Genomic DNA, 72,089 nt, shown 5'->3' with positions numbered 1-72,089 from the left:
AAGCTATTGGGGCCCGCGGCGCTCCGCACTTGCCCGTTGGCTTTGCCTCGAAGCCAAGTCCGAGCGTGCCTTGGGCCCCGGGGCTACTGTCGGCGTTCTGGGAACGGGGGTCCCCAGACTTGCCTGCCTGCGGCCCACGGTGTGGCTCTACGAGCGGGCCCGTACGGCCCGTCTTCACCAATAAGCTTTCAAGACCCTCGCGAGGCAGACGACACAAGACCTCCTCGGGAGCGGCCTCACCAGGTTGGCTCGCGAGCGGCGGAGAGATCAAGGCAAGGCAAACCTCGTGAGGTTCTCGTGACGTGAGCCATGATGATCGAGACCAGGCGGGCGCCAGGCGGGCGGAAGCACGCGCAGTGTCCTTGTTTCCTCTTTGGTGCTAAGGGGGCAAGCACAGGCGAGGAGTACCAAGGCGTCAAGCAAAGGTTTCCCTATCGATGCAACGAGACAAAGACCGGCAGGATGGCAGGACGGAGGTCACCGTGGGGCCCAAGGCGGTGTCACCACCAGAGCCTTTGGCAGGCGAAGACTACTTTTGTCAGGATAAGCTGTACTGGCTGTCCCCTTTCAAATTGTCCGTTGTGGGATCCCTTCCCGCTCAATATTTGGGAAGAGGACCGGGGCCTCTATAAATAGGACTAGCTACCACAGTAGGAGGGGGAGGAAGAGAGCAATCCCCACACACCCTCAAGTTTACCAAGCACAAGGACACCTCTCCTCAGGAGGCTGTTCTTGAAGGAAATATGCCCTAGAGGCAATAATAAAGATATTATTTATTTCCTTATTTCATGATAAATGTTTATTATTCATGCTAGAATTGTATTAACCGGAAACATAATACTTGTGTGAATACATAGACAAACAGAGTGTCACTAGTATGCCTCTACTTGACTAGCTCGTTGATCAAAGATGGTTATGTTTCCTAGCCATAGACATGAGTTTTCATTTGATTAACGGGATCACATCATTAGGAGAATGATGTGATTGACTTGACCCATTCCGTTAGCATAGCACTTGATCGTTTAGTATTCTGCTATTGCTTTCTTCATGACTTATACATGTTCCTATGACTATGAGATTATGCAACTCCCGTTTATCGGAGGAACACTTTGTGTGCTACCAAACGTCACGACGTAACTCGGTGATTATAAAGGTGCTCTATAGGTGTCTCCGAAGGTACTTGTTGGGTTGGCGTATTTCGAGATTAGGATTTGTCACTCCGATTGTCCGAGAGGTATCTCTGGGCCCACTCAGTAATGCACATCACTATAAGCCTTGCAAGCATTGTAACTAATGAGTTTGTTGCGGGATGATGTATTACGGAACGAGTAAAGAGACTTGCCGGTAACGAGATTGAACTAGGTATTGAGATACCGACGATCGAATCTCGGGCAAGTAACATACCGATGACAAAGGGAACAACGTATGTTGTTATGCGGTTTGACCGATAAAGATCTTCGTAGAATATGTGGGAGCCAATATGAGCATCCAGGTTCCGCTATTGGTTATTGACCGGAGACGTGTCTCGGTCATGTCTACATTGTTCTCGGACCCGTAGGGTCCGCACGCTTAAAGTTCGATGACGGTTATATTATGAGTTTATGTGTTTTGATGTACCGAAGGTAGTTCGGAGTCCCGGATGAGATCGGGGACATGATGAGGAGTCTCGAAATGGTCGAGGCGTAAAGATCGATATATTGTACGACTATATTCGGACATCGGAAAGGTTCCGAGTGATTCAGGTATTTTTCGGAGTACCGGAGAGTTACGGGAATTCGCCGGGGAGTATATGGGCCTTATTGGGCTTTAGGGGAAGAGAGAGGAGAGGCTGGGCGCCCCCCCCCCCCCCAAGGCCTAGTCCGAATTGGACTAGGGGGAGGGGCTGTGCCCCCTCCTTCCTTCTCTTCTCTCTCCCCTTTCCTTGACTCCTACTCCTACTACTTGGAAGGGGGGTAATCCTACTCCCGGTGGGAGTAGGACTCCTCCTAGGGCGCGCCATAGAGAGGGCCGGCCCTCCTCCTCCTCCACTCCTTTATATACGGGGAGGGGGGCACCCCTTAGAGACACAACAATTGATCATTGATCTTTTAGCCGTGTGCGGTGCCCCCCTCCACCATAGTCCACCTCGATAATACCGTAGCGGTGCTAAAGTGAAGCCCTGCGTCGGTAGAACATCATCATCGTCACCACGCCGGCGTGCTGACGAAACTCTCCCTCAACACTCGGCTGGATCGGAGTTCGAGGGACGTCATCGAGCTGAACGTGTGCTGAACTCGGAGGTGCCGTGTGTTCGGTACTTGATCAGTCGGATCGTGAAGACGTACGACTACATCAACCGCGTTGTGCTAACGCTTCAGCTTTCTGTCTACGAGGGTACGTGGACATACTCTCCCCTCTCGTTGCTATGCATCACCATGATCTTGCATGTGCGTAGGAATTTTTTTGAAATTACTACGTTCCCCAACAGTGGCATCAGAGCCTGGTTTTATGCGTAGATGTTATATGCATGAGTAGAACACAAGTGAGTTGTGGGCGATATAAGTCATACTGCTTACCAGCATGTCATACTTTGGTTCGGCGGTATTGTTGGATGAAGCGGCCTGGACCGACATTACGTGTACGCTTACGCGAGACTGGTTTTACCGCCGTGCTATGCACACAGGTGGCTCGCGGGTGTCAGTTTCTCCAACTTTAGTTGAACTGAGTGTGGCTACGCCCGGTCCTTGCGAAGGTTAAAACAGCACTAACTTGACGAACTATCGTTGTGGTTTTGATGCGTAGGTAAGAACGGTTCTTGCTCAGCCCATAGCAGCCACGTAAAACTTGCAACAACAAAGTAGAGGACGTCTAACTTGTTTTTGCAGGGCATGTTGTGATGTGATATGGTCAAGACGTGATGAGATATAAGTTGTTGTATGAGATGATCATGTTTGTTGAAGTTATCGGCAACTGGCAAAAGCTTTATGGTTGTCTCTTTATTGCATAAGATGCAAGCGCCAAATAATTGCTTTACTTTATCGCTATGCGATAGCAATAGTTGGCGAGATGACCATGTGACGACACATTGATATAGATCAACATGATGGAGATCATGGTGTCATGCCGGTGACGATGGAGATCGTGACCATGCTTTGGATATGGAGATCAAAGGCACAAGATGATGATGGCCATATCATGTCACATATTATGATTGCATGTGATGTTTATCTTTTATACATCTTATTTTGCTTAGTTCGGCGGTAGCTTTATAAGATGATCTCTCACTAAATTTCAAGGTATAAGTGTTCTCCCTGAGTATGCATCGTTGCGAAAGTTCTTCGTGCTCAGACACCACGTGATGATCGGGTGTGATAGGCTCTACGTTCAAATACAACGGGTGCAAAACAGTTGCACACGCGGAATACTCAGGTTAAACTTGACGAGCCTAGCATATAACAGATATGGCCTCAGAACACTAAGACCGAAAGGTCGAGCGTGAATCATATAGTAGATATGATCAACATAGTGATGTTCACCATTGAAACTACTCCATCTCATGTGATGATCGGACATGGTTTAGTTGATTTGGATCACGTGATCACTTAGAGGATTAGAGGGATGTCTATTTAAGTGGGAGTTCTTAAGTAATATGATTAATTGAACTTAAATTTATCATGAACTTAGTCCTGGTAGTATTATCATATCTATGTTGTAGATCAATAGCTCGCGTTTTGCTCCCCTGTTTTATTTGATATGTTCCTAGAGAAAACTAAGTTGAAAGATGTTAGTAGCAATGATGCGGACTTGGTCCGTCATCTGAGGATTAACCTCATTGCTGCACAGAAGTATTATGTCCTTGATGCACCGCTAGGTGACAGACCTATTGCAGGAGCAGATGCAGACGTTATGAACGTTTGACAAAAGCTCGGTATGATGACTACTTGATAGTTTAGTGCACCATGCTTTACGGCTTAGAACCGGGACTTCAAAAATGTTTAGAACGCCACAGAGCATATAAGATGTTCTAAGAGTTGAAATTGGTATTTCATACTCATGCCCGTGTCGAGAGGTATGAGACCTCTGACAGTACTTTGCCTACAAGATGGAGGAGAATTGCTCAGCTAGTGAGCATGTGCTCAGATTGTCTGAGTACTACAATTGCTTGAATCAAGTGGGAGTTAATATTCCAGATAAAATAGTGATTGACAGAGTTCTCTTGTCACTATCACCAAGTTACTAGAACTTCGTGATGAACTATAATATGCAAGGGATAACGGAAACGATTCCCGAGCTCTTCGCGATGCTGAAATCGACGAAGGTAGAAATCAAGAAAGAGCATCAAGTGTTGATGGTTAACAAGACCACTAGTTTCAAGTAAAGGGACAAAGGGAAGAAAAGGGAACTTCAAGAAGAACGGCAAGCAAAGTTGTTGCTCAAGTGAAAAAGCCCAAGTCTGGACCTAAGCCTGAAACTGAGTGCTTCTACTGCAAAGGGACTGGTCACTGTAAGCGGAACTGCCCCAACTATTTGGTGGATAAGAAGGATGGCAAAGTGAACAAAGCTATATTTGATATACATGTTATTGATGTGTACTTTACTAGTGTTTATAGCAACCCCTCGGTATTTGATACTGGTTCAGTTGCTAAGAGTAGTAACTCGAAACAGGAGTTGCAGAATGAACAGAAATTAGTTAAGGGCGAGGTGACAATGTGTGTTGGAAGTAGTTCCAAGATTGATATGATCATCATCGCACACTCCCTATACTTTCAGGATTAGTGTTGAACCTAAATAAGTGTTATTTGGTGTTTGCGTTGAGCATGAATATGATTTGATCATGTTTATTGCAATACGGTTATTCATTTAAGTTAGAGAATAATTGTTGTTCTGTTTACATGAATAAAACCTTATATGGTCATACACCCAACGAAAATGGTTTGTTGGATCTCGATCGTAGTGATACACATATTCATAATATTGAAGCCAAAAGATGCAAAGTTAATAATGATAGTGCAACTTATTTGTGGCACTGCCGTTTAGGTCATATTGGTGTAAAGCGCATGAAGAAACTCCATGCTGATGGAATTTTGGAATCACTTGATTATGAATCACTTGATGCTTGCGAACCATGCCTTATGGGCAAGATGACTAAGACTCCGTTCTCCGGAACAATGGAGCGAGCAACTGACTTATTGGAAATAATACATACTGATGTATGCGATCCGATGAGTGTTGAGGCTCGCGGTGGGTATCGTTATTTCCTGACCTTCACAGATGATTTGAGCAAGATATGGGTATATCTACTTAATGAAATTGAAACAGTTGAAAAGTTCAAAGAATTTCAGAGTGAAGTGGAGAATCATTGTAACAAGAAAATAAAAGTTTTTCTGCGATTTGATCGCGGAGACGAATATTTGAGTTACAAGTTTGGCCTTCAATTAAAACAATGTGAAATAGTTTCACAAACTCATGCCACCTGGAACACCACAGCATAATGGTGTGTCCGAACGTCATAACCGTACTTTATTGGATATAGTGCAAACTATGATGTCTCTTACCGATTTACCACTATCGTTCTGGGGTTATGCATTAGAGACAGCTGCATTCACATTAAATAGGGCACCGTCTAATCCGTTGAGACGACACCGTATGAGCTATGGTTTAGCAAGAAACCAAAGTTGTCATTTCTTAAAGTTTGGGGTTGCGATGCTTATGTGAAAAAGTTTCAACATGATAAGCTTGAACCCAAATCGGAGAAATGCGTCTTCATAGGATACCCAAAGGAAACTGTTGGGTACACCTTCTATCACAGATCTGAAGGCAAGACTTTTGTTGCTAAATTTGGATCCTTTCTAGAGAAGGAGTTTCTCTCGAAAGAAGTGAGTGGGAGGAAAGTAGAAACTTGATGAGGTAACTATACCTGCTCCCTTATTGGAAAGTAATTCATCACAGAAACCGGTTCCTGTGACACCTACACCAATTAGTGAGGAAGTTAATGATGATGATCATGAAACTTCAGATCAAGTTGTTACTGAACCTCGTAGGTCAACCAGAGTAAGATCCGCACCAGAGTGGTATGGTAATCCTGTTCTGGAGGTTATGTTACCAGACCATGACGAACCTACAAACTATGAAGAAGCGATGGTGAGCCCAGATTCCGTAAAATGGCTTGAGGCCATGAAATCTGAGATGGGATCCATGTATGAGAACAAAGTATGGACTTTGATTAACTTGCCCAATGATCGGCGAGCCATTGAGATTAAATGGATCTTCAAGAGGAAGACAGACGCTGATAGTAGTGTTACTATCTACAAAACTAGAATTGTCGCAAATGGTTTTCGACAAGTTCAAGGTGTTGACTACGATGAGAGTTTCTCACTCGTATCTATGCTTAAGTCTGTCCGAATCATGTTAGAAATTGCCGCATTTTACGAAATCTGGCAAATGGATAAGCAAAACTGCATTCCTTAATGGATTTATTAAAGAAGAGTTGTATATGATGCAACCAGAAGGTTTTGTCAATCCTAAAGGTGCTAACAAAATATGCAAGCTCCAACGATTCATCTATGGACTGGTGCAAGCATCTCGGAGTTGGAATGTACGCTTTCATAGTGTGATCAAAGCATATAGTTTTATACAGACTTGCGGTGAAGCCTGTATTTACAAGAAAGTGAGTGGGAGCACTACAGCATTTCTGATAAGTATATGTGAATGACATATTGTTGATCGGAAATAATGTAGAATTATTCTGCAAAGCATAAAGGAGTGTTTGAAAGGAGTTTTTCAAAGAAAGACCTCGGTGAAGCTGCTTACATATTGAGCATCAAGATCTATAGAGATAGATCTAGACGCTTGATAAGTTTTTTCAATGAGTACATACCTTGACAAGATTTTGAAGTAGTTCAAAATGGAACAGTCAAAGAAAGAATTATTTCCTGTGTTACAAGGTGTGAAATTCAGTAAGACTCAAAGCCCGACCACGGCAGAAGATAGAAAGAGAATGAAAGTCATTCCCTATGCCTCAGCCATAGGTTCTATAAAGTATGCCATGCTGTGTACCAGATCTATTGTATACCCTACACTGAGTTTTGCAAGGGAGTACAATAGTGATCTAGGAGTAGATAATTGGACAGCGGTCAAAATTATCTTTAGTGGAATAAGGATATGTTTCTCGATTATGGAGGTGACAAAAGGTTCATCGTAAAGGGTTACGTCGATGCAAGTTTTGACACTAATCCAGATGACTCTAAGTCTCAATCTGGATACATATTGAAAGTGGGAGCAATTAGCTAAAGTAGCTCCGTGCAGAGCATTGTAGACATAGAAATTTGCAAAATACATACGGATCTGAATATGGCAGACCCATTGACTAAACTTCTCTCACAAGCAAAACATGATCACACCTTAGTACTCTTTGGGTGTTAATCACATAGCGATGTGAACTAGATTATTGACTCTGGTAAACCCTTTGGGTGTTGGTCACATGACGATGTAAACTATGGGTGTTAATCACATGGTGATGTGAACTATTGATGTTAAATCACATGGCGATGTGATCTAGATTATTGACTCTAGTGCAAGTGGGAGACTGAAGGAAATATGCCCTAGAGGCTATAATAAAGATATTATTTATTTCCTTATTTCATGATAAATGTTTATTATTCATGCTAGAATTGTATTAACCGGAAACATAATACTTGTGTGAATACATAGACAAACAGAGTGTCACTAGTATGCCTCTACTTGACTAGCTCGTTGATCAAAGATGGTTATGTTTCCTAGCCATAGACATGAGTTGTCATTTGATTAACGGGATCACATCATTAGGAGAATGATGTGATTGACTTGACCCATTCCGTTAGCATAGCACTTGATCGTTTAGTATTCTGCTATTGCTTTCTTCATGACTTATACATGTTCCTATGACTATGAGATTATGCAACTCCCGTTTATCGGAGGAACACTTTGTGTGCTACCAAACGTCACAACGTAACTCGGTGATTATAAAGGTGCTCTACAGGTGTCTCCGAAGGTACTTGTTGGGTTGGCGTATTTCGAGATTAGGATTTGTCACTCCGATTGTCCGAGAGGTATCTCTGGGCCCACTCAGTAATGCACATCACTATAAGCCTTGCAAGCATTGTAACTAATGAGTTTGTTGCGGGATGATGTATTACGGAACGAGTAAAGAGACTTGCCGGTAACGAGATTGAACTAGGTATTGAGATACCGACGATCGAATCTCGGGCAAGTAACATACCGATGACAAAGGGAACAACGTATGTTGTTATGCGGTTTGACCGATAAAGATCTTCGTAGAATATGTGGGAGCCAATATGAGCATCCAGGTTCCGCTATTGGTTATTGACCGGAGACGTGTCTCGGTCATGTCTACATTGTTCTCGAACCCGTGGGGTCCGCACGCTTAAAGTTCGATGACGGTTATATTATGAGTTTATGTGTTTTGATGTACCGAAGGTAGTTCGGAGTCCCGGATGAGATCGGGGACATGACGAGGAGTCTTGAAATGGTCGAGACGTAAAGATCGATATATTGGACGACTATATTCGGTCATCGGAAAGGTTCCGAGTGATTCAGGTATTTTTCGGAGTACCGGAGAGTTACGGGAATTCGCCGGGGAGTATATGGGCCTTATTGGGCTTTAGGGGAAGAGAGAGGAGAGGCTGGGCGCCCCCCCCTCCCCAAGGCCTAGTCTGAATTGGACTAGGGGGAGGGGCTGCGCCCCCTCCTTCCTTCTCTTCTCTCTCCCCTTTCCTTGACTCCTACTCCTACTACTTGGAAGGGGGGAATCCTACTCCCGGTGGGAGTAGGACTCCTCCTAGGGCGCGCCATAGAGAGGGCCGGCCCTCCCCCTCCTCCGCTCCTTTATATACGGGGAGGGGGCACCCCTTGGAGACACAACAATTGATCATTGATCTTTTAGCCGTGTGCGGTGCCCCCCTCCACCATAGTCCACCTCGATAATATCGTAGCGGTGCTTAGGCGAAGCCCTGCGTCGGTAGAACATCATCATCGTCACCACGCCGTCGTGCTGACGAAACTCTCCCTCAACACTCGGCTGGATCGGAGTTCGAGGGACGTCATCGAGCTGAACGTGTGTTGAACTCGAAGGTGCCGTGCGTTCGGTACTTGATCGGTCGGATCGTGAAGACGTACGACTACATCAACCGCGTTGTGCTAACGCTTCCGCTTTCGGTCTACGAGGGTACGTGGACATAATCTTCTCTCTCGTTGCTATGCATCACCATGATGTTGCGTGTGCGTAGGATATTTTTTGAAATAACGACGTTCCCCAACAGTTCTTCCCATTGTACTGTTCATCCTTAGCCCAAGAGGCAATCCACCACCACCACACTAGAGTAGGTTATTACACCACAACGGTGGCCCAAACCAGTATAAATCTTGTGTCCCTTGTGTTGCAAGTTCGTCGAGCTAGCCTAGAGATCGTGAAGCGTGTAAGGGCGTAACTTGTGAGGGAGAGATCTTCGCGCGCACCCCAGAGTTCGAACCTTAAGGGTTTTGCCGGAACCCGAGATCCGATAGTATCATATTTCTTCTTGACAGTAGGAAGAGGAAATTCAAAACCTCCAATAATAATCGTTGAAGTTTTTCCAATAGAATTGATACTGTGGACTTGAGGTTGTTTCCTCGAAAAGTGTACCGTGTGCTCATTACCATTAACATGAAAAGTGACACTGCCTTTGTTGCAATCGATAACCGCCCCTGCAGTATTCAAAAAGGGTCTACCAAGGATAATCGACATACTATCATCCTCGGGAATATCAAGAATAACAAAGTCCATTAAAATAGTAACGTTTGCAACCACAACAGGCACATCCTCACAAATACCGACAGGTATAGCAGTTGATTTATCGGCCATTTGCAAAGATATTTCAGTAGGTGTCGACTTATTCAAATCAAGTCTACGATATAAAGACAGAGGCATAACACTAACACCGGCTCCAAGATCACATAAAGCAATTTTAACATAGTTTCTTTTAATGGAGCATGGTATAGTTGGTACTCCTGGATCTCCTAGTTTCTTAGGTATTCCACCTTTAAAAGTATACTTGGCAAGCATGGTGGAAATTTTAGCTTCCGGTATCTTTCTTTTATTTGTAACAATATCTTTCATGTAATTAGCATAAGGATTCATTTTAAGCATATCAGTCAAACGCATACGCAAAAAGATAGGTCTAATCATTTCAGCAAAGCACTCAAAATCCTCATCGTCCTTTTTCTTGGATGGTTTAGGAGGAAAAGGCATGGGTTTCTGAACCCATGGTTCTCTTTCTTTACCGTGCTTCCTAGCAACGAAGTCTCTCTTATCATAACGTTGATTCTTTGATTGTGGGTTATCAAGATCAACAGTAGGTTCAATCTCTACATCGTTGTTATTGCTAGGTTGAGCATCAACATGAACATCATCATTAACATTATCACTAGCTTCATGTTCATCACCAGATTCTGTTTCAGCATCAGAAATAGAAATATCATTGGGGTTCTCAGGTGTGTCAAGAACAGGTTCACTAGAAGCATGTAAAGTCCTATCATTTTTCTTTTTCTTCCTCTTAGAAGGACTAGGTGTATCAACATTAGTTCTCTAAGAATCTTGCTCAACTCTCTTAGGGTGGCCCTCAGGATACAAAGGTTCCTGAGTCATTTTATCCCGTCTAGTCATAACTCTAACAGCATTATCATTTTTCTTATTATTTAATTCATTGAGAAAATCATTTTGTGTTTTAAGCACTTGTTCTACTTGAGTGGTAACCATAGAAGCATGTTTACTAATAAGTTTAAGTTCACTTTTAACTCTAGACATATAATCACTCAAGTGTTCAATCATATAAGCATTACGTTTCAGTTGTCTACCAACATAAGCATTGAAGTTTTCTTGTTTAACAATAAAATTGTCAAACTCATCTAAGCATTGGCTAGCAGACTTATTACGAGGAATATCACCTTCATAAAATCTATAGAGAGAATTTACCTTTACTACTTGTGTCGGGTTATTAAGACCATGTATTTCTTTAATAGGTGGTAAATTCTTAACATCTTCAGCTTTAATACCCTTTTCTTTCATAGATTTCTTTGACTCTTGCATATTTTCAGGACTGAGAAATAGAATACCCTTTTCTTCGGACTTGGCTTAGGAGTTGGTTCAGGAAGTGTCCAATCATTATCATTACTCAATATATTATTCAATAGCAATTCAGCTTGCTCAACAGTTCTTTCCCTGAAAACACAACCAGCACAACTATCCAGGTGGTCTCTCGAATCATCGGTTAGTCCATTCTAAAAGATATCAAGTATTTCATTTTTCTTCAGAGGATGATCAGGCAAAGCATTAAGTAATCGAAGAAGCCTCCCCCAAGCTTGTGGGAGACTCTCTTCTTCAATTTGCACAAAATTATATATTTCCCTTAAAGCAGCTTGTTTCTTATGAGCGGGGAAATATTTAGCAGAGAAGTAATAAATCATATCCTGGGGACTACGCACACAACCAGGAGTAAGAGTATTAAACCATGTTTTAGCATCACCCTTTAATGAGAACGGAAATAACTTAAGGATATAGTAGTAACTAATTTTTTCCTCATGAGTGAATAGGGTGGCTATACCATTCAATTTAGTAAGATGTGCCACAACAGTTTCAGATTCATAGCCATAAAAAGGATCAGATTCAACCAAAGTAATTAACTCAGGATCGACAGAGCAATCATAATCCTTATCAGAAATACAGATAGGTGAAGTAGCAAAAGCAGGGTCATATTTCATTCTAGCATTCAAAGATTTTTTTCTTTCAGCTTAGCTAATAGTTTCTTAAGATCATATCTATCTTTGCAAGCAAAAAGATCTCTAGCAGTTTCTTCATCCATAACATAACCCTCAGGCACATCAGGCAATTCATATCTAGGGGGAGAATCTTCATCATCACTTTCATCAATATTATCAGTTTCAATAATTTCATTCTCTCTAACCCTAGCAAGTTGTTCATCAAGAAATTCACCTAATGGCACGGTATTATCAAGCATAGAAGTAGTTTCATCATAAGTATCATGCAAAGCAGAAGTGGCATCATCAATAACATGCGACATATCAGAATCAATAGCAGGAGTAGGTGTCGCAAGTTTACTCATAACAGAAGGTGAATCAAGTGCAGAGCTAGATGGCAGATTTTTACCTCCCCTCGTAGTTGAGGGATAAATCTTGGTTTTTTCGTCTTTCAAGTTCCTCATAGTGATCAACAAATATAAATCCCAAGTGACTCAAAGAATAGAGCTATGCTCCCCGGCAACGGCGCTAGAAAATAGTCTTGGTAACCCACAAGTATAGGGGATCGCAACAGTTTTCGAGGGTAGAGTATTCAACCCAAATTTATTGATTCGACACAAGGGGAGCCAAAGAATATTCTCAAGTATTAGCAGCTGAGTTGTCAATTCAACCACACCTGAAAGACTTAATATCTGCAGCAAAGTATTTAGTAGCAAAGTAGTATGGAAGTAAAGGTAACGGTGGCAAAAGTAACCGTAGCAGTTTTTGTAGTAATTGTAACAATGGCAACGGAAAAGTAACTAAGCAAAGATCAATATGTGAAAAGCTCGTAGGCAATGGATCAGTGATGGATAATTATGTCGGATGCTATTCCTCATGCAACAGTTATAACATAGGGTGACACAGAACTAGCTCCAGTTCATCAATGTAATGTAGGCATGTATTCCGAATATAGTCATACGTGCTTATGGAAAAGAACTTGCATGACATCTTTTGTCCTACCCTCCCGTGGCAGCGAGGTCCTATTGGAAACTAAGGGATATTAAGGCCTCCTTTTAATAGAGTATCGGACCAAAGCATTAACACTTAGTGAATACATGAACTCCTCAAACTACGGTCATCACCGGGAGTGGTCCCGATTATTGTCACTTCGGGGTTGCCGGATCATAACACATAGTAGGTGACTATTGACTTGCAAGATAGGATCAAGAACTCACATATATTCATGAAAACATAATAGGTTCAGATCTGAATTCATGGCACTCGGGCCCCATTGACAAGCATTAAGCATAGCAAAGTCATAGCGACATCAATCTCAGAACATAATGAATACTAGGGATCAAACCCTAGCAAAACTAACTCGATTACATGATAAATCTCATCCAACCCATCACCGTCCAGCAAGCCTACGATGGAATTACTCACGCACGGTGGTGAGCATCATGAAATTGGTGATGGAGGAAGGTTGATGATGACAATGGCAACGGATTCCCCTCTCCGGAGCCTAGAACGGACTCCAGATCAGCCCTCCCGAGAGAGATTAGGGCTTGGCGGTGGCTCCGTATCGTAAAACGCGATGAATCCTTCTCTCTGATTTTTTTTCTCCCCGAACGTGAATATATGGAGTTGGAGTTGAGGTCGGTGGAGTCTCAGGGGGCCCACGAGGCAGGGGGCGCGCCCTGCACCCTCGTGGACAGGGTGTGGGCCCCCTGATGCTGATTCTTTCACCAGTATTTTTTATTATTTCTAAAACGTGTCTCCGTGGATTTTCAGGTCATTCTGAGAACTTTTATTTCTGCACAAAAATAACACCATGGCAATTCTGCTGAAAACAGCGTCAGTCCGGGTTAGTTCCATTCAAATCATGCAAGTTAGAGTCCAAAACAAGGGCAAAAGTGTTTGGAAAAGTAGATACGTTGGAGACGTATCATAGTACTAAAAAGAAAACTCAAAAAGATTTCCTTGTTCTTCTTTTACTTGTTGGGAGCTTTCCCGTGTAAATAGTTTTTCTCGTTTTTTTCCTTTTATTTGCTTGTTCAAGAAAAACTAAAAACTCCAAAAATATTTCAGTGTGTTTCTCTGAATTTCTTTTCTTTTTATTGAGTCATACCGAGGAGAAGACCACGCTGAAAATGTTGAGTGGCTCTCATATGCATTATTGTTGATCTAACAGAGAGCCCATATTACCTTGTCTTCTCCTTTTTGAATAAATTGTTTGTAGATTCCAGCTTAGTCCACGACACTCTTGCACCATTATTATTTTCATATCATTTGGTCGTGCAAGTGAAAGGCAATAATGACGATATTTGATGAACTGGTTGTGGCAGGGAGAAACGTGTATAAACTCAACTTGTTCTATTTTTGTAAATATGTTTAACCTAGTATCCATGATTCAGCCTATTATGATTAAACATGTTTGCAATGACCCTTAGAGATTATAGTTTCTCATGCCATGCTTAAGTAGCTAGGAGTGGATAATGATTTATCTTGGATGACATCATTGAGTTAAAATGATTGTGATGTAGTATGATGATATGGTATCCTCCTCTGGATGTTCGAGTGGCTTGACTTGGCACATGTTCATGCATGTAGTTGAATCAAAACCAACATAGCCTCTATGATATTTATGTTCATGGTGTTCATATCCTACTCATGCTAGTATCCAATGTTACTTATGCATAATGCATGTTCATGACCGTTTTCGCTCTCTAGCTGGCCGTTTCTCAACCTATTTGCTAGCCTTCGCCTGTACTAAGTGGGAATTCTGCTTGTACATCAAAAACCTGAAACCAAGTTATTCCAGATGAGTCCACCATACCTACCTATATGCGGTATTACCATGTCGTCCTAAGTAAATTTGCATGTGCCACCTCTAAAAACTTCAAATAAATATCCTTTTGTGTGCCTGGATTGTTCATGGAGAGACAGGAGGTAGTCAGTATCTTCCATGCTAAGCGGATTATTCTCATGATGAGTGTTTATTCACTCGTCCTTGCACGAGAGGGGCGGTTATAGGGATTCCCAGTCCCGAACTCAAATTGCAAATAATTAAACAAAACTCCCCTGGGACTGTTGTTGGTATGGACGGCACCCGTTGTTTCGGACAAGCCGTGGAGTGTGATTGTTGTTGGAAGGGGAGTAACCTTTACTTTTATCGCTTGGGAACCGCCACTAATGTGTTTAGCATGGAAGATACTGATAACTGATGGTCGCGAAGTAAACAAGAAGGGTGCATTTCTCAAAATTTCATTTACCTCTGTTTTAAAAACTTGAGCTCTGGCACCGCTGCAAATCACTGCTTCCCTCTGCGAAGGGACTATCTATATACTTTTATGTTGTGTCACCACCTTCTCAAATAAGCGCCAGAACCTGAGAGCACTATTGTCATCCTCATACATTGTGCGTAGCTAATATTGGGTGCATCATGACTGGATCTTTTCTACCATGAATTACAATGTTTAGTCACTGCTTGAACTTTGGAGGTGCTCTGCATTTATGTTTTGCGGTCTCAGAAAGGGCTAGCGAGATACCACTATTGTCATGTTATATCATGGTTGCTTTGATAAAGTGTTGTCACTTGAGATGTCTTATTATTGCTCGCTAGCTGACTATGTCATTGATATGAGTTAATATAATTTTTAAGAGTTATTGTCGACATGTTTAGTTATAAACTTGACTGAAAACCTGGGTGTTGTTTAAGCTTATTTATGTAAACAAGAGCAAAAGAGTTTGTAAAAGTTTTTCTTTTTCACTTTCGGTTTATCAACTAAATTGCTTGAGGACAAGCAAAGGTTTAAGCTTCGGGGAGTTGATACGTCTCCGTCGTATCTACTTTTCCTAACGCTTTTCCTCTTGTTTTGGACTCTAATTTGCATGATTTCAATGAAACTAACCCAGACTGACGCTGTTTTCAGCAGAACTACCATGGTGTTATTTTTGTGCAGAAATAAAAGTTCTCGGATTGGAACGAAACTTTGCGAGGATTTTTATTCAATAAAAAAGAATTTCTGGAGCCAAGAACAACCGGAGGGGGGCACCTGGGTGGGCACAACCCACCAGGGCGCCCCCCCTCCAGGCGCGCCCAGGTGGGTTGTCCCCACCTGGTGGCTCCGCAGACCCTAATCTTGATACTATAAAATCACATATTTGGAGAAAAATCGGGGAGAAAGAATTATCGTGTATCACGAGACGGAGCCGCCGCCACCTCCTGTTTTTCATGGGGAGGCCAGATCTGGAGTCCGTTTGGGGCTACGGAGAGGGATCTTCGATCTTCATCATCACCAACCCTTCTCCATCGCCAATTCCATGATGCTCCCCACCGGGAGTGAGTAATTCCTTCGTAGGCTCGTTGGTCGGTGAGGAGTTGGATGAGATTCATCATGTAATCGAGTTAGTTTTGTTAGGGCTTGATCCCTAGTATCCATTATGTTCTGAGACTGATGTTGCTATGACTTTGCCATGCTTAATGCTTGTCACTTTGGGCCCGGGTGCCATGATTTCAGATCTGAACCGTTTATGTTATCACCATTATATCCATGTTCTAGATCCGATCTTGCAAGTTATAGTCACCTACTACGTGTTATGATCCGGCAACCCCGGAGTGACAATAGTCGGGACACTTGCCAGTGATGACCATAGTTTGAGGAGTTCATTTATTCACTGTGTGTTAATGCTTTGTTCCGGTTCTCTATTAAAACGAGGCCTTAATATCCCTTAGTTTCCAATAGGACCCCGCTGCCACGGGAGGGTAGGACAAAAGATGGCATGCAAGTTCTTTCCATAAGCATGTATGACTATTTAAGGAATACATGCCTACATTATATTTATGAACTGGAGCTAGTGCCGTATCGCCCTAGGTTATGACTGTTATATGATGAATATCATCCAACGAATTCACCGATCCCATGCCTACGAATTTCTCTCGTATTGTTCTTGCTAAGTTACTACTGCTATTGTTACTATTGTTATTGCTACTACTATCAAAACTATCATACTACTTTGCTACTGATCACTTTGCTGCAAATAATTAATCTCCAGGTGTGGTTGAATTGACAACTCAGCTGCTAATACTTGCAAATATTCTTTGGCTCCCCTTGCATCGAATCAATAAATTTGGGTTGAATACTCTACCGTCGAAAACTATTGCGATCCCCTATACTTGTGGGTTATCAACGACAAATCTTCGACAGATGCAGTCTTTATCACACCCCATTGTGTGGCCTCCAGAGTCCATCTTGACAAGAACCAAGGCCCACCGGTCCAATCCGAGGAGCATGGGCCAACCAGGTTAGTACCCCCTAGTCCAGGACATTGTCAACAGTCATGGCGGCATCACCTCTTCAAGATCCGTGGTGGACCCATCCATCTACGCCAGGCCAAGCATTAGGCTAGCAGGCGTCCGGCCTGCCGGACGAATCGAGCTAAGGCAATCCGGGCTCCAAGAAGACAGGAAGATATGGGAGCCCGCCGGAGGTCTCGTAACCCTCACTACGACCTCCGCCACGCTCGGGGGCTACTGACGGGGTCCTGTACTGGGGGTGGCTAACGCCCAAGAACCCGGCCTCATCAACCACAAGGGGGGCCGACATGCCCAGGACACGATGCAAACCCTAGGAGGCAACACGACCTTCTTGATGTCCAAGACTAGAGGGCGCTGGCACCCCAGATCGCATCTAACATGTAAACCCTAGAGATCTCCTCTCTATATAAAGGGAGGTCTAGGTTACCCATTGAGGACCTATCCTCAGATATGAGAACTCTCGGTAGCAATCTCATACACCATTGTAACCCCTCGCACGAGGTATCCCTCCACTATGAATCATCAAAACCAGCAGGATGTAGGGTATTACTCTCCGGAGGCCCGAACCTAGATAAACCCCTCGTGTGACCTCCGATCCATGACTTCCAGCTGCGCTTGGACCCCTACCGAGGGATCTGATGGGAATTTGCTCCGTCAATCGTAGGGCCACAATTTTTGTTTTCTACTAAGTTTCCCAACAATGGCATCATGAGCGGTTCTATGAGTAGATGCAGGTTTCGATCTAGATCACATGTGGGTTCCAAAGCATCATTATTAATTCCAACTAAAATATCTCCAGATCTACCTCTAGGAGGGGACCAATGCCAACTAAAATTTCTACCCCCTCCCAAAGAGTGAAGCTCATTTTTTGTGAAATTAGATTTAATAATTTCCTACAAACTAATAAGGACCAACTTTTTGTCACAAATCAACTCTCTGATATATCACCTTTTATGGCCATGTCCCATCCTTCTCACATTCCAGAAAACTCCTTTCATTTTATCACAATTAAGATTTTAGCTGGCTTTTCTTAAGTCTCGCAGTATTAAAGAATGCCTCACACAGCCAAGTGTCGGTGAGCAATGTTTCTATTTTTTTCACACTGGAAAAGACTTATTTTAGTTGGTCAAAGTAATCTTCCTCTATATCTGCATCTGAGTGATCATTGTTAGAGCAGAGCTCATCATGATCAACATCACCCTTATCAATAGGACCTCGTGAGCTCATATCATTCTCATTTTTCTATTCACAAGATCATGCTGAAAGAAATCTTTCCTAGCATATTCCATTTTTTATAATGATACCCATATTATGACCTACCATATCAATTAACAATCCTAAATCGATTCCAATCAAAAAGTCATATGTAGAAGAGACAAATTGGAGGAGGAAGGGTCCAGTGGATTACCATAGTTATCTTTAGCAGCAGCCCTTTCCTTAGGAAGATCTTATACCAGCTCATGTCTTCCTTTCTGAGTCTATGGGTACCTTCTGGGAACACCCTCTTGTCATTATCTCCCTCTTACATTACATCTTTCTCTTGGATCCTTCTCATCTCAGTCCCAAAAGTTTCAATTGATTCTTTGCTATCATTGTAGTCCATAGGTTCTAGAGCATTCTCATGTCCATCGTCAGCGATCTGCACTCCCCTTCATCATCCGCACCACCATGTGCATTATGAAGCAAAGCATGTTCCTCCACACCTCTTGATCAATGTAAAATAGTAGTTGCTTTTCGTTCTCTCCTCAAGGGACAAATTACAAGCTAACATCAATTTCTTACATCTAGACAAAGCAAGATATGAGCAAGCAAGCATACAAAGACGAAGAACAAGAAATTAAGCAAGGAACCGGGGCGACAAGGTTACTTGTCAAATAGGAAGAAAATTAAATAGAGCAACACCTAAAGCCTCACATGCATAGTATTGAACAGGTTGTGGACAATGTGAACAACAATTGTTGGACTAGTTTTTGCAAGGAAATAATACAACATCAGGCAGACATAGAGATAGATGCATAGCATGGGATAAAGATCAAGGAAAAAATTGAATTATCGTCACCTAGGAGATGCTTTACAAGATAAGATGATAAAAAATGACCCTCCATGTCTTACAACAAAGAGAGAGAGAGAGGGAGAGGGAGAGAGAGGATGGGGGAAGATAGTATATAACTCCTTGTGGCTAGCTTGCCGATCTCATATTCCTCATGACTGACTCTGACCACACTTCTGCTGCCCTCTCATCTTCCCTTTTCTCACTCACTCCCCTCCTCAACAATGTGAGGTGTCGCTTTCTGTTTCCCCTTCCTCTTCTCTTGTTTCTCATGCACGAAGTTCCCTACTTCCTTTAACTCTTGATGGATAGATGCACCACCAGGTTGTACGCCAAAAAAATGAAGATTAATCTTGAGTGCAGGAAAACATATGCATTCCGCGCACAAGAGGCTCGGAGGGAAGACATTGACAGGATATTTGAAGTGCTGCTAGCAAGGTTTTCAATCGTTCAGAGCCTGCTCGTTTCTGGAACAACTTGCAAATATCTTGACATGCTGTGTGATCCTACACAACATCAAGCCCCATTGACTATGAAGATATTGACACAATCGTCAAGCCTCGTAAGCACACATGCCGCATTCAAGCATTTCATGAGGCGTGCCGAAAGATTGAAAATTGAGCCTCCCATCATCAGCTCAAGGAGGATCTCATTGGGCATATTGGCAGCTAGTTGGGATAAAAAAATCATTTATTTTTACCTGAACAATTTATTTAATCAGATTATTTCTTGCATTTGGATTATTAGTTAATTTGGATTTTTTTTTAAAGGTTCAAATTTGGATTATTTGATGTATTCGGAGTAATGGTTTGTAATAATATTTATAGAATTATTGAATTGTTTAATTTAGATTATTGTAAATATGATAAAATAAGAAATCATAATAAACATAAAAGCCACATTATGGGGCTCTGGGTTTGCATACAACCTCCGCAGTCTTCAAAACGTTATACAGCGTGCTCCATGTATGTTACTATGAAAGCTACCGATACAGCAACCGCTAGAGTTGCTCTACGTATGGGAAACCGTTCGACGTGCTGAACTTTAGCTTCAAAAACACAGCGCACACGAACTTTAGCTTCAAACTCCACAACATGGCTCGTTGTTGACTTCTGATAGGACAGGAGAAGCGATGAACTGTGTGCCTATGAGCCGTTTCATCTCATAGCCATCAAACATTTTACATGGCAAGGGGCCCACATCATGGAGTCGCATTTTATAAGAACAGTGTTCCCTTTATGCTGCCGCCCAACATTTTTGTATCACGACAATATCTTTGCTGGGTCATACTAACCTCCCAAGGCTCTAATCATGAGCAGGGGTTGTTCCATACCTCTTTGCAGGGATGGCCTTTGTCTCTACGGCCTCCCCAAAATCTGCAAATGGAACACGCTTACGAGACGGGCATTACCCACTGATAAGAGCGGCCAATCGGATCACTTTTATAGCATAATATACCCAACTATATTAAAGAAGCATCCATGACACATGTTGTCGTACGTTAACCTGCAGCACTCCTAGTTTTGGACATCATGTGGCTCCTGCAGCACTCCTAGTTTGGGACATCATGTGGCTAAGTACAGAAGTTTTAGTGGAACTAATCGGCGGTGCATATATTAGGATGTGTGTTTTAGGTGAGACTAATCAGTGCAGGCATAGGACGGCCTCATTGGAGATATAAATAGATAAATATTGGTAGACTTTGTCCACTGGACGTTTGGTTGTGAGCATAACGAACTCTCCATGTTTAGCATCAGAGAATCAAGTAGGCTAGCTCTTGCCATCGGTCGGTTCGCCAGTCCTGTAGTGGACGTCTTAATTAACCCTCGCATCGTTTATAAATAGCAGGCCTGCACATCATCATGTCTTTTTTTTTTGAGCGAAACACATCATCATGTCTTCAGATAGCACGGTCATACGAGAACCAAAGGTATTTTCGTACGCAGTTTCTGGCAACCGGCTGCTGATTTAGACCCTACTAATTAACAACAGCCCACAATCTAAAGCCGGGCTAAAGCGTATTATGTGGGTGCTTAATATTCATATGCGAGGCGAGGTCGAGCAATTCTGGAAGCGATGCATTCTCACTAGTCGCAACGCTTGTATAAGTAGAAAGCAACCTACACGCTGTTGCGCTCGTTGAGCAGTCTGCGCTTTTGTGTAAGACCAAGTCACCCAGACGAACGCTCAAAAAGGGCACCAAGACCAAATAGGAACTTCCCACAATTGCACATACGAATGGCAGCTTTTTTCTCTCTGTCCACACGATCCAACTTCATGTTGACTTTAGGTTTTCTACATCATCATTGCCAAAACGTGATAGACATTGTTCTTTATCCGGGCGAACGAAGGGTAACGTACCAAATAAAGCCTGCAACCAAGGCGACTACAGGTTCCACAGTGGCATTGCGTTGTGCTTTAAGCGCGGCTACAGGTAAAATAAGTACATGCGTTCAGGTTATCAGTTTACTTCCATGTTGAAATGCAGGGCGGCAAGAGCTGTCTGCACAAATGCAGACGTGAAAGCACCCCGTTCTACAGTTGAATATATAGACCGCGGCCCTTCACAAGATTCGGAAATGGCACCTGCGAGAACAAAGACACCAGGTTTTAGGGTCAAGATACTATCAACAAAGAAATAATCGTCATCAACAAAATCACTAACACGCATGATAAGCTTGTCAGCTAGAGGTGACATGGTTCTCATGTGATCAACAAAGAAACAATTGTCATCCACAAATCATTAAATGGAAGTACTAACAGAACTAACAAAGAATCATCTTCGCTCTGTTCCCATGGTTCCGTGTGATGGAGAATCCTAATTTGTGGGTAAGATCCTCATCAGCACTTCATGCTGCTTCTGGATACACACAATCGATTCCTAATAGCAGGTAGGGTTGCAGTTGAGGCAAGGGGTGCCACATCGGCATCGGGGTTGAGGGCAAATTGCTGACTAGGAGTTGTGTTTGTTGCAAAACTTTCAACAACCTGAGGTTTTATGTTACTTAGGAAGAGGACATGTAGTTCTCTGCAATTCACTGTAAAAGCCTGTTTTCAACAGAAAGTAGACTAGAAACAAGAACACAAAATCGCCATCATGTGTTTGTTCAATAAGTGTCCATGTCCCTCTCCAACAAAGGTATCCATGTCACAATTTAGGTAGTGTTGTGTCACATTTAATTCACGTCAACTTGACATTTAAGAACAAAGGTATACACTTTTGTATTTGTTAGTAATATTTGTAACAAGGGGAATAACTGCAAGGATACTGCTTCACAGTTGAAAAGGCAACCTACATGTTTACATCAACAAAATATTGAAAAAAGGAAGATCTGATGCTTCTTGATAGGCTAAAAACGAAACAGAACAAATGACACAAAGGTTTTAGTAAAACATACCCCATAAGTCCTCTTCCGTGCCACTTTCTTGGTGTAATTGTCAAGTTCATTGGTGATCCCTGACGAATGATGAGCAGAGACACTTGATTATCCTCACTGGTAAGGGCTTCAGAAACAAGCCTTTCTTGCAATCTGCCGCCAGCCTCTACACTCCCAAACTTCACTATCTCATCCCCAAGCAGCAAGCCATCCAAAGCAGCAGGAGAACCATCTGCGATGTCATCAATCATCGCAAAAGGAAGTCTGGTCACCAGATCTTCTTCCATAGGATCATTTTGAGACAATCCGCCATGCAGTGGAGCTGATATACCTGCATGCAATCAAATATGATGGAGATAAGCAACTCTAGTTTCCTTACCATATAACTTGACTTATGCTCAAGAACGGCCCATGTTTCAAGGTAAAAACTGGAGGTTTAACACGCCAATGTGCAAATAATGCTATGGCATCAATTGCTTCTCAGTTTGTGTTCATGCCATAAAAAACCATTCCCAAAATGCTAAACCGTTTTTGTAACTGAGGGTACTTCCAAGTGTCGGTTTTAGTGGACAAGTGTAAATTACTAAGTGTTGGTCAGGTTATAAAGATCATTCCTAGATGATGTCATAAAAGAAAGCCCTGGCACAGCACAGTAGAGCAGGAACTCGAGAGACCAAGACGAACTTTGAATATGTCCAATCTCACAGATTTACTCCCTCCATCTCCAAACATAGGTCAACTTCGGATGCATGTAGTCAAGCCTTTGAAACTTTGACCAATATTGAGCTAGTATATTAAGAAGTATACAGGTTTGCTAAACAAAATAATTTCATTCAATTTGTCTTGTAGAGCACTTCCATGATACACGAGTACTATTATTTAGGTAGTATATTATGATACAAATTAGTTACAATCGTGCATTGGAGTTCTAAAAGTTTAAAAAATGGCTTATATTTGTGGACAGCAGGAGTACAATATTTATGGAAAATAAGATATAAGATACAACTGGCCAAGATCTATAACTTTGGATGCACATTTCCCATCATGACAAGTTAATGTGAGCACAGAGTGTACAGTACTTACCAGAACTTCTCGGGATTGATTGCTCATTTCTTGTTAATTTTGTAGAGTGTAAAACTTCCAGATTCTTCTCAATTTTGTTTGTAACATCCTTGTGGTCATTCCTCAGCTCTGCAATGTACATTATGCAGTGTAAGTACCAATTATACTTAACAGCACGCTGAGAAGATTTAGAATATACACGCTATGATGATGTGGAATGGTTTTTTTTTTTGCAGTCAGCCTAAGCCCACAGGCCAAATCTGTAAATATCCTCAGCAATGAAGAACAAGAGATGATCCTGAACTTCTACAAAAATGTCAGATATCACTACACTTTAAGCTCATCAGTTCAGCAAACCCTGTTCAGGTCCACCCATGTAGCACAACATATATCAGTATACTTCACCGCTAATCTCCTATACATGTTCAAAATCATAGTACTATCAGTTCACTACTGATGCCAAAAGGGCATGCCCTGATATCCAATTTGATATCACCCCTAATCTCCTATGAATGTCCAATATTACTACCAGTTCACTACTGATGCGAAAAGGGCATGCCCTGATATCCATTTTGCTGAACACTCGCCAGGCATAACTCATATCAGGGCTACATCCCAACATCCAGAACTCACCACCCTCGCAGGAGAAGCAATTCAACTACAACTCTTGCATCCGCATTACTGGCCACAAATGTCACCATACTTGCAAAAATCAATTCATAATCCCGGACCATGAATGGAGCACCATAAGGTGCAGGGCATATACACCAAAACAAACGAAGCGCGTCAGCAGTACATGTAGCCATACATTACAGTGGAAACAAGCGCATCGATATGATGAGTAGGCCGAGAATTCGAGCGAGAAGCATACCACCGAGCTTGCGGCGCTGGGCGAGGACGGCGGGGATGTCGATGTCCGCCCTGGGGAAACCCTAAGCCGAGCCAAAAACAGCCGCGATTAGCAAACTATAAACCGTCCAAGGAAGAGGAAGGGGCGGAGGACAACGCCTCGGGTTTAGGCCGCTAGGGTTTTGGGGCGCGGGGGAAACGAGGGTGCGACGGTACCTCGGCGTCGACGAGGGAGCCCGTGATGCCCGCCCCGCCCGGCGCGGAGAGGGCCGCGATGATGCCGTCCATCTCCGCCTCCAGCGCCGACCGCCGGTCCATCAGCCTCATCGTCTCCGCCTTCACGTTCGGCGCCACCATGGTCCCTCTCCCTCTCTCTCTTCTCTCCGCTGCGGTGCTGTTCTCTCTCTGCGGCGGCCGAGGGAAGAGGGGGACTGATCTGCGTGCGGTGCGGGTCGGAAGCCTCTACTCGCGTCCAGTCGAAGCGTTACGCACCGTCCGATCTAAAACCGACGGTCGCGATCGGAAGGGGCCAAGTCATTGTGGTTCGGTTCAGACGGAGCAAGCGGTCTTGTTCCTCTAGAACCCTCTGCCGTGCGGCGCGGTTCCTCTTCCGTTCAGAAGGCAAGTGCGATTTTGGATCCGCGACCTCCAGCTCCCGCTGCCCTCTCCCGCCGAGTCCCGGAGCTCCGTTCGTCGGTAAGCCCCGCCGAGCCTTTCCCGTGCCCATTCTGAGACGTGCTAGTCTGTACCTCGATCCATGCTGAGACGTGGTGCTCTTTGTTAAAAGAATTCAAGATGTGATCTTAGCCTTGCTCGCCTTTTGATACTGGTGGGCGATTTGAGCAGCCGGGGGCTAGGAGGATTCTGTCGGCTCCGTATCCGCGATTCTGCCATGCGTTTTACTGCTTCCTGCTGTTTAGGTGGTATAGTGTTAGTTTAGCCTGAATTGCCGTTGATTTCTTGGGGAAATGAATAGGATGATTTTTGTGCGGAGTGGGGTGAGAAATGAAATTTCTAGTATAATAGGTTGGGTCTAGGAATTTTCGGCGCAGTCCCCTTGCCGGATTTCTAAATAACCGAGAGCGTGTGTATCTGGATTTACCATGGGCGATTCGCACGACGTATACGGAAGTTCGTGATGGTAGAGTACTGAGGCTTCTTGACATTATCAAGTACTCCCTCCATTTCTAAATATAACGCATTTTAGGGATTTCAATACGGGCTACATTGGAATCTCTAAAAAGCCTTATATTTAGGAACGGAGGGAGTAGTCAAATTCAGAGCCACATGCTGAATTTGTAACCCTGTCAGAAGATGCGCATTGCCAGCTTTCGCCTCTCCATTTCGAGGGTGATGCACAATACCACAAGCAAAGCTGTGCAGTAACTTACTGCCGGAGCTAGGCTGCCTAGATATTTGCTGTAGAATTTGAGATCCTTAAACATTTGAAGATGTTTAAAGTTATACGGCTGTAATATAGCAGGCCACCCTCTTTTACAAAAGGGTTGTCTATGCAAATCATGGAACACAAGGATCTGTTGTTTCCCTTGATTTTACTTGCCCTTTGGGTTGATCATAACTATTTTGTTACCTCAACATCTCGAATGGTGCTGACAACACTATTTCGCCATTGGCCCTTCTTTATTTTTATTTTTTTTTAGAACCATTGGCCGTTTTTTCTCCTGCAACTATTCTAGCTAGGTTGTTCTTCTGAACTCCTGTTGTTGCCACAAGGAGCTACTCCCTCCGTTCCAAAATAGATGACTCAACATTATACTAAAGTTAGTATAAAATTGAGTCATCTATTTTGGAACGGAGGGAGTAGTATGCTGCTATTCTGTTCAATTGTCTGAATACTGTATACGCTGCAAGTGATCATACAAAATTGTACTGGCATACACTACTTAACTTTTGAATTGGCCGAATTCTCAACTTATTGAAATTGGTAGTCCAACTAAGCACTATAACTCTGATACTGATACTATATTGTCTTCTAGAAGCCGGTAATGAAAATTGTGTTGTCTTCTAAAAATTACACTACCAGGTTCAGTGTTCGAAAGCATCCATGGTTCAGATCTCGTGATGCTGTTGACTTCCATTATCTGAATTCTGTGCACACTAAACATGATCATACAAAAGTTCACTGGTAGGTGGTAGTAAGTTCTGAACATGTTGAAACAAGTGATCCCAGCACGTAAATGAATTATGTGTAGGCTTTTCAAAATCCAGGTAATTAAAACCGTGTATCCCCGAAAATACTAGCAGGTTCGTTGTTCTAAAGCCTTTGTGATTCATCCCTGAACAATCAAGCTGTCTGTCTTCCTGCCCCGTTTTGTTTTGACACTGATTTTGTACCTTTATGATATTATTCCAGATATGGGGAACAGTACATCTGCTACAACCGTCACCCCAGTTGCAGAAGAAAAAACAGGACAAACTCCAACGGCTGACACGAAGCCAAAGAAGAAGATATGCTGCGCCTGCCCTGACACAAAGAGGCTGAGGGACGAGTGCATCGTGGAGCATGGCGAGGACGCGTGCGGGAAATGGATCGAAGCCCATCGCCTATGCTTGAGAGCCGAAGGGTTCAACGTCTGATACGTTCATAGCGGGCTCTAAACTTGCTCCCGTCTTGGTTCTAAACGACGAACAATGTCGGTTAACAGTTTGATCGCTGGCATTCCAGTTTGCGGGGAGGGATGTTCTCCCCCCTAATAGGCATTCAGCGCCACAGATGATATATGGTGTTATAATGGTACTGTGTTGGGCTTTCTCCAAACGGTGTCATTGTTTGGAGACATTCTTGTTTCTTCCTGTCCACTGGTTGCACTGGCCACTGAATTATGGTGATAGCATAGTAATGCTTACGGTCCCCCATTCGTAATTCTGTTGCCGGCGCCTGTTGCCTTGCCTCCTTTGGCTGAACGGAGCAGCACCACACGGTTTGCTGGGCACGGTGTCGTGGAATATGTGCTCGTATCGTGTGGATGGACGCAGTTGGGTTGTGCACGCCGTCAGCTTTTTATTTCTGGCGGCGGGGGCTGCGTGGTATGTAAGCAGATCGCCGATGCTGAACTTTGAGTCACACGCGAACTGATTCGTTTGTGCGCCCCAGGGTTTTGTGTACACGGGTATGCTCGTAGTAACTTCTTTTCCTGGAAGAGTTTTCTTTTTCTACGGAACTTCGCCCCGGAAGAGTTTTTTTTTTTCTAGTATGAAACTTTGCCCCCGAACGTTTTTTATGGCAAGTTTAGTAAGCGAGGTCGGATGGCAAGTTTCAGTTTTTTTTATTTTCGGATGGCAACTTTAGTTTAAAAAAAACGTCAGGGCGGAGTGCTTCGTGCCACATGTGTGACACTTATCATTTGGGAAAAATAATTGCGAACCAACTTGGGGTCTCTTTGATTCGCAGAAATCTAAAAACACAAAAGTAAAAGTTCTAAGTTTTTTTCCCGGAGAAATTTTCGATATGTTCATAATCAATCATGGCGATATAAAGAACACCAGAGTTCTGGTAACATGAAAATACAACTAAATATGTGGACCATGTAACGATGACTATAAGTATTTGAGCACGCCGCCATCATTGTCTCTCCCTCACTGGAGTGGAGCAGACCTCGTGGTAGTAAACAATCGAAAAGTCGTCGTGATAAGACCATAAGACCAGCACCGGCCGGATGTCGTGAAATCACATAGACACACCTCCACATGCCCTGTGACAGTGATACCTCTCCAACGTATCTATAATTTTTTATTGTTCCATGCTATATTATATTCTGTTTTGAATGTTTATTGGGCTTTATTATACACTTTTATATTATTTTTGGGACTAACCTATTAACCGGAGGCCCAGCCCAAATTGCTGTTTTTTGCCTATTTCGGTGTTTTGAAGGAAAAGGATGTCAAACGGAGTCCAAACGGAATGAAACCTTCGCGAACGTGATTTTCGGAACAAATGTGATCCAGAGGACTTGGAGTCTACGTAAAGCAATCAACGAGGAGGGCACGAGGTAGGGGGGGCGCCCACCTCCCCCAGGCGCGCCCTCCACCCTCGTGGGCCCCTCGTGGCTCCACCGACCTACTTCTTCCTTCTATATATACCTACGTACCCCCAAACCATCAGGGGCATCCACGAAAACCTAATTCCACCGCCGCAACCTTCTATACCCGTGTGAAAGAACATGCGGTGCCCCCATGTTTGGTTTTGGTAATTGATGACAATCTTTATGGACTAATGGTTGCCTTGAGTTATATTTGAAGGGTTTGTCCATAGGCTTTTCTTGGAGTCCATTTGTTGGTTTCAAGGAGAGTTTGTGATGACCAAGGTGCTATAAAGGAATTATCCAAAGATTGGTCTTGTGAGTGTTGAGCTTATGGCAAGCATGTCTTGAAGAAGAAGTGTGTGTGATCATTCATGTTTACCTTCAAGACATCATCCAAATGAAGAGAGTTGGAAAGATTCAAGCTTGATCAAGACTAAGTCAAAGAGTGAATCAAGTTGATCAACACACAAAGCGTAGAAGATGTACCGAGAGGGATCACGTGATCGCATGGTAAGGTAAGCATTGTCCTTTATGCTCTGTGTACTAACCCATGGTCTACGTGAGAGTTCTATGTGGGGTTAGGTATGTTTCCATGGGCTAGCGTCAAGAGGAAGATATTATACAACCCATGGAGGACGACATCAAGCGGTGGTCGTCATCAAGTTTGCGGTGTGCAAGTTCAAGTAAAGCATCACGAAGAGATAAAATGTTTGAAGCCATTGTGGTGACAATGGACTTGTGAAGATGTGCGGAAGGGTGGCTCACCCATAGTGGAGTATGGGGGAGCAATCAACTAGTCTTCATCGAGCCAACGCAATCAAGAAAGGTGGTCCATCTTGAGGGAGTCAAGATCGTCATCATCTAGCTCAAGTGGATCATGTGCAAGGCAAAGGTTTGCTCTTGATAGGTTTTCTATTTTACCGGTCTCATGATGGTAGTTGGGAGACCGGGTTATAGGATCGATTGCCGTACTATCAAGGGGGGCTCTCGATGAGTAGCTTGATCGTATCGTTCATAGAGAGCTCAAACCATTGCGTCCTTGCATCATCTTTATTGGTTCTTGTTTGGTTCTTCTCTTTGTGAGTTTTGGAGCTTATGGTCATCTTGATGACAAGCTCGAGTTCATCGAAAACGGAGTTCACTCGCATCTTCTATGATGTTTTCGATGTTGGAGGTTATGCCGGTTCTTCTCGGTTGGAGGTTTCACTCCTCTATTTGTTGGCATACCTCCCCTGCCTCTTCTTACTATAACCAGTCGCTGTTTTGATGCTACTCGTCTTCCTCAATCCAACAAGCTTGAGTTTGCTCAATTCGGAGCTCATATGCAGAAGTTATGGCAGTTTTGGTTTCCTAGCGGTAGTACCGCGGGCCGGAGCGGTAGTACCGCTTGAGTGCTACAAGCGGTAGTACCGCTGGTAGCCCCCAGCCATAGTACCGCCGCGGTCTCGTGCTAGTACTGCCTCGATTCGAGGGGTCTTCCTCTATCCAACAAGGTTGAGTTTGCTCAATTCGGAGCTCATTTGCAGAAGTTATGGCAGTTCTGGTCTTCCTTGGAGTGTACTTGTTTTTGTGGACTTGGCATAAGGTTGGCGCCAGCGGTAGTACCGCTGGACCAGAGCGGCAGTACCGCGTATCGCCACAACCGGTAGTACCGCCGTCCCACCATAAGCGGTAGTACGGCTCCGGTTCCACGCTGGTACCGCCTCGACTCGAGACGTGGTTTTCTCGTGTCGGGTTCAGCGGCAGTAGTAGCAGCAGTAGGAGCGGTAGTACCACGGCTACCACCGCCCCTAGTACCGCTGGGCCAAGCGGCAGTACCGCTGGCTCCGGCGGTAGTGCCGCTCATACGGCTCTGCCTCGCCCTCTATTTTGCTCCGCTCTCTATGTTCTACCGCCCGGGCGGTAGTACCACTCCCCCGAGCGGTAGTACCGCTCGTGCGCGGACTGAGCACATAACGGTTGGATTCGGGAGCTCCTATAAAAGGGGGTCTTCTTCCCCATTCAACCTTATCCTTCGAGCTCGTGTTCTTCCCCCATTGTTGACCTTCTTCGAGCTTGCTAACTCTCAATCCCTCCATGGATTCTTACTAGTTTTTGAGAGAAAAGAGAGAGGAGATCTAGATCCACATTTCCACCAATCACTTTCTCCTCTATGTGAGGGGAACCCATTGGATCTAGATCTTGGAGTTCTTGGTGTTCTCCTTCTTGTTCTTCCTCTCATTTTCCTCCCTAGCATTAGTTGCTTCGGTGGGATTTGAGAGAGAAGGACTCGGGCACTCCGTGTGCCCTTGCCATTGCATTTGGTGCATCGGTTTGAGTTCTCCACGGTGATACGTGGAAGTTACAAGTTGAGAAGCTTATTACTCTTGGGTGCTTGGTGCCCTTGAGCTTGTTCCTCTTGGGTGCTTGGGCTCCCTAGACGGTTGGTGGTGTTCGGAGCTCAATCATTGTGGTGTAAAGCTCCGGGCAAGCGTCGGGGTCTCCAATTAGGTTGTGGAGATCGTCCCGAGCAATTTGACGGGTACCGGTGACCGCCCCCAAGGGTTGCCATTTGTACGGGTTCGGTGACCGCCCTCAAGGGTCCCTTAGTGGAATCACGGCATCTTGCATTGTGCGAGGGCGTGAGGAGATTACGGTGGCCCTAGTGGCTTCTTGGGAGCATTGTGCCTCCACACCGCTCCAAACGGAGATTAGCATCCGCAAGGGTGTGAACTTCGGGATACATCGTCGTTATTAGCTAGATGGCTTCTTCTCTCTCTTTGGATCTCAATACAAAGTTCTCCTCGATTTTCTTGGAGATCTATTCGATGTAATCTTCTTTTGCGGTGTGTTTGTCGAGACCGATGAATTGTGGGTTTATGATCAAGATTATCTATGAACAATATTTGAATCTTCTCTGAATTCTTTTATGTATGATTGGTTATCTTTGCAAGTCTCTTCGAATTATCAGTTTGGTTTGGCCTACTAGATTGATCTTTCTTGCAATGGGAGAAGTGCTTAGCTTTGGGTTCCAGTGACAGCAGGGGCAGCAAGGCACGTATTGTATTGTTGCCATCGAGGATAAAAAGATGGGGTTTATATCATATTGCATGAGTTTATCCCTCTACATCATGTCATCTTACTTAAAGCGTTACTCTGTTCTTATGAACATAATACTCTAGATGCATGCTGGATAGTGGTCGATGTGTGGAGTAATAGTAGTAGATGCAGAATCGTTTTGGTCTACTTGTCGCGGACGTGATGCCTATATACATGATCATACCTAGATATTCTCATAACTATGCTCAATTCTATCAATTGCTCGACAGTAATCTGTTCACCCACCGTAATACTTATGCTATCTTGAGAGAAGCCACTAGTGAAACCTATGGCCCCCGGGTCTATTTTCCATCATATTAATCTTTCAACACTTAGCTATTTCTATTGCCGTTTATTTTACTTTGCATCTTTATTTCTCTTTATCATAAAAATACCAAAAAATTTATCTTATCATATCTATCAGATCTTACTCTCGTAAGTGACCGTGAAGGGATTGACAACCCCTTTATCGCGTTGGTTGCGAGGTTCTTATTTGTTTGTGTAGGTGCGTGGGACTCGAGCGTGGTCTTCTACTGGATTGATACCTTGGTTCTCAAAAACTGAGGGAAATACTTACGCTACTTTACTGCATCACCCTTTCCTCTTCAAGGGAAAACCAACGCAGTGCTCAAAAGGTAGCAGAAAGCACTAGACGTACCATTGGGATGAGGATCGAACCCGTCAGACATTATTCTACCGAGGGACATCACCGCAGCCACACAACCTCAACCAGGACGCTAAACCTAACAAGACGAAGAGCGGGGACCCTTCGTCGTTGCGGGCCTGAGGTCCTCTACACCTCCGCTGCCCAAAGGTTATCGAAGGTGGAACGAACCGACAGAGATGCCAACGGGAGGAGAGGAAACCTAATCTTCCGTGAGTCCATTTTTGGGGAGCAAAATTAGGGTGACATGTCGGCTTGAAACCTATAGGATTAGCAAACTAGGAATTTAGACTAGAGAGTGTTTAATAACACAAAGAAAAGAAATAATTATGAAAAATGGTTTGAGCGCATGAAATTTTTCCCCTAAGATAGAGTGCAAAGTAATCGTTTGAATTTTTTCCTACGGATTCTAATCCTATGAATCAAACATTATATATAGAGAAAATTCTAAGGATACACATCCTACAAATTCATTTTTCAATGAAAACTTTCAATCTATTCATCAACTGTCAAGGTAGTAGAAAGAACACTAGAAGTAAAAAATACATCCAGGTCCGTAGACCACCTAGAGACGACTACAAGCACTGGAGCGAGCCGAAGGCGTGCCGCCGTCATCGTCCCTCCCTCGTCGGAGCCGAGCAAACCTTGTTGTAGTAGACATTCGAGAAGTCGTCGCGCTAAGGCCCCGTAGGACCAACGCATCAGAACATCAACCGCCGCCGATAAAGAGAAGCGTAGATCGAAAGGATTCAACCTGTAGACACACGAAGAAAGGCGAACGAAGACCAGATCCACATGGATCCACCAAAGACAAACGCCGACCGAATCCCACGAGATCTGCTCGAGAAAAACCTCCACACGCCCTCCGACGATGTTAGAAACACCACCGGAATGACGGCTAGGCGGTGAGGGCCTTATTCCATCTACAGAGAGCCGCCACCGCCTTGCATCTCTGAGCAGGACACAAACCCTATTTTTTTTAGAAAAACATAAAAAACGGAGCCCTCCCGCCGGCGAGGACCGGGATCCATTGCGCTTCCATGGTCCTAAGACCATAGGAGACGAGGTAGACCACCGCCGGCGCCGGCGGAAGGCAGAAGAAATAAAGTGCTAGGGTGCCACAACCGCCGTTGTGCGTGTTGGGCATGTGTAGTTGTTGCGTTTGCAGATCCAATGCCGAGCTCTTTTTTTACATCCTACAAAAAATCTTTTTTTTGTGAAAGATCCTACAAAAATTATACTCCCTTTGTTTCATGATGTAGGACATATTTTGTTTTCTAAAAGTCAAATATCTTTTTTGCGGATAGTCTACATTTGACAAAGTTTATAGGATGAAGTATCGACATCTCAAAATAAATAAAAAGTACTCCTTCTGTAAAGAAATATAAGAGCGTTTGGATCACTACTTGGAAGTACACTTCATGATAAATCTAATAATAATGTTTTTTATTATGAATTTTTTTTACTTGATCAAACAAACTTTCAAAAAACAAAATATACTACTACCTCCATCCTTATTTATAGTCCTCTTTGTATTCTATGCCGAATTTTGACCTTAAATTTAACTAACAAAATATTAGTGCATGTCATAAAAAATAATATAATTGGATACTATGTTTAAATACGAATCCAACTATATAACTTTTTATGACATGCATTAATATTTTATTAGTTAAACCTTTAATCAAAATTTGACACAAAATGCAAAGTGGACTTATAAACCAGTACATTATATTGTGGAACGGAGCGAGTATAAAAAAAATTTAATCAAAAAGGAGGTCGGCGTCGGGTCGGGCCCGACTGGAACAGGAACACCCACCGGCCCGCGGATTCCCAACGCAAACGCCGCCACCCCTCCCCAAATAAATCCGCCCGGACCCGAGCCGCAGAGCACCCACCCGAGGAGAAAAGAAAGGATTTTCGTTTCGTTTTCGTCCGCTTCCGCCTCTGCTCCGTCGTCCTCACGCGACCTGCAGCTTGACTCCCTCCCGCACCGCACGCACGAGCAGCAGGGGCGCGAGAAGATGCAGATCTTCGTCAAGACCCTCACGGGGAAGACCATCACCCTCGAGGTCGAGAGCAGCGACACCATCGACAACGTCAAGGCCAAAATCCAGGTGCGCCGCCGCCGCCGCCCCCCTCCCCCCTCCCCGATCCTTTCTAGGTCTACGCGCTGATTGGCTTAGTTTAATTTTGTTGGGCCGACGCGTGCAGTAGATCGTTGATGCGCCGCTCCTATACCGTCCGGGGGCCATCCGCGCTGCTAGTCCCGCCCTAGCTTTTTAGATGGCGTGCTGTTTCTGCGCATGTTTGTTAGGATTTCAGCATCCAAGGGTTAACCCCTTTTTCTGTCAAATTATACAAATCCGTTCTGGTGTGCAAAATTAGAACAGTTCAGGTAGTACCTCTTTTTGAAGTCGAGACTCGAGTAGTAGACGAGTTGTATACAAATTCTATCATTGTGTTGTATAGTGGGTATCTGATGCAGTAACAAATGACGAAAAGGAATATAGTCCATGCTTTGTTGTGACACATGGATATCTCACTTGATATCTTGTGCTGGTGCTGCTCCCTGTGATAGAGTAGAATATATCCAAGAATGCCTTTATTTTGTTCCCCAAGAAAATGATGAGACACTGCCTTTTATGCATATCATTCTTGTAGTGAAGTTACCAATTTTCTGTTTCAAATCACTCATCTATTCTTCGGTTCTGAAATAGATCGATGGCACACCATACCGTCTGTTACCATTGTGATCCGAATCCAGAAAACTGTCTATGTAGTTCTGTATTGCCATTGCATTGGTTAAGTGGCAGGCTAGCCTACTTCAAGCAGTGGAAACTGAACTTACACGCTAGTTTGTGCACTGTCACAGGACAAGGAAGGGATTCCTCCGGATCAGCAGCGTTTGATATTCGCTGGCAAGCAGTTGGAAGATGGACGCACGCTTGCTGACTACAACATTCAGAAGGAGTCGACTCTTCACTTGGTCCTCAGGCTCAGGGGCGGTACTATGATCAAGGTTAAGACTCTCACTGGGAAGGAGATCGAAATCGACATTGAGCCCACCGACACGATTGATAGGATCAAGGAGCGTGTTGAGGAGAAAGAAGGCATTCCTCCTGTGCAGCAAAGGTATACAGAGCCTGAATTTCTTTTGATCTTTCTATGTGCATTATATGTAATGTTTTGCTTGAATGAACTCCTCTCTCTGTTCCTCGTATCCGTAACAATGGCGGGGGATACCTTGTAAGCATTTGGATGGCCCAGACTAACCATGTAATTATTTTCTGCTTGCAGGCTGATTTATGCTGGTAAGCAGCTTGCAGATGACAAGACTGCCAAGGACTACAACATCGAAGGTGGCTCGGTCCTCCATCTTGTCCTTGCTCTGAGGGGTGGTTACTAGTTAAGCTGTAATGGAAACGCTTGCGTCCTGAGAGAAGTGACCATTGGTGGCATGGAACCTGTGTTGCAAAGAGATAATAACAAACTAGCTTTGCTTAGTGGGAGGGGCTGTCTTCCATGTTATCTGCCTATATGATTTGACAAAACTACTCGCAAGTTTATCTGCCTCTGTTATTAGCTCTGCCATATATCATCTGAATTTTGGGTTGTGTCTCTGTCACTCTTTCCTGAATTCAAGATTGCAAGTTCCATTTTAGGGCTAAATGCAGAAAGATTGATTGGAAAATAACAATATTCATGTGACGCTGGTTCGCCGAATCCTGAAAACATTCTGATTTGAGATGGCAGAATCAGTAATGGTTTAGATAGAAGCCACTTTGGGTCACATCGACCTCAAATGAAAAATATAGTACTGCAATCATTGTAATCCATGTTCTTTGTGTCCTGCAATCTGATGCTAGTATTCGAGAGTGTTTGACACAAACCCTTTTATCTTGTTCTTCATAAACATTTCAGAGAAGAACAAACCCTAGTAGATCTTTCCTCACCGGTAAGCTACAGGCCTATGCCTTAGATAACCACCATACAGAGAGCAGCATATTGAGCTGCTTACAGTCCTCCCTCACATATTTTCTCTTCATTGACAAGGGCAAGGAGCAAACAAAAATGATGAGCATCAGCTGATAACTTCTCTTTCCTGTACAAACCTAACCCAAAGCTAAACTAAAACAAGATGGGGAAGCAGTAAGAAGAGCCCCTACGAAACAGAATACCTTCTGTTCCTAAGAGGGGGGAGAGGAGAGGGCTTCACTTCCGTGGGCTTCGCCGTCGATGGCGGGCTCTGTGAGCTGCCGGACGTCTCTGAACCCTTGCCGTTCTCTCCATGCCCCTTGCTGCTCCATAGCTTGTCGAATATCCTCCTCGACCGCGACTGCAGCAGGAGGCCTCCCAGTTGGTCCTTGAAGCTGTTTCTGCCAACAACCTGGTCCTTGAAGCTGTTTCTGCCAACAACTTGATCCTTGAAGCTGTTTCTGCCTCCCCTGAGCTCGACGTGCCGGTCCTCGCCCTCTCCTCTCGCGCTTAGGCTTGTCACTTGCTTATCCAGCTTGTTCGGGTGCCTGGGTATCCGCCTTTCGCAGTGCTCGCTTTGTTCCTGCACAGGCTTTGCACAAGCATGCTCTCCGCCGTCAGTTGGAGCTGGTACACTGCTTGAACCCGCCCTCAGCTGCTGGAAGAAGAGGACCTGCACCACCACCCGGAGAGGCAGGCGGTCGTTTTGTGTGGCGTGCACGCATGCATCTGTGGAAAGCTTCTTGACATCTATCAGGCCGCAAATCTTCTTTTTGTCTGCTTTGTTTATGTCTGGATGTTCCTGGTTAGAAAGAAGCAAATGATCAGGTGCGGTTATGGTCTTCTAAAGGTGAGATAGCATACAGGTGATTTATCAAGTCTGCTTCCATGCTTACCAAAGACTAGTATAACTATGTTTCCGATTTGTAAGTTTATTAGCATCAAGTGTTCATTCATCGTATAGCAAAAAGTACTGACAGCAACCATTGAGCAAATTTAGGTTCATCAAGTGCATTGAACATACCTTGATATACGCATCAACCGCGTAGTATAGGCCGTCATGAACAGGTCTAGCTGCTTCTGGCACCGCCGTAGCTAGTTCTACAAAGGTGGAGAATTCAAGGTCTGGATCTGCAGCTACTTCGGATAGGTACCCATCAACCAACTCCCCTAGAGCCAAAGTGGATTCTTGCTCAAAGTTGAGCTCAATCATTTTCTCATCAGATTTCTCGACAAAATCGCCATTGTGAGATAGTGCTGTTCTTGCGACAAATCTCTGGACAAGATTATGGACCAACCGAACATCATGCATTCCCTCACTGGGGGAAGCAGCAGGCAACAAGAGATCCTTAACCGAAGCTTTGTGCAGCTGGAAACTAATCCTTCTCATGAGCTCCTCCTTCACATGATCCCCAGACCCAACTAATATAGCAACTTTCAACAGCTTCAGGAGAAACCTGCAAGAGCAACCTGAGCTCTTGTCTGACGGCAGCAACCATATTATGGTCTCCACCAAGCATTGGTTCCTTCTCATGTAATCATCAGCGACCAGAGCGTCGTAAGAGTCTGGCAGCCACCTAACTGCATAGGCTTTGAGGGCTTCTCCTATCAAGTCAGGTGACATCCTCCCCTTGGATTTGATAGCAACCATCACTCTCTTGTAGAGATCAACATCCAATTCACACAAGTCCTCGACCCACCAGTCTTTGGGAGCTACCGATGTTTTTCCTGCCGACTCAATTATTTCAGTGCATGCTACTCCTTTCTTATTATAACTGTATGACCAGGATACATTTGCAGGATCCACAGATGTCTTTGAAGCAATGGCGTCTATACATCTACCGACAACCTTCAGCTCCTCAGACCAAGGTAATAGTGCCTTCGTGCTCAGGAGAACAATGATCGAATCTTTCCAGCTCCGGAGGATGCTGGAGTTTATGAAGACCTCGATTTTGAATATCAAGTTCCCTTTGTCCATATCTTCAGTCATTCCAAGGTACTCTGCTGCACATCTTGCTGCAACAACATTGTGGGGACTGAGGGTGACAACCATCCCATAGCAGAATTTTGCACATATTTCAAACCCTTTCGCTCCCCCCGGTAAATCATCTATGTGGACGTCATCTGTCCCTTTCTCAGTAGCCTTAAGGACTAGCTTCTGAAGCTTGCTGCTCTTGGACAGAAGGGGAAACTGCATACGACAATCAACACAAACATAAATTTTCAGTCATGAATGATAATCAGATATTGTTCTGCATATGAGTTATCACCAGCTAGAAAATAAGTCATTTACATAATGCAGCACTGGTGATTACAACACTCGGTGACAAAATGCCAAACAATTCATGAAAATGATTAAGCTTGTATCTATGCAAATTCTATTAGGGTATTCTTTCCTTCAGCAGTGTTTTCAGTTGAATTATTGTCATGGGAGTCTGAAACAACCCTAAAATTTAGGCAAGTTTTAAATAGCTAACTGATGCCCTGGTAAAATTAAAGTTTACCAGCACCAATATTAAGTACCGAAGTGCTCCATGCAGGTAGGTTTTACTTGATTCAACACACTTTGATAGCACAATCCACTTTCTTTACTTTAAGCTATAAGCAGACCTAGTTAAGAAATAAACGGCATAGGGTTGCTATAAGGTGTTGTTAGGTTGAAGAATGGTAACATAAATGTAATGGATGATTCTTTGATTTGTTTGGTTAGATTGCCTATGCCATCAGAAATATTTTAAGGTGGTGTTGATAATCAGCTTGGCAGTAAAAATAATTTGTGTGTGAAACAGGATCCAGTAGATTGGAAAGAGACAGCCCAACAGCAATCAGACGTGAAGCATAAATGTTGATGATGTTACTACTCTTGATGGCATGACAAAGAGACCCCGACAGTTGAACATTCTATGTCTGAAGAACTACGTGCTCCAGGATGTAACACATATCTACTTCCACCACCCTTGGCCGTTATTTGTAGAAGCAAATATAAATGCTTAGTGTTGACTTCAGCAAAAATTGCTGAAAATACTAGCACACTGACCTTGTGTAAGTAGAATCTGACTTCACCGATATGCACAATGACATCTGTTGCAAGGTCAGAGACCACCAATCTGCAAGCATCAACAAACTTGTGAGCATATCATATTACGAAACAGAATACAGAAACACTCTTTGGTAGCCATGGTAACATTACAGAGATTTAGTTTTTATACAAGTAGTTCTCCTACCCGCCTAACGCTCCTACAAGGCTCCTATAAGGCTTTCACCGCGAAATCGCACATACCAATTTTGTTTACGCAACATGTATCGATTGTGGAGAACCTCAGGAAATGTCAAAACTATCTGAATCAAAAAAACCATCTGAGATTACGTTAACACAGTCGATTACACATGCCCGACCTCGTATCGACCGTCACCCATAAACCATTGACTAGTCGCTCTCTCAAAACACATGACAACAGCGTAGACATGAAGCTTATCCTAAGCTGTAAAGACCTCCACTACATCAACAACACATCAATAATGGAGGAAAAACATGCAGTGGCAGTTAAACTAGACTGCGCGGCTCGCTTTCCAGTTATCCAGTTCAGCAAAGGGAAGAAGCAGAGCACTAGGGGTCTGGAGTTGGTGAACAGGACACGTATGCATGCGATCAGCTGGCCACTAATAATCATTAGTACTCCCTCCATTCTAAAATAGATGACCCAACTTTGTACTAATTTTGTATTAAAGTTAGTACAAAGTTGAGTCATCTATTTTGGAACGGAGAGTAATTAACAAGGTCCAGAAATCCCACAGGCTCTCAACTTGAGCTTGACACCATCCCTTTCCAATGTTTCTTCATCTAGTTAACTGGCTACAAAAGCACCTTGCCAAGAAGATACATATGTCAGGCTCAAGCTCTGCTTTAAACCCATTTCTTTTTTACCACTGGCACTTGGCATTCAGAGAAAAGAATGCTGGATTCTTTAGATTAACCGAAGGGAAAGTGAGGTCTGATCAATGATTAGTGAGACGGGGAGATGACAATTGTTTTCTCCCTTCCTTGACAATAACTTAACCCTGGCCAACTTTAACCAAGTTGCCTGAGACGAACAGCAGGACGTAGTGGCATCTACCTTATATTAATACTGGCGCTCAGCGCATTGCCCCTAGCACTCAGATCTATTCCGCACTAGCAAAGAGGAGAGAAAACAAGTGCTGCATCTTCGGATTTAAAAGACAAAAGGAAGTCAATCATTCTTTTGGGCGAGCAAATGATGCCTTGCAATCTGTATGAGGGTGAAAGGCAGCCACAGCACTGGCGGACACCGGGAAAAAGATACAAGAACATTTCAAATGAATGCTGGATGCAGCTCAAATGAGACCCAAGGATGAATAAATGAACCACAGTACATTACAACAAGAGTATTTTTTAAATCAGAGGACTGCCCGTCACTGTAAACCGAACCGTATAACAGGCTAGCGTGCAGGATGAAGACAATGGGATGGACACGAACAACTAATCCCGAGAGAAACAAGGAATGCCAGCTCGAGGGATCAGTTGGAGAAACTCCGTTCTGCTATTAGTGGTATCATAGTGCTAGATCCAGTTGAGAGAAGCGTAGAGAGCCACACATGTAGGAAGCATAAACAAAAGAAGGCAGGCAGAGGGGACAGGACAAGGCAGAAACTGGTAGAGATAGATAGAAACGGCGCACACAGCCTAGCACTCTGCACTTCCCAAGAACCCATAGTCAACTCACGCCGTGACTCGAAATGAAACAGTTATTATATGGTGCATTAGCAATCGAACAAGGGACTAACCAAGATCCAAGTGCAATGCCAGGCCCAAAACTCGACATAAACTGGTAGAGGAAGAGGCGCGAGGAGACGGAGAGATTGGTTACTGGGCAAGCATGACAGTCGGAGTAAGAAGGTGGTGATGCAAGAAGAGCGGTTCCCGAACGGCCGCCATTCTAGAAGCTCTGGTCTTCCAAAGGGACGCACACGGCACGAATAAGCTTGCAAGAATCTCATTCTCACCGGAAGCACCAGCCAGCAGAAGAAAGAGGATGACGGCGTGGCAAGAATCTAGCGGGGAAACGCGCCTAGCTACGTGTAGAACAAGAGGCGAAGGAGATGGACGAGAAGAGGTTCTGCTCCGCCGCCATGAACCGGAGAAGCGGCGGTGCGACCAAGGAAAAACGTAAGACACCAAACAGTTTGAGCAGGAAGGAAGCAACGCTAGATAGCGGTAAGGAAAAAAGAAAAGAAGGGAAGAGGGTGACTGACCTGACGTCGGCGCCGCCGGACTGGAAGGCGTCCGGCTTGGAGCCCAGCTTCATGAACTTCATCTTCTACCTCCCTCCCTCCCTCCCTCTCCGTTGGGCAGCCTCTAGCTCCCTCACGCCCTCGCAGAAGACCTCACTGTCTGTCTGACGCTCGCTCAGGCTGGGTGTTTTCTTCTTCTTCCCATGCACTTCCTTGGCACCCCGGGACGGCGCGAGAGAGAAGCAGCGGGAAGCAGAGCACGGACGAAAAAACCCACCAGCAGTACGCAGCGGCAGCAGGGGAAGAGAGAGGCGCGGTTGGGTTGGTGTGGGGGAGGCTTAAACGCAGCAGCAGCAATTAAAGAAGGGGATATGGAGGGAGGGAGGAGGAGGCGGCAATGATGGTGATGCCGTGGCGTGTGAACCATGGAAGGGGTGGTGGTGGTATTATTAACTCCTCCTCGGCCGCTTCTCTGCTCTGCTCTCTGCTCTCTGCGGCTGCCAAAGCCGCCTCCTCCTCCTGCTTGCTCCGTCGCAATGTCAATGACTCAACGTGGGGTGGGCAGGACGTAGTAGTAGCAGTATCTCTCTCTCTCTAGCCTTTTCCTCTGCGTCTGCTCTTCTTTCCCTTCGCTTCAACGCACTAGCAATATGTTAACTCGCCCCCAGCTGCTGCTGCATGAAAACCACACGGCGATGATACTTTTCGGGTTAGGAAAAGGGCATAATATTTCCACTGTTTCATGTTAATTTAGTCCCAGGATTACCTAGCCGGGCTAATTATCCGTTTAGTCTTTTGATGTGTGCGGGTGCGGCAGAACTTTACAGGGAAACGGGTGGGGTGGCGCGCTCCTGCCCCTGCCCCTGCCTGTCGTGTGCGAGTGCGAGTGCGAGAGGAGCGCCTGTGTGCCTCTGTCCCTGTGGTGGGGAGTAGAAAAGAAAAGAAAAGAAAAGAAAAGAGAGAAAAGGTGCAACAAACAATCTATCTGCGCGCAGCGTTACCAGCGGCAGCAGCAGCGCGGCACAGGTCGCTTTCCGTGTGCGGCGCGCTCCAGTTTCACAGACGGAACATGCCCAGTAATAACGATGCACAGCAGTGCTCTGTTCCCTGTGAGTTGTATTGTAGGAGTATATACTACTGCCTCCGCCCGAAATCAAAACCGATGTATGTAGACGTTTGAGCGTCAACTAATTTCGGATGAAGAAAGTACTCAGTCAAACGCAACGCAGTCGTTCCATGTTCACCTTTTGAACGGCGGTGAAGCTGGACTTTTCCTTGAGCAAGAAGCACCGGGCCAGGTCAGTTGCGTCACCCGCGAGCAAATAAAAACTTTTGAAAAACGCAGCGCAGGATCATCTGCCCGTATCAGAACAACAATTAGTTAATGAACCAGCAAAAGGTGGCAGCACCATCCATCCGTAGCCCTCGGTTTGTCACGCATTCCCACCGGCGCACCACGCCCGCCCGCCACCTTTCCACGCCCCGCCCGCCGTCGGCCGGCCGGCGCGCACGCCACGTACCAGCGCGCCCCCCGCCGGTACGTGTCCGCGCGTCCTCCGCCCCTGTTCTTTTAGTTAAAAGGGCTCAGAGACGGCGGTCCAATGAGCGAGCGCAGGATGATGCTCTCCGTCGGCCGGCGCCGATGCGGCCATGCGTAGCGTACGGAGCAACCGTTTATGTATTGGGGGGTGCGCATGGGCATGGCACCGGGCGCGCGCGGGCTGATGGTGTCAGGTCGATCGCGCGGGGACTTTTGTTAAACGGGGGGCAGAGAATCTCGGTCAAACGACGGGGGCGGTTTAACTTTGTGGCTAAACAAATCACCACCCTACCGGCTTTGCGAAAGTCACCACGATCAGATGCTCGGTACTTTGTGGACTGATGGAAACAGAGGACCTGCGTGGAAAGGCCTACATCTTTCTTGAGTTCAAGGCTGGGGTGAGGTACATGCTCACTTTAGGGTTAGCAAAATATGGGTTTCCCAGAGACGAGCTAACATGGTTAGTTTTTTTTGGATGGAACCGGTCCATCATGGTTTAATCATAGACTTGACACTGCTGCTTCCATTTTTCTGGATTTATTTTAAGGTTCCTGAGGATATTCGTTCTGTGGGAGGAGACATTTTCGTCGACTACGGAGGCGTCAGTGGCGGCTTCGTCAATCTCAAAATAATGTGTTGGTTCAGTCTCTCAGAGGTGCTCATAGGGATAGAGGAGCATGCGTGCGTACATTCATTCAAGTGAGTCTATATGCATATGTATGAGCTTGTGTGTCTTGAAACATTTTTGTTGTTTCCCTGTTTAGTTTTGCATGATATGCATATACAAATAGAATTTATAGTTGTATCCTACTGAATGGAACACATGTGGTACATGTGTTTTCTTTCATCTTGAGAAAGAAATAAAGGATCCTAGGTATTTTGGGTTTCCCTGCCTCCTGCCAGCGTCGTCGCTAATCTGGCTCGTCTCCTGTGTCATTAGGGTCATGGAGGCACGGTGGATTCTGTCCTTTGTTGGCGGGAGGGCTCATGCTTCATTTTAAGTATTGCTAAGGAAGGCAAGGCAGCGGCGCTTCTTTAACGATGGAATAAGGTTCTACCCGCCTAGGATTTGTCCCCGCAGTGCGTCTCACGTCCCAACGGATCTTGCGGGATTTTGTTGTCTTTGGTAGATTTATGTGGATTTGATCTTCGTCCGTCTGTGTTACGTCTACAAGTCTATGCTTCTCGTCATCGGCGACGAATGTTGTTCTGGGGTGCTAGTCCTTTTGGGCCTTAGCATAACGGCTTCTTGACTGTTCACTAGAACATAGTTTGTCCGACTCCGGTGAGGGAGGAGCGATGACAACGACGCACCTTCGCCTCACTCTAGTGTTTGTAGTTGTCGCTCGAGGTCTACATACATGGATGCAATTTTTTGTAACTTCTCGTGTTTTTTGTACTGTCGTGATGTTTGATGAATAGATCGAAAATTTTACCCCAAAAACATTATAAACTTTGCTCCATTTTGGGGCCGTTTGGTTTGTACTAACTTTGCCAAAGATTGCCACATCTAAGGTTTGGCAAGTTTGACCAATTTAGGCAAGTGTTTGGTTCCAGACACACCTTAGGCAAGCTACACTTGGGTCTCACATGGCATACACACAAAAATTGTGGTAAAATTCCCTTAGGCTTGCCAACTTCTCTTTGCTGACGTCTCGGTGCCCCTGCTCCCCCCGCCACGCCCATCTGACATCTAAGATTAGGCAAGTTTGACCAATTTAGGCAAGTGTTTGGTTCCAGACAAACCTTAGGCAAGCCACACTTGGTCTCACATGGCATACACAAAAAAAGTGTGGCAAGATTCCCTTAGGCTTGCCAACTTCTCTTTGCTGACGTCTCGGTGCCCCTGCTCCCCCCGCCACGCCCATCTGCACCCAAGAAGACGAGGATTGCTTCAGCTCTGGTACGACAGAGTGCCCGGCAGGCTAGCAACCACACAGAGGTGCCGGTGGCACACCGCGCAACGTTGCGCATCATCCGCGACCTCGGGCTGCTCGGGCCGAACGACAAGATGACCCCAAAGGCGGCCAAGGCCCTGATCAAGAAGTTTGATGAGTCACTCACTGAAGATGACATCATCGGCTTGGCGAAGCTCACGCGCCAGGACCCTGCTGCTCTTCGCATTGCCGCCGGCCTTGCTAGCCCTGATGGAGCTCCCCTTGGGGATGAAGCTCAGATTATGTTGCTGCAACTTAGGTGTAGTCTTCAGAGGCGATCAGACCTCGACTGGCTTAAGTTAGGACCCATGATTAGTGCTTGGATAGAGGGAAAGTTCCCATGTCGACTGGGGTTGGGGCCTATTGGTGTCGGTCGACATGCCACGGTTGTAGTTGATGTGTACTTCTACCTTCTTAGTAATTTTATTCTCTGGAGAATCCTCAAGTGTCCCCATGAGTAACATCAACTGTGCGATCATGTCCTGGAATATCCAGGGACTGAACTTCGTGGCAAAGCGGGAAACAGTTAGAGAAGTAGGGGTTGCGCAGCGACTTGCTGTCCTCTATATCCAGGAAACTAAGATAGATACATGGACTTAAGCCATGGTTAGCGACATCGGAGGTAGTTGGATGAAAGACTGCGTAGTTCTTCTGGCGATAGGATCTAGGGGAGGCGTCGTGATCTTCTGGAACAGGGACCTTGTGTCTGTCTGCTCCCAGGACGTCGGTCAATTCTCGATCACGGCCACTGTAACTCTAGCTAGCACGGCTACTAGTTTTGTGCTCACCACGGTCTACGGCCCCTCCGATGGCACGAACAAGGAGGCTTTCTTGGCCGAATTAGCTAGCACGCCCCCCCTTTAGGCACTCCATGGCTCATTAATGGGGATTTCAACGTCATCTACGAAGCGAGGGACAAAAATAACCTCAATATTAATAGAAGAATGATGAGTAGATTTAGAACGGCATTAGACTCGGCGGCACTAAAAGAAATCAAGTGCAAGAATAGGAGGTTTACTTGGAGCAATGAGAGGGAATCGCCCACGTTAGTTAGCATCGACAAGTTCTTCGTCAACCTAGAATGGGAGGCCCTTTTCCCCTCCTTCATGCTCGTCGCTGCGTCCACGTCATGCTCGGATCACTGCCGTCTGATCCTGGCCAGTGCTACCGCTCCTCCAAGGCAGGCAAGATTTTGTTCCGAAAGTTTCTGGATCAAGTTTCCACACTTCAGGGAAACAGTGCAGCGGGCATGGCAACGCCCTGCCACCCAAACATGCGCCTTCAGCAAAATCAAAAGGAGACTTGAAAGGGTGGCCAAAGATCTCAAGATTTGGAGCTGCAGCATGTTCAGCGACACCAGATTGCAGTTTCACATTGCATCAGAGATAATCCTGAGGTTTGATATGGCGATGGAAAAGTGTCAGTTAACCCCGGTTGAATTCAACCTCGGAAAGCTCCGGAAGCAAAGAATAATCGGCCTTGCTGCAGTTGAAAGAGGTCGGCGGCGCCAGGCCTCTCGGATAACCTGGCTAAAGGCTGGTGACGCTAATACTGCCTTCTTCAACGCCAAAATTTGCTCCAGGAAGAGGAAAAATTTCATACACTCCCTGCGGACCGATGACCATGTGGCGATCGAGCATGATGAGAAGGCCAACATCATCTGTGAGCACTTCAACAAGATCATGGGAGCTGCCGAGCCCAAAGGATGCACCATTAACTGGGTTGGGATTCAACTGCCAACTATTCAAGCTGATGGTCTAGACGCCCCTTTCACAGAAGCCGAGATTTGGAACGCAATTCTGGCCTCGCCGGCGGAGAAGGCGCCGGGGCCAGACGACTTCAACGGGCAGTTTTTCAGGACCTGCTGGGATATCATAAAAGATGAGGTGATGGCTGTTTTCAACCAATTCCATAGCTTTTCAGGAGCCAACTTTGCGAAGATTAATTCTACTTTTGTGGCCTTGCTGCCCAAGAAAGATGGAGTTGAGTCAGTGGGGGATTTTAGGCCCATTAATCTAATCAATTCCATAGCAAAGCTCATTACCAAGGTGCTGTCACTAAGATTGGCCGAGAAGATCTCCTCCATCATTTTGCCAGCCCAGAGTGCGTTCCTCAAATCAAGATGCTTACAGGACAACTACCTGTATGTCAGAAACTCAGTTCGATCACTACACCACACAAAGAAGCCAGCTTTACTGATTAAACTGGACATTGCTCGAGCGTTTGACTCGGTATCTTGGGAACTCATTCTTGAGCTGCTCCAGCAACTGGGTTTTAGCAGTCGTTGGAGGGACTGGATCGCCCTGCTGCTCCGGTCGTCATCATCCTCCTTCCTGCTGAATGATGACCAAGGAGCATCTCTGATCCACCGACGGGGGCTGCGGCAAGGAGACCCCCTGTCCCCGCTGCTGTTCATCCTAGCCATTGACGTCCTCCATCGCCTCATAACAAAAGCTGCCGAGGATGGCATTCTTGCACCACTGCTAGGAAGAGAGCTGAAACTGCGCACCAGCATGTATCCTGACGACGTCGTGATCTACACAAACCCCGACCAGGAAGAGATTGACAAGCTGTTGGACATCATATCTCGCTTCGGTGATGCATCAGGCCTGCACCTCAACATCAACAAATGCACTGTCACACCCATAAGATGTGATCACATCAATCTCCAGGACGTTCTGCAAAATTTTGGCGGGCGGATAGCCGAATTCCCGATCAAGTACCTGGGCTTGCCAATAAGCCTCGGGAGAGCAAGGCTTGTTCATTTTCAGTTCATTCTGGATCGTACCCGAGCTCGCCTTACGAGTTGGAAGGGCCGGCTGATGTCCATCGCAGGGAGAAGAGTGCTTGTCCGAAGCGTCCTGTCTGCAATCCCAACTTTTGCACTCTCTGTTCTACGGCCGCCCAAACATCTGTTCATAGAAATTGAAAAAGTTCGCCAGAAGTTTCTATGGGCACAGGAGGAGGAGCTCAGCGGAGGAAAATGCAAGGTTGCCTGGAAGAGCATATGTGCACCAATTGAGAATGGAGGACTTGGTATACACGACCTGCAGAAGTTCTCAAGTGCCTTGCGCCTGAGATGGTTGTGGCTTACTTGGCAAAACGAAGACAGACCATGGAAGGGGTCTGAAATCCCATGTGACAAAACAGACAGAGCCCTATTTGATAGTGCAACCACAGTCACCCTTGGCGATGGCAAGCTAGCTTCCTTCTGGCAGTCACCATGGATCACCTCTGCAAACCTTGCCACTCTGTTCCTGGACCTGTTCAAGCGCTCGAGGGGAAAGAACAGGTGCGTGGCCGAGGCGCTCACAAACGACACTTGGGTTCGAGATACCAGGTAGCACCCAAATGAAGATCTTGTCCACAATTTCCTCATCCTCTGGAGGGCTTTGCGGGCAGCAAGTGTGTCGTGGACTCAACACGGCAGATGCCTTAGCGAAAGGACTTAGGTGTGGAGCCATCGCAACTAGGTTATCTTGAAGGGGTTAATCGAAACAAAGGACACAGAGAGTTTATACTGCTTCGGCCCCTCGCAACGAGGTAAAGACTTACTCCAGTTTGGGTTGTATTGTTTGGGTTTCGATTACCAGGGAGCGAATACGCTTGACCTAGTTCTCGATCTCTTGTCTCTTGCCCTAACCCGCCGCCGGGTCACCCCTTTATATACATAGGTTGATGCCCGGCGGCTTACAAAGTCCCAGCCGGCTCATACACAACGTGTCCGGCTCGGTGACTAACTGAGCTTGCCTTACATTACAAGTTACACATATGGCGGTTCATCCTCTTGGGCCTCAAGTCGCCTCTGGGTCTTGGGCCGTCAATAGGCTTGCTTCATGACCCACCATCTTCATTTATAAGTCACCAGTGGTATGACCCGGCCCCTTCTGGGCGGGTCATACCCAGTAGTTATGTCCCCAACATTAGGCCCCAAGTTGATTTGAACTGGTTCACATCAATCTTCAATGCTTGACTTAGCAGAATCTTGCATCGTCAATTTTCATGAACTTGCTATAACCCGCCATGACGTCAGCTTACAGAATCTTGTTAATCCGCCATGACATCATCTTGCATTAACTTCGCACGAAGCCCAGAACATCTCAACAGATCTTCATCTTTAATTGACTTTCCGAAATTCGAGGCGCCTGTGCAGCCACATAATCATTTTTCGGCCTCCTCGATTCACATGCATGCTTGTTATCCATCTCCTTATAAATAGGGACAGGGGTCCTTTTCATTTCCCCCCATGCCTCCTTGTCTTCATCCTCTTCTTCGCAACGCCACGCACGCGCTCGAGCTCTGCCGCCGTCGACCTCGTCAACTTCCTCAACTCCGGCCGCTGCATCGACCTGAACGAACCAGAGCATCGCGGCGTACCTCCGCTATCCAGCAGCATCCGTAAGCACTTCTTCTTCCTCGTAGCAGATCTTCATTAGGGTTAGTCCTAGTTCATCGGAGTTCCCCTCTGTTCTTCTTTACTCTTCTCCAGATTGCACGGTTGAATCTGAAAATGTTATCGAAAACGTGCGGTAGCAGCGTAGCATCCCTTTGTCCAACTGCAATAGGTACTTTTTCTGTATCAGATCCATCTGAACGCATGCATTCTTCTACTGCCTTCACTTTAGGTATAAAATTTATTTTATTTTCCAAACTATTGTAGATCCAAAATCGTAGTGTCGATCTGTGGAATATGTTTTTCCGCTACTTAGCAAATCCTCACTTGTAGATCTGAAACATAGCAACTGTTTGGGCGGCTTAACCAATAAAACATAACCCGCCAGGTACCATTAGTCCCCTTTTAAGCTGCCAATATGAATATCCACGTACTCCAGTGTTCATCTTCCGGCTTAACGCATTGGCCGTTTATTGCACTTTTCTTTTGAATCAATGGTCCGGCTTAGCAGCTTAATCTTAAACGGGCAATATTTCTTTCATTTAGGCCTTCACCCTCAAAATGCCTAAGACTGTCACTGCATGCAACTGGGTCGTTTCCCGGGTCACCGAGGAAGAATTAACTGAATATGTTCAAACAGGCGCCCTGGCCAAAAAAGATGTCATCCATTGGAGGGTCCCAGGCACAGAAACCCCTCCTGAGCCCAAGGACGGTCAAGTAATTGTCTTCACTGATCATATGCTCCAAGGTTTCAGCCCTCCCGGCTCAAAATTCTTCTGCGATGTGCTGCATTTTTTCAAGCTCCATCCGATATCGGACCAAATTCCGTTTCAAACATCTGCAACTTTCAAGTGCTCTGCGAGGTGTACCTTCAACAGGAGCCCACCGTAGAACTATTCATGGAATTTTATTATTTAAACCGGCAGACCGAGTTCACAGACGGGCCCAGCCTAGAGTTAGGTGGCATTTCAATTCAGAGACGGAAAGAAGCCACTCACTAGTATAGCAAGGTGTTATACAAATGGTTTTTAACCCCTTTCCGCGACGGCATTTGGAACCGTCGCCTAGTGAGTGTGGGCGATAGGGGGGTCCTTCCCACACGACCCAGAAACCGTCGGGATATGCCCTCCTGGCACACACGCTCGGCAAAATGAGGTCGTGTGCGACCGGCGAGCGCTCAAATACGGAAATACGTATAGTAGAGCTAAAAAATATACAATTATACAGGCGAAATCATTTCCGGTCGCAAGTACATCCCACACAGTCAGTCACCGTTAAACGTTTCCGTTCGTATATACATCCCACACAGTCGCTCCGAGGAAAACATTTCTGTTCGCAAGTACATCACACACAATTTTCCCCGTTAAATCATTTGTGATAGCGTTTCCATTCCACACGGTATTAACAATTTTATCGTTTGCGTTATTGAATGCATCACACATGGTGCGTAGAAGAAACTGTGTGTCAAGGGCTGTCCATCACACACAATTTTTATGTGGTAAACGTTTGCGCGAGGTGGCCTAACGCAAACAGTTTTGAAGAGGATGTCGTGTGTGATTGTTCATTAGTCTAACACGGTTTATTCCTAGAAACTGTGTGCGTTATTGAATGCATCACACATGGTGTTTTCTTAATAACCGTTGCAATAGAAAAACCCAATTAGTAGGCTAATTATCCGATTATTAATAATCCATTTATTAATCTAATTGACATTTCATATTAAGCACACAATATATTTCATTTTCATAATTGAAATACATCAGAGTACAACATCATATAGCTTCAGCAGTCAACTACCCCATTACACAACTACACCAGCACCAAGTTTCACATGCAACATCTATAACTTTTCGAAATTAGCATCATAGACGGTACATAGAGAGATGTATCTCATCTGGAAAACTGCTGAAGCAGAAGGAGAATATTGAGCCTTCATTGATGTTGAAGGTCTTTGTAACTTTAGGCCAGTGCCTGTGGATGATTGACCGTCCATCCTTCTATTGGGGAACGTAGTAATTTCAAAAAAAATCCTACGCACACGCAAGATCATGGTGATGCATAGCAACGAGAGGGGAGAGTGTCGTCTACCCTCGTAGACCGTAAGCGGAAGCGTTATGACAACACGATTGATGTAGTCATATGTCTTCATGATCCGACCGATCCAAGTACCGAACACACGGCACCTCCGATTTCAGCACACGTTCAGCTCGGTGACGTCCCACGAACTCACGATCCAATAGAGCTTCGAGGGAGAGTTCCGTCAGCACGACGGCGTGATGACAGTGTTGATGATGCTACCAACGCAGGGCTTCGCCTAAGCACCGCTACGATATGACCGAGGTGGATTATGGTGGAGGGGGGCACCGCACACGGCTAAAAGATCAACTGATCAACTTGTGTGTCTATGGGGTGCCCCTTGGCCACATATATAAAGGAGTGGAGGAGGGGGAAGGGCCGGCCCTCCTATGGCGCACCCTGGAGGAGTCCTACTCCCACCGGGAGTAGGATTCCCCCCCTTCCCTAGTTGGACTAGGAGAGAAGGAAGGGGGAGAGAGGGAGGAAGGAAAGGGGGGCGTCGCCCCCCTCCTAGTCCAATTCGGACTGGAGGGAGAGGGGGGGCGCGGCCTGCCCTGGTCTCCTCTCTCTCTCCACTATGGCCCAATAAGGCCCATACACTTACCGGGGGGTTCCGGTAACCTCCCGGTACTCTGGTAAAATCCCGATTTCACTCGGAACTATTCCGATGTCCAAATATAGGCTTCCAATATATCGATCTTTATGTCTCGGCCATTTAGAGACTCCTCGTCATGTCCGTGATCATATCCGGGACTCCGAACTACCTTCGGTTCATCAAAACACATAAACTCATATTACCGATCGTCACCGAACGTTAAGCGTGCGGACCCTACGGGTTCGAGAACTATGTAGACATGACCGAGACACGTTTCCGGTCAATAACCAATAGCAGAACCTGGATGCTCATATTGGATCCTACATATTCTACGAAGATCTTTATCGGTCAAACCGCATAACATCATATGTTGTTCCCTTTGTCATCGGTATGTTACTTGCCCGAGATTCGATCGTTGGTATCTCAATACCTAGTTCAATCTCGTTACCGGCAAGTCTCTTTACTCGTTCCGTAATACATAATCCCGCAACTAACTCATTAGTTGCATTGCTTGCAAGGCTTATAGTGATGTGCATTACCGAGAGGGCCCAGAGATACCTCTCCGACAATCGGAGTGACAAATCCTAATCTTGATCTATGCCAACTCAACAAGTACCATCGGAGACACCTGTAGAGCACCTTTATAATCATCCAGTTACGTTGTGACATTTGGTAGCACACAAAGTGTTCCTCCGGTATCCGGGAGTTGCATAATCTCATAGTCATAGGAACATGTATAAGTCATGAAGAAAGCAATATCAATATACTAAACGATCAAATGCTAAGCTAACGGAATGGGTGTAACGCCAACGATGCGGCTATATCTCCCACGTGTCGAGGCACGACTTAGAGGCATAACCGCATAGTGGTTTTGTCGCAAGAAGGGCATCTTCACACAATCCCATGTAATGAACAAGAATGGGATAAAGAGTTGGCTTACAATCGCCACTTCACACAATACATAAATATCATCATACATCATCCAAAATACAATCATATAGACCGACTACGGTCAAAATCCAGATGAAAATAAGACAACCCCAAATGCTAGATCCCCGATCGTTCCAACTGGGCTCCACTACTGATCATCAGGAAAAGACACATAGTAACGACCACGTTCCTCGTCGAACTCCCACTTGAGATCGACGCCATCATCTGCACCGGCATCGTCGGCACCTGCAACTGTTTTGGAAATATCTGTGAGTCACGGGGACTCAGCAATCTCACGCCCGCGAGATCAAGACTATTTAAGCTTATAGGACAAGGAGGTGCAAAGAGGTGGAGCTGCAGCGGCAAAAGCATATATGGTGGCTAACTTGCGCAAATGAGGGCGAGAAGAGAAGCAATGGAACGGACGTCATCTAGCAATGACCAAGAAGAGGTCCTGAACACCTACTTACGTCATACATAACACAGACCGTGTTCACTTCCCGGACTCCGCCGAGAAGAGACCATCACGGCTACTCACGCAGTTGATGTATTTTAATTGGGTCAAGTGACAAGTTATCTACAACCGGACATTAACAAATTCCCATCTGCCTCATAACCGCGGGCACGGCTTTCGAAAGATAATACCCTGCAGGGGTGTCCCAACTTAGCCCATCATAAGCTCTCACGGTCAACGAAGGATAAACCTTCTCCCGGAAAGACCCGATCAGTCTCGGAATCCCGGTTTACAAGACATCTCGACAATGGTAAAACAAGACCAGCAAAGCCACCCGAATGTGCCGACAAATCCCGATAGGAGCTGCACATATCTCGTTCTCAGGGCACACCGGATGAGACATCCTACGAGTAAAACCAGACCTCGAGTTTCCAGGAGGGGGCCCCGCAGTCTGCTCAGTTCGGACCAACACTCGAAGGAGCACTGGCCCGGGGGGGTTAAAATAAGATGACCCTCGGGCTCGCGAAAACCCGGGGGAAAAGGCTTAGGTAGCAAATGGTAAAACCAAGGTTGGGCCTTGCTGGAGGAGTTTTATTCAAGGCGAACTGTCAAGGGGGTCCCATAAATCACCCGACCGTGTAAGGAACGCAAACTCAAGAAACATAATCCCGGTATAACAGTAACTAGGGCGGCAAGAGTGGAACAAAACACCAGGCATAAGGCCGAGCCTTCCACCCTTTACCAAAATATATAGATGCATTAATTAAATAAGAAATATTGTGATATCCCAACATATCCATGTTCCGACATGGAACAAACTTCAACTTCACCTGCAACTAGCAACACTATAAGAGGGGCTGAGCAAAAGCGGTAACTTAGCCAAAAAACGGTTTGCTAGGAAAGGATGGTTAGGGGCTGACATGGCTAAAATGGGAGACATGATATAGCAAGTGATAGGTAGCGGAGCATGGCAATAGAGCGAACAACTAGCATAGCAAAGATAGAAGTGATTTCGAGGGGTGGTCATCTTGCCTGCAAGATTCTCAGAGTTGTCGAAAGCTTGATCCTCGTAAGCGTACTCGACAGGTTCCTCGTTCATGAACTCGTCTCCCGGCTCTACCCAAGACAAGAACACAACAAACGGAACCACAATCAACAACGAGAAATGCGCAAGCAACATGATGCAAAACATGTATGATATGCAAGATATGATATGCGATGCATATGCGTGCTCCGGAAGGAAAATGATGAACATGGCAGTAACTTGGCAAACCAAGCATGCCACTGGAAAGATGAGATGATTTCAGTCGAAATCGATATAAAGATCACCGGAATCGGATGCACGGTTTGCAAATGGCAAGCAAAACAAGAATGACACCAATCTGCGATAAACAGCAAGATAGCACTTAAAATACAACAAGTAACAATGCTACAGCACCCCAACATAGCAACAAAGCACATGGCAGTAATCTACAGGAGATGCTTGACAAAAGATGAACACTGAGCTACGGCTAGTTCACAACATATCAAGCTCAAACAAGCATGGAAAAAGTGCAAAAGATTACAGGTTCACAGACTTAGTGAAAAACTGGACATGGCAGAAATCAGCAACAGGTAGCAATGTTCAGACCACGAAATCAACATGCTACAGGAACTTAACATAGCAAAACAAGGCATGGTAGTGTTCTACTAAATGCATATGACAAAAGTCCCTTACTGACCATAAGCCAAAAAGGACCAGAAGATATGATGGTAAGCATGTAAACATAGCAAGTTTCGTTATCAGGTTTCAGACTTAGCAGAAAACAGAGCATGGCAGAAATATTAATATGTAGGCCTCTTTGTGAGCTTTATGCACTCACTACATAGCAAAGAATGACAAACGAAGCACACCTACAGCAATATGGCATGTTTATGAAGCTATCCATGGCAAGAACAATTGCATAGCATGTATGGATCAACTACAATAAGCTAGGCAATAATGCATGTCATGTTAAGAATCTGCCAGAAATATTTTATAGCAAAAGTAGAGCAAGATTGAGTCATGCTATGGCACTCTATAATTGCAAGCAATTGCAGGAATGGATCAATTACAACTATAGCTACAAAAGATCCTTACTGAACATCTCCAAAATATGCATGGATCTCTCTGTAGCATCAATTTTGCATGACAACAAAATTACAGCAGACAAGGACTTAGAGAAATCAATGTCCTTGAAATCAGAAATATTACGGGGCCTACTTTGCATGCTTGTGCTAGTCACCACAGAGATCACAAAAATACATGGACTACAACACTGGAAAGATGGCATGGCATACTTCAAAACACATGTAGAGCTCATGCTCAAAAGATGCACAAAATAAATGATACAAAAATGACAAATCTCCAAGTTCTGATAAGAACCAGAGAATAACAGCAACTAGCCCTCTTCCAATGAAGATTTGGGCATCAAGATGACCTCTAATGAACTTGGTGCAATTTAACAAAATGAAGAGCATCACGAGGCGAACAATTTGACATATTACATGCGCGAATCAGAGCTACATGCAAGAAGTTACGGCATCGGGAACAAATGCATATGCTGATAAGATTTAGGGGCTTGGAAGAAATTAGGGCACGGGGAAAAAGTCAACTCACGCAACCGTACCAGATCCCGATCGGATCGGGGCCGGAGCTCGCCGCTCGGGCTGCCGGCGCTTGCCGGAGGGAAGGAGGAGGCGAGGCCCGAAGGGAGGAGAAGGCCGGCGGCGTGCACGGGCGGCGGAGGAGGGGCGCCGGCGGCGGAGATGGCGGCGGGGCGGCGCCTCGGGCGACGAGGGACGCGGCCGGCGGCGAGGGACGCGGTCGCCGGCGCGGCGGCGCGGGACCACGGCGGCGGCGCGGGACCACGGCGGCGGCGCGGCGAGGGACAGGCGGCGGGGCAACGGGCGCGGAGGCGGCGGCCGGCTCGGGCCCGGGAGGGCCGGCGATGGGCCTGCGGGCCGGCGGCGCGGGGACGCGGTCGGGGCCATGTGGCGCTAGCGGATTGGACGGGGCACGGCGGCGGACGCTGTCCGGCGGGGTACGGACGCGTCCGGCGGCGCGGAGGGATTTTTTAGGGTTTGGACTGCGGTTGTAATTCGGGATGCCCACCTATTTATAGGTAGAGGGAGCTAGGAGGCTCCAAATGAGGTGCGGTTTTCGCCCACACGATCGTGATCGAACGACCTAGAGCATGGAAGAGAGTTTGGTGGGTTTTGGGCTGGTTTTAGAGGGGGTTTTTGCTGGACACTCAAATGGACTTTGCGGATGCCCGGTTAACCGTTGGAGTACCAAACGACCTCCGAATGGAACGAAACTTGACCGGTAGTCTCCGGGTGGTATATTAAGACCACTTGACAAGCCTCGGTCCATTCCGAGAAAGTTTGACACACGCACACGAAAGAAAACAAGAGGGGTGCACCGGAGGAGATAGGAGCGCCGGATTGGAAAACGGACAACGGGGAAAATGCTCGGATGCATGAGACGAACACGTATGCGAATGCAATGCACATGATGACATGATATGAAAATGCATGACAAGACAAAATACAAAACGAAAAACAAAACCCGACAACGGAGGGAAAAACATAACACATAGCCGGAAATGGCAAGAGTCGGAGTTACAAAAATGGCAAGTTACATGCGGGGTGTTACAATGGGTCAAGTCAATCACATCATTCTCTATTGATGTGATCCCGTTAACCAAATGACAACTCATGTCTATGGCTAGGAAACTTAACCATCTTTGATTCAATGAGCTAGTCAAGTAGAGGCATACTAGTGACATTTTGTTTGTCTATGTATTCACACATGTACTAAGTTTCCGGTTAATACAATTCTAGCATGAATAATAAACATTTTTCATGATATAAGGAAATATAAATAACAACTTTATTATTGCCTCTAGGGCATATTTCCTTCAGTCTCCCACTTGCACTAGAGTCAATAATCTAGATTACACAGTAATGATTCTAACACCCATGGAGTCTTGGTGCTGATCATGTTTTTCTCGTGAGAGAGGCTTAATCAATGGGTCTGCAACATTCAGATCCGTATGCATCTTGCAAATCTCTATGTCTCCCTCGTTGACTTGGTCGCGGATGGAATTGAAGCGTCTCTTGATGTGCTTGGTTCTCTTGTGAAATCTGGATTCCTTTGCCAAGGCAATTGCACCAGTATTGTCACAAAAGATTTTCATTGGACCCGATGCACTAGGTATGACACCTAGATCGGATATGAACTCCTTCATCCAGACTCCTTCATTTGCTGCTTCCGAAGCAGCTATGTACTCCGCTTCACACGTAGATCCCGCCACGACGCTTTGCTTAGAACTGCACCAACTGACAGCTCCACCGTTCAATATAAATATGTATCCGGTTTGCGACTTAGAGTCATCTGAATCAGTGTCAAAGCTTGCATCGACGTAACCATTTACGACGAGCTCTTTGTCACCTCCATAAATGAGAAACATATCCTTAGTCCTTTTCAGGTATTTCAGGATGTTCTTGACCGCTGTCCAGTGATCCACTCCTGGATTACTTTGGTACCTCCCTGCTAAGCTAATAGCAAGGCACACATCACGTCTGGTACACAGCATTGCATACATGATAGAGCCTATGGCTGAAGCATAGGGAACATCTTTCATTTTCTCTCTATCTTCTGCACTGGTCGGGTATTGAGTCTGACTCAACTTCACACCTTGTAACACAGGCAAGAACCCTTTCTTTGCTTGATCCATTTTGAACTTTTTCAAAACTTTATCAAGGTATGTGCTTTGTGAAAGTCCAATTAAGCGTCTTGATCTATCTCTATAGATCTTGATGCCCAATATATAAGCAGCTTCACCGAGGTCTTTCATTGGAAAACTCTTATTCAAGTATCCTTTTATGCTATCCAGAAATTCTATATCATTTCCAATCAACAATGTGTCATCCACATATAATATTAGAAATGCTACAGAGCTCCCACTCACTTTCTTGTAAATACAGGCTTCTCCAAAAGTCTGTATAAAACCATATGCTTTGATCACACTATCAAAATGTTTATTCCAACTCTGAGATGCTTGCACCAGTCCATAGATGGATCGCTGGAGCTTACACACTTTGTTAGCATCCTTTAGATCGATAAAACCTTCAGGTTGCATCATATACAACTCTTCTTCCAGAAATCCATTCAGGAATGCAGTCTTTACATCCATTTGCCAAATTTCATAATCATAAAATGCGGCAATTGCTAACATGATTCGGACGAACTTAAGCATCGCTACGGGCGAGAAAGTCTCATCGTAGTCAACTCCTTGAACTTGTCAAAAACCTTTCGCAACAAGTCGAGCTTTGTAGACAGTAACATTACCATCAGCGTCAGTCTTCTTCTTGAAGATCCATTTATTCTCGATGGCTTGCCGATCAATGTGCAAGTCAACCAAAGTCCACACTTTGTTCTCATACATGGATCCCATCTCAGATTTCATGGCCTCAAGCCATTTTGCAGAATCTGGGCTCATCATCGCTTCCTCATAGTTCGTAGGTTTGTCATGGTCAAGTAACATGACCTCCAGAACTGGATTACGGTACCACTCTGGTGCGGATCTTGCTCTGGTTGACCTACGAGGTTCGGTAGTAACTTGATCTGAAGTTACATGATCATCATCATTAGTTTCCTCACTAATTGGTGTAGTAATCACAGGAACAGATTCCTGTGATGAACTACTTTCCAATAAGGGAGTAGGTACAGTTACCTCATCAAGTTCTACTTTCCTCCCACTCACTTCTTTCGAGAGAAACTCCTTCTCTAGAAAGGATCCATTCTTAGCAACAAATATCTTGCCTTCGGATCTGTGATAGAAGGTCTACCCAACAGTCTCCTTTGGGTATCCTATGAAGACACATTTCTCCGATTTGGGTTCGAGCTTATCAGGTTGAAGCCTTTTCACATAAGCATCGCAGCCCCAAACTTTAAGAAACGACAACTTTGGTTTCTTGCCAAACAATAGTTCATAAGGCGTCATCTCAACGGATTTAGATGGTGCCCTATTTAACGTGAATGCAGCCGTCTCTAAAGCATAACCCCAAAATGATAGCGGTAAATCAGTAAGAGACATCATAGATCGCACCATATCTAGTAAAGTACGATTACGACGTTCAGGCACACCATTACGCTGTGGTGTTTCGAGTGGCGTGAGTTGTGAAACTATTCTGCATTGTTTCAAATGAAGACCAAACTCGTAACTCAAATATTCTCCTCCACGATCAGATCGTAGAAACTTTATTTTCTTGTTACGATGATTTTCCACTTCACTCTGAAATTGAACTTTTCAAATGTTTCAGACTTATGTTTCATCAAGTAGATATTCCCATATCTGCTTAAATCATCTGTGAAGGTGAGAAAATAACGATACCCGCCGCGAGCCTCAATGTTCATTGGACCACATACATCAGTATGTAAGATTTCCAATAAATCTGTTGCTCGCTCCATTGTTCCGGAGAACGGCGTTTTAGTCATCTTGCCCATGAGGCATGGTTCGCAAGTACCAAGTGATTTATAATCAAGTGATTCCAAAAGTCCATCAGAATGGCGTTTCTTCATGCACTTTACACCTATGACCTAAACGGCAGTGCCACAAATAAGTTGCACTATCATTATCAACTCTGCATCTTTTGGCTTCAATATTGTGAATATGTGTATCACTACTATCGAGATTCAAAAAGAATAGACCACTCTTCAAGGGTGCATGACCATAAAAGATATTACTCATATAAATAGAACAACCATTATTCTCCGATTTAAATGAATAACCGTCTCGCATCAAACAAGATCCAGATATAATGTTCATGCTCAACGCTGGCACCAAATAACAATTATTCAGGTCTAAAACTAATCCCGAAGGTAGATGTAGAGGTAGCGTGCCGACCGCGATCACATCTACTTTGGAACCATTTCCCACGCGCATCGTCACCTCGTCCTTAGCCAATCTTCGCTTAATCCGTAGTCCCTGTTTCGAGTTGCAAATATTAGCAACAGAACCAGTATCAAATACCCAGGCACTACTGCGAGCATTAGTAAGGTACACATCAATAACATGTATATCACATATACCTTTGTTCACCTTGCCATCCTTCTTATCCGCCAAATACTTGGGGCAGTTTCGCTTCCAGTGACTAGTCCCTTTGTAGTAGAAGCACTCAGTCTCAGGCTTAGGTCCAGACTTGGGCTTCTTCACTTGAGCAGCAACTTGCTTGCCGTTCTTCTTGAAGTTTCCCTTCTTCCCTTTACCCTTTTTCTTGAAACTGGTGGTCTTGTTGACCATCAACACTTGATGCTCCTTCTTGATTTCTACCTCCGCAGCCTTTAGCATCGCGAAGAGCTCGGGAATTGTCTTATCCATCCCTTGCATATTATAGTTCATCATGAAGCTCTTGTAGCTTGGTGGAAGTGATTGAAGAATTCTGTCAATGACACTATCATCCGGAAGATTAACTCCCAGTTGAATCAGGTGATTGTTATACCCAGACATTTTGAGTATATGCTCACTGACAGAACTATTCTCCTCCATCTTGCAGCTGTAGAACTTATTGGAGACTTCATGTCTCTCAATCCGGGCATTTGCTTGAAATATTAACTTCAACTCCTGGAACATCTCATATGCTCCATGACGTTCAAAACGTAGTTGAAGTCCCGGTTCTAAGCCGTAAAGCATGGCACACTGAACTATCGAGTAGTCATCAGCTTTGCTCTGCCAAACGTTCATAACATCTGGTGTTGCTCCTGAAGCGGGTTTGGCACCTAGCGGTGCTTCCAGGACGTAATTCTTCTGTGCAGCAATGAGGATAATCCTCAAGTTATGGACCCAATCCGTGTAATCGCTACCATCATCTTTCAACTTTGCTTTCTCAAGGAACGCATTAAAATTCAACGGAACAACAGCACGGGCCATCTATCTACAACAACATAGACATGCAAAATACTATCAGGTACTAGTTCATGATAAATTAAAGTTCAATTAATCAAATTACTTAAGAATGCCCACTTACTCAGACATCCCTCTAATCATCTAAGTGATCACGTGATCCATATCAACTAAACCATGTCCGATCATCACGTGAGATGGAGTAGTTTCCAATGGTGAACATCACTATGTTGATCATATCTACTATATGATTCACGCTCGACCTTTCGGTCTCAGTGTTCCGAGGCCATATCTGCATATGCTAGGCTCGTCAAGTTTAACCCGAGTATTCTGTGTGCGCAAAACTGGCTTGCACCCGTTGTATGTGAACGTAGAGCTTATCACACCCGATGATCACATGGTGTCTCGGCACGACAAACTTTCGCAACGGTGCATACTCAGGGAGAACACTTATACCTTGAAATTTAGTGAGAGATCATCTTATAATGCTACCGTCGAACTAAGCAAAATAAGATGCATAAAAGATAAACATCACATGCAATCAATATAAGTGATATGATATGGCCATCATCATCTTGTGCCTTTGATCTCCTTCTCCAAAGCACCGTCATGATCACCATCGTCACTGGCGCGACACCTTGATCTCCATCATAGCATCGTTGTCGTCTCGCCAACTATTGCTTCTACGACTATCGCTACCACTTAGTGATAAAGTAAAGTAATTACATGGCGATTGCATTTCATACAATAAAACGACAACCATATGGCTCCTGCCAGTTGCCGATAACTCTGTTACAAAACATGATCATCTCATACAAGAAAATTTAGCATCATGTCTTGACCATATCACATCACAACATGCCCTGCAAAAACAAGTTAGACGTCCTCTACTTTGTTGTTGCAAGTTTTACGTGGCTGCTACGGGCTGAGCAAGAACCGTTCTTACCTACGCATCAAAACCACAACGATATTTCGTCAAGTATGTGCTGTTTTAACCTTCACAAGGACCGGGCGTAGCCACACTCGATTCAACTAAAGTTGGAGAAACTGACACCCGCCAGCCACCTGTGTGCGAAGCACGTCGGTAGAACTAGTCTCGCGTAAGCGTACGCGTAATGTCGGTCCGGGCCGCTTCATCCAACAATACCGCCGAATCAAAGTATGACATGTTGGTAAGCAGTATCACTTGTATCACCCACAACTCACTTGTGTTCTACTCGTGCATATAACATCTACGCATAAACCTGGCTCGGATGCCACTGCTGGGAAACATAGTAATTTCAAAAAATTTCCTACGCACACGCAAGATCATGGTGATGCATAGCAACGAGAGGGGAGAGTGTCGTCCACATACCCTCGTAGATCGCAAGGGGAAGCGTTATGACAACGCGGTTGATGTAGTCGTACATCTTCACGATCCGACCGATCCAAGTACCGAACACACGACACCTCCGAGTTCAGCATACGTTCAGCTCGGTGACATCCCACGAACTCACAATCCAGCAGAGTTTCGAGGAAGAGTTCCGTCAGCACGACGGCGTGATGACAGTGTTGATGCCCCCTTCCCTAGTTGGACTAGGAGAGAAGGAAGGGGGAGAAAGGGAGGAAGGAAAGGGGGGCGCCGCCCCCCTCCTAGTCCAATTCGGACTGGAGGGAGAGGGGGCGCGCGGCCTACCCTGGTCTCCTCTCTCTCTCCACTATGGCAAAATAAGGCCCATACACTTACCGGGGGGTTCCGGTAACCTCCCGGTACTCCGGTAAAATCCCGATTTCACCCGGAACTATTCCGATGTCCAAATATAGGCTTCCAATATATCGATCTTTATGTCTCAACCATTTCGAGACTCATCATCATGTCCGCGATCATATCCGGGACTCCGAACTACCTTCGGTTCATCAAAACACATAAACTCATATTACCGATCGTCACCGAACGTTAAGCGTGCGGACCCTACGGGTTCGAGAACTATGTAGACATGACCGAGACACGTTTCCGATCAATAACCAGTAGCGGAACCTGGATTCTCATATTGGCTCCTACATATTCTACGAAGATCTTTATCGGTCAAACCGCATAACATCATACGTTGTTCCCTTTGTCATCGGTATGTTACTTGCCCGAGATTCGATCGTCGGTATCTCAATACCAGTTCAATCTCGTTACTGGCAAGTCTCTTTACTCGTTCCGTAATACATCATCCCGCAACTAACTCATTAGTTGCGTTGCTTGCAAGGCTTATAGTGATGTGCATTACCGAGAGGGCCCTGAGATACTCTCCGACAATCGGAGTGACAAATCCTAATCTTGATCTATCCCAACTCAACTAGTACCATCGGAGACACGTGTAGAGCACCTTTATAATCACCCAGTTACGTTGTGACGTTTGGTAGCACACAAAGTGTTCCTCCGGTATTCGGGAGTTGCATAATCTCATAGTCATAGGAACATGTATAAGTCATGAAGAAAGCAATAGCAATATACTAAACGATCAAATGCTAAGCTAACGGAATGGGTCAAGTCAATCAAATCATTCTCTATTGATGTGATCCCGTTAATCAAATGATAACTCATGTCTATGGCTAGGAAACTTAACCATCTTTGATTCAACGAGCTAGTCAAGTAGAGGCATACTAGTGACACTTTGTTTGTCTATGTATTCACACATGTACTAAGTTTCCGGTTAATACAATTCTAGCATGAATAATAAACATTTATCATGATATAAGGAAATATAAATAACAACTTTATTATTGCCTCTAGGGCATATTTCCTTCACCTTCGTACTCTTCAGGAACACTTCAATATTGAACCGTGGGTGTTGTATGAATACCTTCCTCGCCTCCTGACCATACAGGTGGTTTGAGAGGTAATCATCAGTGAACTGCTTTGGAAAGGCCTGAAAACAAGGATGTGCATAAATATCTTCTCTATATTGGAAATGGGGCAAAGGAATAAAAAAGGCAAGGTATAATAGTTAGGACCATCCTGTAGTGAACTGATGTCTTCTTCATTGTGCAGACAGATAACTTGTTGTTTTTTGTCGCTAATTTCTTTAACCTAACAATCTTTCTGATTTTCTTGACTTGACTGATATTCATGGACAACTCACTTCCCCATATGCAAAAAGGGTCGAACAGTGGGCCAAAACCTCTGACGGCAGGACCTACATGTGCAAGACCAAATTGTTAAAAACCTAAATATTAGAATGGTTCCTGCAATTGCACAATAATGTGCTATTAGACAGCGGACCATGCACGTGCTAACCTCGATTATAACCTCAGTGCTTCCCATTGTTTCCCCACAACACATATAAGGTAGTTAGTCATCAGGTTAAGTAAGGGTTCGCATGCTATCAGTAAAATATGTTGATGAAAAATAAGCACATTGCAGATTCATCAGATTAATTCAAGCCACATGGAAAACCCATTTATCCAAACCAAGCATGATTAAGAACTAGGAAATATAGCACATGTATATGTTTCTAATGTATTAAGTGCAGCCAAATTCGATTTATTCCTCACATGCACAACAATACAAAATTCTACACACGACAATTGGACATCGCATTGCAGAATTGAACCAAGCAGTTAACTAAACACCACAACAAATGAACCAAACATTAACTGAGCACCACATTGCGCAATATAACATACTCCTAATAAAAGATCAGATAGTTAACCAAACCAAGCATGCTTAACAACTTGGAAATATAGCAATTGTATTTGTTTCTCATGTATTAGTACAACCAAATTCGATTTATTTCTCACATGGTATACAATAACAGAATGCAACCACAATAATTGGACATCGCATTGCAGAATTGAACCATGCAGTTAAGTAAACACCACAACAAATGAACCAAATATTAACTGAGCACCACATTGCACAATATAACATACTCCTAATAGAAGATCACATAGTTAACCAAACCAAGCATGCTTAACAACTTTGAAATATAGCAATTGTATTTGTTTCTCATGTATTTACTACAACCAAATTCAATTTATTTCTCACATGGTACACAATAACAGAATGCACCCACAACTATTGAACATCGCGTTGCAGAATTGAACCAAACAGTTAACTAAACACCACAGCACAAATGAACCAAACGTTAACTGAGCACCACATTGCACAATGTATAACCAAACCAAGCATGCTTGACAACTTGGAAATATAGCAATTGTATTTGTTTCTCATGTATTTTGTAAAGATAAATTCGATTTATTTCTCACATGGAAGACAATACAAAATTGCAGCCTAAAGAATTGAACATCACATTTGCAGAATTGAACCAAACAGTTACTGAAGATGACAACTAATTGACAAAACAGTTAATAAGTGAGCACCACACTGCACGACATATAGAACATATACACTAGAGCAACAGATTGCATGGTAAAATTAGATAGCACAATTCACTAGAATTTGTGAAGGAAAGGCAGGAGCAGCACACGCAACGGGTAAACCGAGCATGCTTAACCAGCGTAGCTAGCAAATGGCAAGGTGCTCCTCCAAGATCTGGGGGTCGGCACGAATGGCAGCCATCGCGACCTCATCCACGCGTGCAGCTGATACGTCCATATTTCATCATGTTTTCTTACTGTTATTTATAATGTTTTTATCCATAATAATGCTTTTTGGAGTAATTCTAATGCCTTTTCTCTCATAATTTGAAGGTACACACCAAGAGGGAGAATTCCGGCAGCTGGAAATCTGGACCTGAAAAAGCTATGTCAAGCCACCTATTCTGCACAACTCCAAATGAGTTGAAACTTCACGGAGATTTTTTATGGATTATTGAAGAAATATTGGAGCCAATAACTACCAGAGGGGGGCCACCAGGTGGGCACAACCCACCTGGGCGCGCCAGGCCCCCAGGCGCGCCCTGGTGGGTTGTGGCCTCCTCGGCCCACCTTCGGTGCCCATCTTTTGGTATATAAGTCATTTTTACCTAGAAAAAATACGGAGAAGACTTTCGGGGTAGAGCGCCGCCGTCTTGAGGCGGAACTTGGGCAGGAGCACTTTTGCCCTCCGGCGGAGCGATTATGCCGGGGGAACTTCCCTCCCGGAGGGGGAAATCATCGTCATCATCATCACCAACAACTCTCCCATCTTGGGGAGGGCAATCTCCATCAACATCTTCAACAGCACCATCTCATCTCAAACCCTAGTTCATCTCTTGTATTCAATCTTGTTACCGGAACTATAGATTGGTGCTAAGGGGTGACTAGTAGTGTTGATTACATCTTGTAGTTGATTACTATATGGTTTATTTGGTGGAAGATTATATGTTCAGATCCATGATGCTATTTAATACTCCTATGATCATGAGCATGTTTATTGTTTGTGAGTAGTTACCTTTGTTCTTGAGGTCACGGGAGAAATAATGTTGCAAGTAATCATGTGAACTTGATATGTGTTCGATATTTTGATAGTATGTATGTTGTGATTCCCTTAGTGGTGTCATGTGAACGTCGACTACATGACACTCCACCATATTTGGGCCTAAGGGAATGCATTGTGTAGTAGTCAACAGATGGTGAGTTGCGAGAGTGACAGAAACTTAAACCCCAGTTTATGCGTTATCTTGTAAGGGACCGCTTGGATCCTAGAGTTTAATGCTATGGTTAGAATTTATTCTTAATACTTTTTTCGTAGTTGCGGATGCTTGTGGGAGGGTTAATCATAAGTAGGAGGTTTGTTCAAGTAAGAATAGCACTTAAGCACGGGTCCACCCACATATCAAATTATCAAAGTAGTGAACACAAATCAAACCAACATGATGAAAATGACTAGATGAAATTCCCGTGTACCCTCAAGAACACTTTGCTTATCATAAGAGACCATTTTGGCCTGCACTTTGACTCAAAAGGATTGGGCTACCTTGCTGCATACTTGTTACAATTATCGTTACTTGCTCGTTACAAATTATCTTGCTATCAAACTACTCTCTACTTACAATTTCAGTACTTGCAGACATTACCTTACTGAAAACTACTTGTCATTTCCTTCTGCTCATCGTTGAGTTCGACACTCTTACTTATCGTAAAGAGCTACAATTGATCCCCTATACTTGTGGGTCATCAAGGCTATTTTCTAGCGTCGTTGCCGGGGAGTGAAGCGCCTTTGGTAAGTGGAATTCGGTAGGGAAACATTTATATAGTGTGCTGAAATTTATTATCACTTGCTACTATGGAAAACAATCCTTTGAGGGGTTTGTTCGGGGTATCTTCACCTCGTCCGGAACCAAAATTAATTGCCCCTCAACCTACTGCACCTACTGAAAATATTGAATATGAAATTCCTTCGGGTATGATAGAACAACTGCTAGCTAATCCTTATGTAGGAGATGGAACCGAACATCCTGATATGCACTTGATATATGTAGAACAAATTTGTGGTTTGTTCAAGTTGCAGGTTTACCCGGAGATGAGGTGATGAAAAAGGTTTTCCCTTTATCTTTGAAGGGAAAAGCATTGGCATGGTATAGGCTATGTGATGATATTGGATCATGGAATTGGAATCTTTTGAAATTGGAGTTCCACCAAAAAATTTATCCTATGCATCTAGTTCATCGTGATCAGAATTATATATATATAATTTTTGGCCTCATGAAGGAGAAAGTATCGCTCTAGCTTGGGGGAGGCTTAAGTCAATGTTATATTCATGCCCCAATCATGAGCTCTCAAGAGAAATTATTATTCAGAACTTTTATGCTCGGCTTTCTCGTAATGATCAAACCATGCTGGATACTTCTTGTGCTGGTTCTTTTATGAAGAAGACTGTTGAATTCCGGTGGGATCTTTTGGAAAGAATTAAACGCAACTCTGACGATTGGGAACTTGACGAAGGTAAAGAGTCAGGTATAAAGCTTAAGTATGACTGTGTTAAATCTTTTATGGATACCGATGCTTTTCAAAAGTTTAGCACTAAATATGGACTTGACTCTAAGATAGTAGCCTCCTTTTGTGAATCATTTGCTACTCATGTTGAACTCCCTAAAAATAAGTGGTTTAAATATCACCCACCTGTTAAAGAAGAAACTAAAGAACCGCTAGCAGTTAAAGAAGAAACTATACTCTATAATGTTGATCCAGTTGTTCCTACTGCTTATATTGAGAAACCCCCTTTTCCTGTTAGGATAAAGGAACATGCTAAAGTTTCAACTGTGGTTAACAAAAGCTATGTTAGAACACCTAAACCAGATGAACAAATTAGAGTGGAACCTAATGTTGCTATGGTTAAAGATCTCTTAGAAGAAGATATAGATGGGCATGTTATTTACTTCTTTGTAGAAGCTGCTAGAATTGCTAAACCCGATAAAAGGGATAAACATAGACCAGTTGTTGGCATGCCTGTCATTTCAGTTAAAATAGGAGATCACTGTGATCATGGTTTATGTGACATGGGTGCTAGTGTGAGTGCTATTCCTCATTCCTTATATCAAGAAATTATGAAAGACATAGCACCTATTGAGATAGAAGACATAGATGTTACTATTAAACTTGCCAATAGAGATACCATATCACCAATTGGTATTGTTAGAGATGTTGAAGTCTTGTGCAGGAAAGTAAAATACCCTACTGATTTTCTTGTTCTTGGTTCCCCACAAGATGAATTTTGTCCCATTATCTTTGGTAGACCTTTCTTGAACACAGTTAATGCTAAGATAGATTGCAAGAAACAAATTGTGGGTGTTAGCTTTGGTGATGAGTCTCATGAGTTTAACTTTTCTAAGTTTAGTAGAAATCATCATGAAAAAGAATTGCCTAGTTAGGATGAATTAATTGGCCTTGCTTCTATCGCTGTGCCACCTACTGATCCTTTAGAACAATACTTGCTAGATCATGAAAATGATTTACATATGCATGAAAGAAATGAAATAGATATTTTGAACAACGTCCTCTACTTAAATACAATTTGCATATTGAAACTCTAGGAGGTCCTCCTCCACCTAAAGGTGATCCTGTGTTTGAATTAAAACAATTGCCAGACACTTTGAAATATGCTTATCTTGATGAAAAGAAGATATATCCTATTATTATCAGTGCTAACATTTCAGATCATGAAGAAGAAAGATTATTGGAAGTTCTAAGGAAGCACCGAGCTGCTATTGGATATAGTCTTGATGATTTAAAGGGCATTAGTCCCACTCTATGTCAGCACAAAATTAATATGGAACCTGATGCTAAACCAGATGTTGATCATCAACGTTGGTTAAATCCGAAAATGAAAGAGGTGGTAAGAACGGAAATATTAAAACTTCTGGAAGCAGGTATAATCTATCCTATAGCTGATAGTAGATGGGTAAGTCCTGTTCATTGTGTCCCTAAGAAAGGAGGTATTACTGTTGTTCCTAATGATAAGAATGAACATATTCCACAAAGAATTGTTAAAGGCTATAGAATGGTAATTGATTTCAGAAAATAAATAAAGCAACTAGAAAAGATCATTACCCTTTGCCTTTTATTGATCAAATGCTTGAAAGATTATCTAAGCACACACACTTTTGCTTCCTTGATGGATATTCTGGCTTTTCACAAATACCTGTTTCTCAACCTGATCAAGAAAAGACTACTTTTACTTGTCCTTTTGGAACCTATGCTTATAGACGTATGCCTTTTGGTTTATGTAATGCACCTGCTACCTTTCAAAGATGCATGATGGCTATATTCTCTGACTTTTTTGAAAAGATTGTTGAGGTTTTCATGGATGACTTTTCTATTTATGGGAAGTCTTTTGATGATTATTTAAGCAACCTTGATTGAGTTTTGCAGAGATGTGAAAAAACAAATCTTGTCTTGAATTGGGAGAAGTGACACTTTATGGTTAATGAAGGCATTGTCTTGGGTCATAAAATTTCTGAAAGAGGTATTGAAGTGGACCAAGCTAAGGTTGATGCAATTGAGAAAATGCCATGTCCTAAGGACATAAAAGGTATTCGTAGTTTCCTAGGTCATGCTGGTTTCTACCGCCAAGTTTGGGGGAGGTGCCCCGGTATCGTATCATCCCGCTATCTTTTTGCTTTTACTTATTTCAGTTCGATCCTTTTTCTTTTGATGAAATAAAGTTTAGTTCGATCCTTTCTTTGTGAGTTTGCTTAGCGATCCATCATTGTAATCGTGTGCAAGTTATATAATAAAGTTTAGTTTGAGTTTTTGCTTTCTTTACTTTCATGTTGCAAAAAAAGAAAATAAAAGAAGAAGAAAGCAAATAAAAGAAAGAAAATAAATCAATAAGATCATATACTAATCCTATGGTAGGTGATAGCACCACATAAGGAAAAGTATAAGTAAGAAAATTTTATTAGAGATTGACAAACATAGCATTAGTCAATGATGCAACTCATGCAAGAATAAATAAGGGAAGGGAAGATTCACATGTAAATATACTATCTAGAAATCTTTTGTGATTGTGAGCCCTCATCAAAATATTATGCCAAAATTGTTGACATTGGACAAGAAGACAACGTAATGGTTTATGTTTGTTTATATTCACGTAGAAGTCATATTGTCATAGATCCTTTAACATGTGGTGCTTGCCCCTATCTTTGCTAGCCAAAAACTCCGCACTAAGTAGAGATACTACTTGTGCATCCAAAAAACCTTAAACCCAAATCTTTTTCAAGTGTCCACCATACCTACCTAGGGGTTGAGAAAGATCCCTCAAGTAAGTTGTCATCGGTGCAAAAAGGCAATAAAAATTGCTTCTAAATGTGTGAGATTGTTTAGTGTAAGAGAAAATCGAGCGTTGCACAAACTTGGATGACAAAGAATAAAAGCGACAGACTGCATAATAAAGGTTGTCATCTTAAGGGGCAATGTAAACGTGATGTTCTTTTGCACTAAGGGATTGAGCATACAAACAAATAAGCGCATGGCAACCTCTGCTTCCCTCTGCGAAGGGCCTATCTTTTACTATTATGTATTTACTTTTATGCAAAGAGTCAAAGTTTTCCTTGTATTCCTTTTTATTTTCTCCTTTGGCAAGCATCATGTGGTGAGGAAAGATCTAGGCACATATGTCCAGTTGAATATAGATAGCATGAGTTATTATCGTTGACATCACCCTTGAGGTGAGTATGTTGGGAGGCGAAACTATAAGCCCCTATCTTTCTATGTGTCTGGTTGAAACGTTTTGCTCATGTGTACAAGGTGAGTGTTAGCAATCATAGAAGACTATATGATGGTTGAGTATGTGGACTTGCCTAAAGGCTCCGACACGTGACCCTTCCTGAAAAGATGATGAATTGTAGTTGCAAAGTTGACTGAGAACGTAGTTTGTTGGTTTCTAATAGAGTTTTTGCTTTATACTTCGATTGTGTGATGAACTGTTACTTATTCATGGGAAGTGTATGATAAAATTTCTATGATAAAAGTTTTATGTTTAAACTTGTTGCTGTTATAATAATGAACATGTTGCTTCTATGTTCGTATTTTGTTTTTATTGACACCTGTCTCTCAAAGCATGTGGACATGTTTTTCGATTTCGGTTTTTGCTTGAGGACAAGCGAGGTCTATGCTTGGGGGAGTTGATACATCCATTTTGCATCATGTTTTCTTACTGTTATTTATAACGTTTTATCCATAATAATGCTTTTTGGAGTAATACTAATGCCTTTTCTCTCATAATTTGCAAGGTACACACCAAGCAGGAGAATTCTGACAGCTGGAAATCTGGACGTGAAAAAGCTACGTCAGCCACCTATTCTGCACAACTCCAAATGAGCTAAAACTTCACGGAGATTTTTATGGATTATTTAAGAAATATTGGAGCCAATAACTACCAGAGGGGCCACCAAGTGGGCACAACC

The 72,089-nt window shown here is 44.3% G+C and overlaps 3 protein-coding genes and 2 long non-coding RNA genes across 5 annotated transcripts; 3 read left to right on the top strand and 2 right to left on the bottom strand.

Annotated features, from left to right (window-relative positions):
• Positions 1–21,325: 21,325 nt before the first annotated feature.
• Positions 21,326–24,869, bottom strand: LOC109762934 (uncharacterized). The gene is made up of 5 exons (XM_020321821.4): positions 24,623–24,869; positions 24,429–24,489; positions 23,579–23,686; positions 22,517–22,826; positions 21,326–21,704 (listed from the first exon to the last, which is right to left on the bottom strand). Exons 1-5 carry the CDS (start codon positions 24,761–24,763, stop codon positions 21,683–21,685), a joined length of 642 nt encoding a protein of 213 aa, XP_020177410.1. The 5' UTR covers positions 24,764–24,869; the 3' UTR covers positions 21,326–21,682.
• A 9,155-nt stretch (positions 24,870–34,024) lies between these two features.
• On the top strand, positions 34,025–35,808 carry LOC109762970 (ubiquitin-NEDD8-like protein RUB1). Its single transcript, XM_020321849.3, has 3 exons — positions 34,025–34,308; positions 35,067–35,326; positions 35,492–35,808. The coding sequence occupies exons 1-3, from the start codon at positions 34,216–34,218 to the stop codon at positions 35,598–35,600; spliced, it is 462 nt and encodes a 153-aa protein (XP_020177438.1). The 5' UTR covers positions 34,025–34,215; the 3' UTR covers positions 35,601–35,808.
• A 220-nt stretch (positions 35,809–36,028) lies between these two features.
• LOC109762957 (phototropic-responsive NPH3 family protein NPY1) lies at positions 36,029–42,069 on the bottom strand. The gene is made up of 4 exons (XM_020321837.4): positions 41,441–42,069; positions 39,207–39,276; positions 37,194–38,360; positions 36,029–36,971 (listed from the first exon to the last, which is right to left on the bottom strand). Exons 1-4 carry the CDS (start codon positions 41,500–41,502, stop codon positions 36,357–36,359), a joined length of 1,914 nt encoding a protein of 637 aa, XP_020177426.1. The 5' UTR covers positions 41,503–42,069; the 3' UTR covers positions 36,029–36,356.
• LOC120965151 (uncharacterized) lies at positions 36,890–39,343 on the top strand. The gene is made up of 3 exons (XR_005757447.1): positions 36,890–37,019; positions 37,970–38,165; positions 38,959–39,343. It is a non-coding gene; the product is annotated as an uncharacterized lncRNA (long non-coding RNA).
• Positions 42,070–42,923: 854 nt separating the features above from the next.
• LOC123493870 (uncharacterized) lies at positions 42,924–44,721 on the top strand. The gene is made up of 3 exons (XR_006663281.2): positions 42,924–43,362; positions 43,507–43,658; positions 43,900–44,721. It is a non-coding gene; the product is annotated as an uncharacterized lncRNA (long non-coding RNA).
• The last annotated feature ends 27,368 nt before the right edge of the window (positions 44,722–72,089 follow it).

Source organism: Aegilops tauschii, chromosome 5 (assembly GCF_002575655.3).
Source record: "Aegilops tauschii subsp. strangulata cultivar AL8/78 chromosome 5, Aet v6.0, whole genome shotgun sequence".
In the NCBI taxonomy this organism is placed as follows: Eukaryota; Viridiplantae; Streptophyta; class Magnoliopsida; order Poales; family Poaceae; genus Aegilops; species Aegilops tauschii.
The sequence above is the reverse complement of the archived record's forward strand: the minus strand, read 5'-3'. Positions and strand labels throughout refer to the sequence as shown.

What these genes read in the sequence shown, in the direction of transcription:
- LOC109762934 (XM_020321821.4), bottom strand. Translation starts at nt 24,763, where the DNA reads ATGGTGGCGCCGAACGTGAAGGCGGAGACGATGAGGCTGATGGACCGG. An exon ending in CCAGCGCCGCAAGCTCGGTG is followed by an intron (nt 23,687 to 24,428) that starts GTATGCTTCTCG and finishes TGTACATTGCAG; the next exon opens with AGCTGAGGAATGACCACAAG. An exon ending in CACGGAAGAGGACTTATGGG is followed by an intron (nt 21,705 to 22,516) that starts GTATGTTTTACT and finishes TTGTTCTCGCAG; the next exon opens with GTGCCATTTCCGAATCTTGT.
- LOC109762970 (XM_020321849.3), top strand. Translation starts at nt 34,216, where the DNA reads ATGCAGATCTTCGTCAAGACCCTCACGGGGAAGACCATCACCCTCGAG. An exon ending in ACGTCAAGGCCAAAATCCAG is followed by an intron (nt 34,309 to 35,066) that starts GTGCGCCGCCGC and finishes GCACTGTCACAG; the next exon opens with GACAAGGAAGGGATTCCTCC. An exon ending in ATTCCTCCTGTGCAGCAAAG is followed by an intron (nt 35,327 to 35,491) that starts GTATACAGAGCC and finishes TTCTGCTTGCAG; the next exon opens with GCTGATTTATGCTGGTAAGC.
- LOC109762957 (XM_020321837.4), bottom strand. Translation starts at nt 41,502, where the DNA reads ATGAAGTTCATGAAGCTGGGCTCCAAGCCGGACGCCTTCCAGTCCGGC. An exon ending in TCCGGCGGCGCCGACGTCAG is followed by an intron (nt 39,277 to 41,440) that starts GTCAGTCACCCT and finishes TGATGCTTGCAG; the next exon opens with ATTGGTGGTCTCTGACCTTG. An exon ending in TCAGATTCTACTTACACAAG is followed by an intron (nt 38,361 to 39,206) that starts GTCAGTGTGCTA and finishes TGTCGTATGCAG; the next exon opens with TTTCCCCTTCTGTCCAAGAG.